The 72,089-nt window shown below is 42.2% G+C and overlaps 3 protein-coding genes across 4 annotated transcripts; 2 read left to right on the forward strand and 1 right to left on the reverse strand.

Annotated features, from left to right (window-relative positions):
- The first annotated feature begins 23,557 nt into the window (after positions 1-23,557).
- LOC147854106 (putative E3 ubiquitin-protein ligase LUL2) lies at positions 23,558-30,633 on the forward strand. 2 transcript variants are annotated; one of them, XM_087332474.1, is made up of 4 exons: positions 23,558-23,722; positions 29,055-29,479; positions 29,570-30,152; positions 30,295-30,633. In XM_087332474.1, exons 2-4 carry the CDS (start codon positions 29,121-29,123, stop codon positions 30,400-30,402), a joined length of 1,050 nt encoding a protein of 349 aa, XP_087188600.1. In that variant the 5' UTR covers positions 23,558-23,722; positions 29,055-29,120; the 3' UTR covers positions 30,403-30,633. The 2 variants fall into 2 exon arrangements, with proteins under 2 accessions (XP_087188600.1, XP_087188601.1); XM_087332475.1 differs by having other exon boundaries at positions 23,560-23,722; positions 29,058-29,479.
- An 8,721-nt stretch (positions 30,634-39,354) lies between these two features.
- Positions 39,355-43,168, forward strand: LOC147854107 (putative glucuronoxylan glucuronosyltransferase IRX7). Its single transcript, XM_087332124.1, has 4 exons — positions 39,355-40,065; positions 40,440-40,825; positions 41,555-41,799; positions 42,348-43,168. Exons 1-4 carry the CDS (start codon positions 39,510-39,512, stop codon positions 42,808-42,810), a joined length of 1,650 nt encoding a protein of 549 aa, XP_087188250.1. The 5' UTR covers positions 39,355-39,509; the 3' UTR covers positions 42,811-43,168.
- A 3,551-nt stretch (positions 43,169-46,719) lies between these two features.
- LOC147854108 (uncharacterized) lies at positions 46,720-48,222 on the reverse strand. Its single transcript, XM_087331868.1, has 3 exons — positions 47,797-48,222; positions 47,150-47,234; positions 46,720-46,954 (listed from the first exon to the last, which is right to left on the reverse strand). The coding sequence occupies exons 1-2, from the start codon at positions 48,098-48,100 to the stop codon at positions 47,167-47,169; spliced, it is 372 nt and encodes a 123-aa protein (XP_087187994.1). The 5' UTR covers positions 48,101-48,222; the 3' UTR covers positions 46,720-46,954; positions 47,150-47,166.
- Positions 48,223-72,089: the final 23,867 nt, after the last annotated feature.

Below are 72,089 nucleotides of genomic sequence, written 5' to 3' on the forward strand. Positions count from 1 at the left end.
CATTCCCCATCCGGACACAGCCGTGATCACCGGTTGAGTAGGATGAGAAGCATTTCCGGTCCGGGGTAAGGTGGAACGACACTCCAGAGTCTACCACCCAGGTCATCTCATCGCCGGCAAGGTTTATCTCACTCTCCTCGGTGATGAGCATCAACTCTTCTTCACTTGTCGTGATTGTCGTCGTTCCCTTCCGGTCCAGCCCCCTCCGGTCTTTACCGTTCCGGTCCGGGGTCCGCTTCGAATCAGTACCGTCGGTCTCCTTATCTCTTCGGAAATGCCGACAATTCTTTTGGAAGTGTCCCGGCTTGCCGCAATAGAAGCAAGTAAGCCTCCCTCTTGACTTTGACAGTGTCACCGACTTTTCCCGGTTCTGGGGACTACGGTTTCTGTTTCTTCCGCGTTCTGATTCGGTAAGGAGAGCTTTGGAGTCGGAGCTCGTATCCTTATCTTTCCGATGCGCCTCCTCATCCAGCAAGCTCGACTTCACTCTTGCTAGGGATAACCGTTTTCCTTCCGGCCCGGCGTTGCCCAAAGTGATAACCAACGTCTCCCAGCTATCCGGGAGGGAACCGAGCAGGAGTAGTGCTAGTACCTCGTCGGCGAGAGGTACTTCCAATGACGTTGCCTGGTGTATCAGCCCCTGGAAGGCATTCATGTGCTCCGCCATGCTGGAGCCATCTTGGTACCGGAGTCTTACTAGCTTCCGGAATACCGAAACCTGATTAACAGCATTTTTGTTTTGAAACATAATGTCGATCTTCTCCCAGAGCTCATGAGCCTTGCTCTCTTCATTGAAGTTGTTGTATAGGCTCATGTCGATGAAGCACCGTATGTACGCCGTTGTCTTCATGTGCATCACCTCCCATATCGTGGCGTCGATTTTGTCCGGTCTCTTGTCCCCAAACTGAACCGGCAACCAAAGATCTTTAACCACGAGAATGTCCCTCATCTTCGACTTCCATACCGAATAGTTGGAGCCGGTGAGCTTGAACATGCCTCCCAACGAATCGCCCATTTTCTGTGTCGTTTCGCTCTGATACCACTTGACGGGAACTAAACGCTCCTTATGCGCAATGCTCAGCCACAACCGAGCTTAGAATCATACACAGAAAACGGGAAAGGTGAAGACACAACACAAAGGAGAGAAAAGTACACAGGATGTTTAACGTGGAAAACCCTGAGAGGGAAAACCACGGGAGTCCACAGACTCCAAACTATCACTATATCACAATGATTACAACAGTGAGCTCACGGAGGCAACGACCTCGCGCTCACGACCTTCGCCACAGGCGGCGGTTACAACAGAGGCAACGACCTCTTCCTCTCTCTCTCACTCTCTGTACACTGTTACGCACACTCTCTTCTTACACCAACAAGAATGACAACAACAACCACAAAAGTTTGCCCTAAGTCATATTTATACTAATATGACTTTTCGGCTATTTACAAATATAGCCTCGATGGACTCTCAGAAACATATTTACGAATATGTCTCTTCATCCGGTGAGCACTCCTCACCGGGTCTTCACCATCCGGCTCTCCGTAGCCGAGTACTCCTCATCCGGTTCTCACCAGGTCTGCACCATCTGGTTCTCCGTAGCCGAGTACTCCTCATCCGGTTCTCACCGAGTCTTCACCATCCGGCTCTCCGTAGCCGGGTACTCCTCATCTGGTTCTCACCGGGTCTGCACCATCCAGCTCTCCGTAGCCGGGTACTTCTCATCCGTCAGCACTGTTCTTCTCCCTTCCCATCCGGAGGGACCTGTCTCCCAACAATATGGTGTCGGTGTTTGGAGGCTCTTATGGTTTGCTCATCATGGTTGAACTTGGACTTCCACTAGGTACAAGCCTAAGCTAAATGTCGTCATCCATATTGTTACCGGCCGGCAAGGAGTCCAAAATACGGAGTGAAGGAATTAATTAAGAATGGTTGTAATTAAGCATAGTATGGACAGACGGACTGGAAACGGTATGCCGTTCCAGATCCGGACGGATCCCGAATAGGTGCGATATGCACCGTTTTGTACTACGGGCCGGAAACCTATTTAAAGGCCCGGACCCCATTGTAATCGCAGCGGATAATTAATAGAGCATATGGTGTTATACTTCTGTGTTGATTTCCGTTCTGTACTTACTGTGATATCTTACGCGTGTAATTATCCAAAGCACTCTAATCGTGTAACCTACGTAAGTCGGTGTAATCGTTGAATCTTAATCCTATGCCGTAATCACCCTTTGGTGAAGTGTCTCCGTGACACCTTGTGTTAGGCCTTGTCCGGTCAGAGAATAACACAGTTTTGGCGACCACGATTCCTGCTTTCTCGCAGCGAACGACGGCTTAAGGGATGACGAGACCAACGCACGACCTGGTTACAGACCGAGCTCGACGCCTCGCCGAACGGCAAAGACGGCGTGAGACTTTCCAGCAAGCAGCGCAGGAAATTCGCTCGGATCGTTCGTTCTCCAACGAGATCCGGAGAGTCGCGGAGGAATCTCTTCGGTTACGGCAAACTCGCGACCAGGACGACGGAAGCAGTCTAAGTAGTCTCCGGGAAACCGAACGCCTCCTCGAGGCACTGGCAAGCGGAGAAAACGAGGCAGAAGCCTTTTCAGCCTACGAATCGGATTCCGAAGGGGGATACAGCGTGCACACGAACTACCGGAGCAGCAACGATACCCCCGGCGGCCCGGAGGACGACGGGTCGGAAACCGTGCCGACTCCAGAACCGGAACCGCAAATGGAAGCCGTCAACCCACCAACACCGGAAGTGGAAGAAGCAAAGCCACCGACACCAACGAAAGAGCCGGCAAAGGTACCGGAAGACGAGCCGGTGAAAGAACCGGAAAAAGAACCGGAAGAGGAACCGGAAAAAGCACCGGCAAAACAACCGGAAGTGGAACCGGAGAGGAAACTGGAAAGATATCAACAAACGCCACTAAACCGCGGCCTAATACTGGACGACGACATGTCGTTCCAATACTCAAAGTATCGCGATGATCCGGACGCGAAAGCGCATGTTCATGCCTTCGAGCAGACATGGGAAGCAAATCACACGTCCCAGCGAATGACACCGGAGGAAGAAGAACGCTCGAAGATAGCGGAGTTCGGGGTCACGTTGGAAGGACCAGCGACACGATGGCGGCGGACGCAGGACCCGGCGACCATCACAACCTTTGCAGAATTAAAAGCAAAATTCTTGCATTTTTTCCACAAGGAGGTCGACCAGACGACAATGGTGGGCCTATTTTATACGATCCGACAGGAGGCAGGGGAAAGCATTCCCCAATTCGTCATCCGTTTCCAACGAATGCATAGCCAGCTTGCCCGTGCACCCCCGGAGGAGGAATTACGGACGATATTTTTAAACGCACTCCGGGAACCGTTACGCACGGTGTGTACGGTAATCGACTTTCGAGGAAGCACCATTGACCAGGTCATTGACCGGGTCAGAGAAATGGAAAAGTCAAGCTCATGGCTTACACTGGGAACACTGCAACGGGCGCTACCCACCGAGGAAGATCTCCGGTTCCGACAGGCAATTCAATGCACAATCTGCTTGAATGCCGGACACTCGGCAGTGGAATGCACCATGCGAACCCAGTGTGTGATTTGTCAATCCAAGAGTCATACAACGGACCGGTGCAAGTATAACCTGTTAAACCGACAAGCACCACCCGTCCGACGGATCGAGCCAAGAAGCAGCCGAGACGAAGATGACGATCGTTGGCAAAAAATGAACCGGTACCGACCGGCACAGGATGTCCGGTACGGAGACAGACAAGAGAATGATGGCCGGTACGGGAATCGGCATGATAACTACAACCGGTATGAGCGATCGGACCGCTATCGGGAGTCCAACAGACGACACGAGCAATACGACAGAGACCATTCCCCTGGTTACCGAAGGCACCAGGAGGACTACGGCCGATTTTACGATCCACCACGACCGGACTACCGAAATAAAAATAAGAATAATAAGAAACGGAATTTCAAGAAAGGTGGTCACACTAGGGACCCGGAACATGGAACCCCAAGGAGCCAACCGGCACAGAACGCACCACTCACTACGGGACCGACTCCGGCTACCAGCAATGCTGAATCCAGCAATACCCGTAAAGAGTACTGCTACTACTGCAGACAGGAAGGCCACTACAGTAACCAGTGCCCGGTAAAGAGCTACGAGAAACGACCAGCAGTTAATATGGTGGTTCCGGAAGTGGCGGATATACAGCAAGTAACCACACGGTCGAAAGGCATGGCCAAAGAGTGGGAAACACAAGAGGCCATACGAAAACAGGCGACGGAATGGGTGAAGGAAGCCAATGAAAGGAACGTCGCGGACGCGGAACGGCAAAAGGCGAATACCATAGGGAGTGCCGGCGCTGGCCACGCAGAAAACGAGACATGGCAAGCACTGCAAGAATGTCAGATCACGTTGCCATTAGGAAGACTCTTGCAGCTCGTGCCGCGATTTACGGAAGGACTAAAAACGGTCATGACAGACGGTATAGCCCCACCAGCACCAGTCCTCTTCTCGAATCCGGGGGAGGGACCGACGGTGGTGGACACTAGTAGTCCGGTGATTACAGCTATTGTCAAAGGGCACGAACTTCCCGGCACCGTAATCGATGGAGGTTCCGGGGTGAACGTAATAAGCCTCCGCACGTGTGATGCCTTGGGTATACATGAATGGGAGCCATGCCCGTTCTGGCTACGGATGGCGGATACGAGCTCTGTACGGCCGACGGGCTTAATACGGAAATTGGAGGTCACCATAGGAGGTCACACATTTCACATCTCGGTTGTAGTGCTGCAGCTACAGGCGCAAGGCGCGTATCCACTGTTGCTGGGCAGACCATGGTTGAAAACAGCACACATCAAGCAAAATTGGCGGAAAAATATGATTACCTTCCGGCGCGGAAAAGCCAAGGTCCGGGTACCGACACAACCACGGACGAGCAACGGTAAGGAATGCACACCGTTGTATGCGGAATGCGTGAACATGCTTGAAGGATTGGCAGACGACGAAGAAGCCCAGTACTTGGAGGAACACCCGAAGATCGTACCACTCTTCGAGATTGACGTAGCTGAAGCCGTAGCGCCATACTTGCCGCAGCGGGACGACACCGAAGCCGAACCAGACAAAGATGCGATTCGGGAATTACGGCAAGCACAGGAAGCATTGGAACGGGAAATGGCCGTTTCCCAACGGGTAAAAACATCCCAGCTCGACGAAGTGAACCTAGGAAGCAAGGACGAATCAAAGCCGGTACACATCGCCAAAGAAATGAAGCCGGAAGATAAAGCGGCGATGATCAAACTTCTCACGGAGTTTCGCGACGTATTCGCCTGGTCATACGAAGACATGCGAGGGCTGGACCCTCAATTATATCAGCATCAGATCCACTTAGGCAAGGACGCGAAACCAGTGGCGCAAAGACGTTACCGAATGAACCCCAACTACGCCGCCAAAGTGAAGGAGGAAATCGACAAACTCCTAAGAGTGGGCTTCATCCGGCCGGTAAAGAAAGCGACGTGGCTGAGCCCCATCGTCGTCGTCCCAAAGAAGAACGGTAAAATCCGCGTGTGTGTAGATTACCGGAAACTAAATGCAGCCACAATTACGGATGCATTCCCTCTTCCGTTCACGGATGGAGTACTGGATGTCGTCGCCGGCCATGAAGTTTATAGCTTTCTAGACGGGTTCAGCGGTTACAATCAAATCCGGATGCACCCTGACGACCAGGAGAAGACAGCGTTCGTCACCGAATGGGGGGTGTTTGTGGCCGAAGTAATGATGTTCGGCCTAAAAACGGCACCAGCAACTTTCCAGCGAATCATCATGGAGATCTTCGGCGAATACATTCCTGCCTTCATGCAGGTTTTCCTGGATGATTTTGCAGTCTATAGCCGGGGAAAAGACCATTTGCAGCACCTACGGTTATGCCTTGAAAAGTGTAGGTTATACCGGCTAAGCTTAAACCCAGCAAAATGCATCTTTGGAGTTTCAAGTGGAATATTACTGGGACACATTGTAAGTAAGGAGGGCATTGCGGTCGACCCGGACAAAGTAAACGCGATACTAGGGGCACCGGCGCCGAAAACGGCCAAAGCACTAAGCCGATTCTTAGGACAGATCCGGTGGCACAGCCGGATGCTCCGTCACTTGGCTGACTTGGCTACACCATTACACACCGCGGTACATCGGACACCGTTCCAATGGACGGATACGGAGGATAAGGCATACAATGCCCTGAAGGTACTTTTGTCGCAAGCACCCGTCGTGCAGCCTCCGGATTGGAGCAAGGAATTTCATGTGTTCGTTGACGCTTCCGACATCGCCATCGGCAGCGCCTTAATGCAACTTACGGAGCCCAAATGGTACCGGCCGGTATATTACGCCAGCCGGAAGCTGTCCCAAGCGGAGAAGAACTATTCGACGACGGAACGGGAGGCCCTGGGCATGATCTACAGTGTCACAAAGTTTCGTCATTACCTATTGGGAAGGAAGTTCTCCTTTCATGTGGATCACTCGGCGCTCCTGTACTTAGTGTCCAAGGCGTCCCTGACCGGTAAGTTGGCCCGTTGGACCTTGCTGTTGCAGGAGTTCGAATTCGAGATCTTCCACCGGCCCGGTATCCAGCATGCCGTAGCAGACTACCTGAGCCGGTTAGAGTCCGGAGAATCAGGCGACGGAGTATCGGATGAATTCCCGGACGCAGAGTTATTCCGTATCACCCCGGAAACGGCAGCGGACGACACGGTGGCATCAGAAGATAGGTGGTTGACAAACATGCACTAGTTCCTAAGCACGGGCCTGCCACCGGAGGAAATGAACCGGGACGAGAGGAAACGATTGGCGGTGCAGAGCCGCAATTTCTGTCTGTTACGGGACACTCTCTACCACAAAGAAGCAGATGGAATATGGAGACGGGCAGTCCGTAGTGACGAGAAACAAGTAATCTTACGGGAAGCACACTGTGGGGTTGCCGGAGGACACTATGCCGGGGAAGCGACGGCAAGGAAAGTATGGCAGAGCGGCTTATGGTGGCCCACGACGTTAAAAGACGCTGTCAAGTATGCTAAGGAATGTGACCTATGCCAACGAATGGGCCAGCCTACGGAGCAAGCACGGATGCCACACCAACCGGTACTTCCACTAGAGCCATTCCAGAAGTGGGGGTTGGATTTTGTCGGACCGTTCAAGCCACCGGCAATGAGAACGGGTAATCGTTATGTCATCGTGGCAACGGATTATTGCACTAAATGGGTGGAGGCTAAGGCCTTGAGAGACAATACCGCGTCATCCACAGCAAAATTCCTGTACGAGAACATTTGGTGCCGATATGGATGTCCGATTGAATTAATCAGCGGCCAAGGAGGGCACTTCCTCGGCCAGGTAGTGGAAAGCTTAACAACGTTCTATGCCGTGGTCCATAAACGGAGCACACCGTACTACCCACAAGCGAACGGGTTAGCAGAGTCCACCAACAAAACGCTGCAGAACATTCTCCGCAAAATCGTCAATGAAAACCGGACGGACTGGGATACAAAGCTCCATAGCGCGCTATGGGCGTACCGAACGGCATACAAAACAAGTATCCGGACAACGCCGTTCCGGTTAGCGTTCGGCTTAGAGGCGGTCATGCCGGTGGAGTTTCAGGTACCAAGCTTACGGACCCAACTACGGGAACGGCTGAATGAAAAGGAGTCGGAGGAAAGGCGGCTAGCAGCACTATGCGAACTGGAGGAGCAACGGTTGGCCAGCATCCTACACATGGAACTGGAGCAACGACGACGGAAAGCGTTCGTTGACCGTCACCGGAAAGGTAATGAAAAGATGTTCGAAATCGGAAAGCCGGTGCTAGTATTCCAAACAAGGATGGGCAAGATGCCGGGTAAACTCCGGTTCAGATGGACAGGCCCGTATTGGCTGACACGGGAATACAACGGGTCCTATCAGTTAGGGACACTTGCCGGTGAAGTACTAGGCAAGTGGGTCAACGGATTTAGATTAAAGCCCTATAAAGGACCGATGCCAAAGAACCCGTTTATGCAGACCACCGGCACTATACCGGGAACGGTACGGAGGGAAGAAAAAGACGACGGGGAACCCGTAGCAAAGGCGAAGGAAGACACGGCAACCCGTAAGGAAAACGGTAAGGGTCCGAAGGGACCTACGGATGTGTAAGATCACATACCGTCATTAAAATAAATAAATAAAATAAAAAAAAATAAAAAAAAATCATTAAAAATCGAGGTATGAACGGACGCGAAAGCAAGGAGCGAAAAGGTACGTAGTGGGCATTTAAGAGCCGCCACGTTACTTAATACTAAATCGGTACACGACGTGCGCATGCTCGAAAAAGGCGCCAAGACGCACAGAGAAAAAGAAGAGCGCATGGAGACCTTCTTTTTTCGCGAGCCAAGAAGCACAGAAGCACCAAGGCAGTGGAACCTTAGCAAACGCGAACCTGCACTCAGAGAACCCCCGCGCTCAGAACGCTCTCTCTCTCGCCCTCACTCTCTTCACCACTCTACCTCGCCATCCTTCCTCGACCTCGAAGCAGACATGGAACCACAAACGCTGTCGGAAGCGGCCAGGAAATGGTTCAGGCAACACGGACTGGATGGGTTCTTGACCATCATGGAGGCACCACCGCACAGAGAAGCCGACCGGGTCATCAAGGAGCTCGCCACAGAGGTCATCACCGAGGAAGCGATCCGTGCGCTAACAGGCCTTCCGGAGGGAGGTATCTTTCAGATCGATAACCCAACCTCGGAGCAACTCATCCGATATTTCGGTGAGTACTCTGTTGCCGGCAAAGGCTATCGAACGCAGGGCGGCGAAGATCCGCTATTCAGGGAGATAGCTCGAGTGCTCCATGAGTACGGCCACGTGTACCCCCGACCCCCTGTCATGCCAAAAAATCGGGCAGGGATGATCATAGCCACCTATGAAGGGACCAAGGTGGATTGGCCGGTGTTGATTGCAGACGGTTTGTGCGCGGCAATCGACATGGTACGAGGAAAGGACGGCAAGGAGGGCCGGAAGCTGTGGCATGCCGTAGCTCAGTGGATAACATTGCTAGTGCCGCCGGTCGAGACCGTCCAGCCAAAGAAGCGGCCAAGATTATCGGAAGGAAGCACCTCGAAACCCGCGTCTAAACGACAGCAGCTGCTGGCGTCGAAGGCGACGAAAGGGAAGAAACGGCTCTCAGAACCGGAGGAGGTGTCACCGGTCCGACCCGTCAAGATAACCATACGGCGACCGGGACAGAAGGAACCGGAACCCTTGACGGCACAGAAACATGCCGTTACCCAGGAAGAGGAAACGGAGGAGGCAGAAGAGCACCTCCAACGACGGTCAAGAAGTAGGACCGCCGGGACAGCGGGGGAGCGTTCGTACCCGCAAGAGGAAGAAACGACGCCCCCAACTCAACCTGAGCAAACCACAAGGGAGGAACCGGAACCGGTGCGTATGGAACCGGCCTTTTCGGCTTCTATAGAAGAAGTCATTCCAACGGCTCCGGAGACGGCGAGAACCGGAACTCAACAGCCGACGAGCCCAGCCAGCACACACGGCGGCCAAGGAGTAGGACCAGTACAGCAGCAAGGCACCAGTAGCATGTGGCTACGGTGGGTAGGCGAGCAGATCGCCGGAGCGGTCGAGTACATAGAGGCGGAGGAGAGAGCGCACAACGAACGGTTGCTCGTCACAACCGTAGATCTAGAGACGACCCGGTCCAGAATCCGGAGCCTTGAACAAGACTTGGACAGGGTCACAAGGGAAATGGCTCAATTGGCTTTGACAACACAAGTCCAAGCACCGGTGACTCCGGGCAATGTACAGAATAAAGCGTCAGATCAACCTGTACATAGCAATCAGACCCCGGCAACGGAAACCGTTCCGGAGAGAAATGCGGCACAAGCCCAAGAGCTTGCGGACTTAAAGGATGAGCTAGCTGCCCAAGAAGCGCTGAGGAGCCGCGAAAGAGAGTTGAAGACGGCAGCGGAGGCAGAACTCAAAAAGACTGCTGAGAATCTACGCCGGGCCGAGGAGAGCGTACGGAAAGGCCACCAAGCGTACGACCGGCTCAAGGAGGAGAAGGAGAAAATGTTGCAAGAGAAGGACAGGCTCCGGAGGAACGCCGAAACAGAAGTAGAGCGCCTGAAAGAGGAACTCCGGCAGGTAAAGGACCGGGAGGACCGGAACCAGCGCCAGATCAACGGCAAGCTCAAACAAAAAACGGAGGAATTTGAGCACTTGCACCGGGAGTATAAACGGTTGCAAACGGAGCACAAGGAACGGACAGATGAGCTCCGGCAAGCAGTTGATCGGACCGCAACGGCATACGCTAAGGAACAAGCGGAAACCAGGAGACGGTTGGAAGAGGCGGAGAAGGTTCGGACAGAGCTCCTCAGGCAACAGCAGGCGGAAAAAGAAAGAGCGGCGGAGGTACTACAGAGGCTGCAGACAACATATCAAGGGCAGTTGACGCGCTACAGAGAGCAGGCGGAGGATACGGCTAATCTCATCAAGCAGTTGAAGGAGGAGCGACAAGTGGTGGAAAGCAGAGCGCAAATGGGAGCAAGTCGCATCCAGGATATCATGCGGGCCTGGTTGAACCAGACCAAGAGCTTGATTGACAACGGTTCCGTCAAATGGTGGACCAAGTGGGCCACGAACGCGGCGGAACTCCAATTGCTCCGGGCCGACGTTGAGAACCGGCGGAAGGAGGGAGATGATTGCTATATGCTAACTTCCGAAGAGTTCACCGGCATAAGAGATGAGCTGGCCGAAGACTTTCAAGCCTTGGCAGACGACCAACTAGGGCAAGTCCGGCAACTTGTAGCTCAGCTGGACGACGACAGGCTGGAGGCGCAGATCCAGTTTGAAAGCTACGAGAGGTCCCGGATCCGGGAAGAGAAAGAACGAGAACCGGTTACGGTCAACCTCAGTGATGAGGAACCGTTACTGGAAGGAGACCGGACCGGAAGCAGTCAAACGGAGCAGCCGGAGTCAGAGAAACAAACGGAGCAGCCGCCTATAGAGCAGCCGGAACAGCCTCAGCCCAACCGCAACCGCAGCAGCAGCAGCAAGCACAGCCGCAACAACCACAACCGGAAGAACAAGTGGAAACTCTGGAACAAAGTATTTTGGACAATTTGGGTGAACAATGAAGGGGCCGAGAAGGGTTCGACGTACAAGGTACTGTCCCACGGGCGTGCCATGTGTTACCGGCCGGCAAGGAGTCCAAAATACGGAGTGAAGGAATTAATTAAGAATGGTTGTAATTAAGCATAGTATGGACGGACGGACTGGAAACGGTATGCCGTTCCAGATCCGGACGGATCCCGAATAGGTGCGATATGCACCGTTTTGTACTACGGGCCGGAAACCTATTTAAAGGCCCGGACCCCATTGTAATCGCAGCGGATAATTAATAGAGCATATGGTGTTATACTTCTGTGTTGATTTCCGTTCTGTACTTACTGTGATATCTTACGCGTGTAATTATCCAAAGCACTCTAATCGTGTAACCTACGTAAGTCGGTGTAATCGTTGAATCTTAATCTTATGCCGTAATCACCCTTTGGTGAAGTGTCTCCGTGACACCTTGTGTTAGGCCTTGTCCGGTCAGAGAATAACACATATTGACGCCCAACTCTTCCCCAGTCAAGCCGGATGGAGCCAAATCAGGTTCATACCATGATGTTGATTCATCGAAGACTACGTCTTTACTTAGCTGAACAGCTCGGGTCGAAGGGTTGAAGCACTTCTCGAACAAATATCCTACGAGGATACATTTCTCTGACTTCAGGTCGTTCTTCTGATGTTTTTCGTTCGAGATGTGTACATACGCAATGCTTCCGAACACTTTGAGGTGCGACAGAATCGGCTTCCTTCCAACAAGGATCTCGTATGGAGTTAGCTCATGCACTCCATTAGTGGTGCACCGATTCATGAGATAGACGAATGTGGATGCTGCTTCGGCCCAACAGAAATTCGGCATGTGCTTCTCATGCAACATGGCACGTGCTACCTCGAGTATATGCCAATTCTTCCTTTCGGCTACTCCATTTTCTCAAGGTATGTGTCGGCACTAAAATTCTCTCCTTATTCCCTCACCTTGGACATAGGAGACAAATTCGTCGGAGAAGTATTCCTTTCCTCCATCCGATCATAGAAATCGAATACGCCGGCTGGTTTCTTTTTCGACTTGGCTCCTAAGATTTTGGGAGTGGGAAAGCACTTCACTCTTCTTCTTCATCGGGAAGATCCATGTGTAGTGCACGTAGTCATCGATGAAGGTGACGTAATAACAGCATCCTCCGATCGTCGGCGTTTGAGTTGGTCCCCATACATCCGAGTGGATGACGTCAAGGAGGCCTTTACTTACATAGCTCTCCTTTGGAAATGGGAGTCGATGTTGTTTGCTGATTTGACATGCTTCACACACTCGATTAACTCATTTCGACTCAAAGGCTAGAAGTCCGATGACGACTCCCTTGATTGCATCACTCGAAGCCATTAGAGATTGATGTGGCCGATTCTCTTGTGCCACAACTCAATGTTTGTCTCAGTTTTGAGACCTTTTATATACATGACCAATTTTACCTCATCCAAATCGAGAATAAATATTCAGCCTTCTTTTCTTCCTCTTGCTATGAGTCGGCCATTCTTTTCTATAAAGCATCCTCTATTGTTGAAACGGATTTGCAAGCCTTGCTCCACGATTTGGCTGATTGAGACTAAAATCTTCATTATTGTAGGAACATGCAAGACATTTTTGATGCAATTGTTTTTGTCGTCTTTGCCGAATGGAACGTTGCCGATGTGCCGAATGAGATTTGTGGTGTTGTCTCTTGTCTCTATGTAGCCGGGTCGATCCAACATCCTTAAGTCACGAAACCATTCTTAATGTAACGTCATATGATTTGAGGCGACGGAGTCAACGAACCACACGTCTTCCGAACTGGAGGTGCTTGTGGATTCAGAAGCCAACATAGAGTTTGCCTTATGTCGCATGACGGACAATCCATCGTAGTCTTCAAAGTCCGAGTTGGTGGTGTAGTTTGTGAGTTGTCGGCTTGTGGAAGCCAACTCGCTTCTTTTCTTTCAACGCTCCTCTTCGCAGTGGTCGATCTTCCCATAATAGTTGCAGGTAAGTTGCATGGTTTGTCAACCTTGTTCGGCATGGAAGCTCCCCCTTCTTCCGAAGGTTCCTCAAACACTTCCATTTTCTTGCCGAAATTTTGAGTTCCCTTCGTGAGATGGGCCGAATCGACCTCTTTTGTCGCCACAACCTCGACCTCAACCGCCATCCGAATTCTAGAAGAACAAGTGTCCTTCCAACGTCTTACTCTTGGTTCGGACATGTTTCTCTTTGTTACTCCTAAGGGCCGGACAATAGCCTAACACAGGGTGTCTACGGAAGACACTTCACCAAAGGGTGTTACGGCGAGGTAACTTAGACTAACGATTGATCAGACCTTTATCGACTACTTAAGCAACATATCATGAATCTTAATACACGCGTAAGATAGAAAGTAATTAACACAAAATGGTAATCAATACACAAAGATAAGACAATAGGGCTTTATTAATTATCCGTTCTGATTTACAATGTAACCGGGCCTTTTTATAGATCACCGGCTTTGCATACAAAACGGTGCCAACCGGCACGCTAATATGAACCAGTCCGGATCCGGATCGGCATACCGATTCCGGTACGTCCATTCACTTCTCAAAATATACTTAATTACATAATATTTTAATAACAACTTCCGGTAATTCCTACCCTTTCACATTCTAGACTGTCCTCCACTCCTTGCCGGCTAGCTAACACATGGCACACCCGTGGGACAGTACCTTGTACGTCGAATCCCACTATCTGGCCTTCAATCCTCGTCCAAAATGTCCAGAATGCTCTGATCGAGGGGCTCTAAGGGTTTTTCGGAAAGCTTATCGGGCTGCTCCTGCTATTGCTGCTCCTCCTACTACTACTCCGTTGGTTGTGGCCGTTGCTCCGGTTGATGCTCCGTTGGCTATTGATGTTGCCCCTGCTGTTGAGCGGTCTCCGGCTCTTCTGGGCATTGCTCCTCCGATAGCTACTGTCCGGCTCTCGGTGCCAGCGGTTGTTGCAGATATTCCTCCCTTGGCTGGTCCTCTTGAGTTAAATCCGGTTGGCTTGTCCCAGCCTTGCCTCTATCCGTCCTTTGCTCCGACGATGGCTCTTCATCACTAAGATTGATTGTTGCCGCGCTCTTCGTCGCCTCTTGTCGTAGCCTCTCCTTTTCGTAACTTTCAAACCGGATTTGGTTATCCAGCCGATCATCATCCAGTTGTGCCACTAGTTGCCGGACCACTGCTATCTGTTCATCAGCCAACGCTACGAAGTCATCTACCAATTCATCTTTCATGACAGCAAAGTCTTCCTTTTCCAGCTTATAGAACTCATCTCCTTCCCTTTGCCGGTTTTTTGTGTCCACCCTCAACAACTATAGCTCGGCAGCATGCTTCGCCCATTTCAACCACCATAATAATGAGTTGTCTTCAATCAAGCGCTTCGTTCGATTCTTCCATGCTTGTACAATGCACCGGATCAACACCGACCAGTCCACCTGTATACCCTCATATGTGGCTATAATTAAACCGGCTATGTTCCTAGGCATTGTCGGGGGTCGAGGGTACACATGGCCAAACTCGTGGAGTACACGAGCAATCTCTCAGAATAAGCCATCCTCACCGCCCTGTGTGCGATATGCCTTGCTGGCCAGAGAGTACTCACCGAAGTATTTCATGAGCTGCTCCGGGGTAGGGTTGTCGATGGTGAAGATGTCGCCTTCGAGTAGGCCCGTTATGGCATGGATTGCCTCCTTTATGATTACTTCTGTGTCGATGTCTTTGACAACCTTTTCTGCCTCTCTGTGTGGTGGTGCCTCCAAGATCCTCAAGAATCCTTCCAATCCGTGTTGCTTCAACCACTTCTTGGCTGCCTCAGAGAGTGCCACGCAGTCCATTTCTCCTTCTGAGTCGGTGGGTGTTGGTGAGGTAGATGCGTTAGTGGGCTCTGGGTGCTCGCGTCTGATTATCTTTAATCGCCTATGTGCGTTTGCAATTCTCTATTCGCGAAATGAGAAGGCCTCCATGCGGTGGAGGTTTTCTTCTTGCATGTTGGCGCCTTTCTCAATTCTTGTGCATGCGCACGTTGTGTACTATAATAGCAATGAAGTGCCACGTGGCGGCGTTTTAATGCGTTATAAATAGCCCACTACGTGGCTTTTCAAAGTGCCCGTTCACTCCTCCCTTGTCATGCCATGTGGCCATTTGCTCCTTGCCATTGCATGATTTGGGTTTGATTTGATCTGATTCGATTTTCTTTCTTCTTCTTTTTCTTTTTCTTTTTCTTCTTCTTCTTCTTCTTCTTCTTCTTTATTTTTTAAATTCAATCTTGTTAATCCTTATCCGGCCCAAACAGACCCTTCTCCGGATTGTGGTCCCTTTCACCGATTTCGTGCTTGCTGATTGCTTGACCGGTTATCGTCTTGTCGTGCTTACTAGTGTCTGGTTTGGTGTCAGCCTTTGTCTGTTCAAACGGGTTTCTTGGCATGGGTCCATAGTATGGTTTGAGTCGAAACCCATTGACCCATTTATCCATAACTTCTCCGGCGAGTGTCCCTAGCTGGTAGCAACCGTTGAACTCTCGTGTAATCCAATATGGTTCGGTCCACTGAAACCGTAGCTTCCCCGACATCTTACCCATCCGGGTCTGGAATACAAGTACCGGCTTGCCGATCTCGAACATTTTTTTGTTACCTTTCCGGTGTCGATCGACGAACGCTCTTCTCCGTTGCTCCAGTTCCATGTGCATCAGGCTGGCTATCCGGTGTTCCTCTAGTTCGCATAGTGTTGCTAGCCGGATTGTTTCCGACTCCTTCTCGTTTAGGTGTTCCCAAACCTGTAACTGCAAACTGGGAACCTGGAATTCGATCAGCATTACCACTTCCAATCCGAATGCTAATCGGAAAGGCGTTGTCTAGATACTTGTCTTATATGTTGTCCGGTAGGCCCAGAGTGCCTTGTGCAGCTTTGTATCCCAATCCGTCTGGTTCTCATTGACAATTTTCCGCAGGATGTTTTGTAGCGTCTTATTTGTGGATTTGGTTAATCCGTTGGCTTGCGGATAATACGGAGTGCTTCGCTTGTGCACCATCGCATAGAATGTCATCAAGCTCTCCACCACTTGTCCTAGGAAATGCCCACCTTGGTCACTAATTAGCTCAATCGGACATCCATACCGGCACCAGATATATTCATATAAAAACTTTGTCGTGGATGCCATGGTGTTGTCACGTAGTGCTTTGGCCTCCACCCACTTAGTGCAGTAGTCCGTAGCGGCAATCACGTATTAGTTGCCAGTTCTCATTACTAGTGGTTTAAATGGGCCGACGAAGTCTAGCCCCCATTTCTGAAATGGTTCCAATGGCAGCACCAGCTGGTGAGGCATTCTTGCCTGTTCCGTTGGTTGGCCCATCCGCTGACATAAATCGCATTCTTCAACATACCGAACGGCGTCTTTTAATGTTTTCGGCCACCATAGGCCACTCTGCCATATTTTCCTTGCGGTAGCGTCCCCAGCATAATGCCCTCCAGCAATGCTGCAGTGTGCTTCACACAGTATTTGGTCTTTTTCGTCGTTGCACACCGCGCGCCGCCATATGCCATCCACACCTTTATGGTACAGTGTGTCCTGCAGTAGGCAGAAGTGTCGACTTTGTATTGCTAATCTTTTCCACTCGTCTCTGTTCATCTCCTTTGGAGGTAATCTGGTGCTTAGGAATTGGTGCATGTTAGAGAACCACTTGTCCTCCTCAGTGACCGTACCATCTGTTGTTGTTTTTGTTGTGACCCTAAACAACTCTGCATCCGGAAACTCGTCTAGGACTCCGTCACCGGTTTCACCAGAGTCTAACCGGCTCAAATAATCCGCAACCGCATGTTGTATGCCTAGCCGGTGAAATATCTCGAACTCAAATTCCTGTAATAATAATGTCCACCGGGCCAACTTACTCGTTAGTGATGCTTTTGAGACCAAGTAATGTCGAATGGTCTACATGAAAGGAAAATTTCCTCCCCAATAGATAGTGTCGGAACTTGGTGACATGCGGTAACAATGGTGTTACTCCTGGTCGTCGAGGTGCATCCGGATCTGATTGTAGCCGCCGAATCCGTCCAGGAAACTATAAACTTCGTGACAGGCTACTGCATCCAGGACTCCATCCGTAAAAGGGAGAAGGCGTCGGTTACCGTTGTCGCATTCAACTTCCGGTAGTCGACACATACCCTGATTTTTCTGTTCTTTTTCGGTACAACGACTATCGGACTCAGCCATGTCACCTTCTTGACCAGTCCGATGAACCCTACCCGTAACAATTTGTTGATTTTGTCCTTTACTTTTGCTGCATAGTTAGGGTTCATCCGGTAGCGTCGTTGCGCCACCGACTTGGCATCCTTACTCAGATGTATCTGGTGTCGATACAACTGAGGATCTAGCCCCCGCATGTCCTCGTAAGACCACGCGAATACGTCCCGGAACTCCTTTAATAAGGTGATCATTGTCGTCTTCCTTTCTGGAGTCATTTCTTTGGCGATGTGAATTGGTCTTGCGTCTTTTGCAGTGCCTAGGTTTACCTCTTCCAGTTGGGAGGCTTTTACGCGTTGAGATACTGCCAATTCCTTCTCCAAAGCTTCTTGTGCTTGCCGTAACTCTCTGATGGCTTCTTTATCCGGTTTTTCATCGGCATCCTCCGGTTGCATTATATATGGTGCCACTGCTTTGGCGACATCAATTTCAAATAAAGGTACAATTTTCGGATTCTCCTATAAGTACTGATTGACCTCATCATCAGTCAATCCCTCAAGCATGTTGACACATTCCGCATACAGCGGTGTCAGCTCCTTGCAGGTACTCGAACGTGGTTGTGTAGGTACTCGTACTTTCGCTTTGCCGCACCAGAAGGTAATTATGTTTTTCCGCCAGTTTTGCTTGATGTGCGTTGTTTTTAGCCATGGGCGGCCCAACAACAGTGGGTATGCCCCTTGTGCATTGAGTTGGAGGACTACTGCCGAAATGCAGAATGTGTGACCTCCGATAGTTACTTCCAAATCTCGTATCAATCCGGTAGGTCTTACTGAACTTGTGTCCACCATCCGGAGCCAAAACGGGCACGGCTCCCAGTCCTGGATCCCTAGGGTATTACAAGTTCGGAGGCTAATCACATTCACGCCAGATCCTCCATCTATAATCGTTCCGGGTAGCTCTCATCCCTTGACGATGGTTGTGATAGCCGGACTGCTCGTGTCTACTACCATCGATCCTTCCTCCGGATTAGAAAAGAACGCCGAAGCCGGTGACGTGTCGACCGCAGTCATTCCCGTCTTCAGTCCTTCCGTAAACCGGGGTACTAACTGCAATAGCCAACCTAATGGCAGCGTGATTTGGCATTCTTGCAATGCCTGCCATGTTGGGTTTTCCGCCTGGTTATTGCCGGTGAGCTCCTCTGGATTCTCTTTTTGTTGTTCCAATTCTGCCACATTCCACTCATTTGCCTTCTTTACCCATTCAGTGGCCTGCTTCTGGATGGCTTCTTGGGTTTCCCACTACGATGCTTTTCCTTTTGACCTCGTGGTCACTTGTTGTATGTCCGCGACTTCCGCTACCACCATGTTTACCGTTGGTCACTTATCGTAGCTTTTCGCCGGACATTGGTTACTGTAGTGTCCCTCTTGTCGGCAATAGTAGTAGTAAGCCTTCCGGGTGTTGCTGGATTCTGCTTTCGCTTCGGCACCCGATTGAGGTCCTGTTGTAAGTGCTTGGCCTTGGTTTGGTTTTGACCTCGAGGTCCTGTTGTAAGTGCTTGGCCTTTTGACAAGCAATTCAATGTATGACCACGTGGTGATGCCGTTTTTTGTTGAAATGCTTTTTGTTTTGATAACCCTGTCGGGGCCGGTCGTCATACTTGCCATAATCCTCCCTTCATGGGTTGTAACCAGGGGAGTGATCCCAGTTGTATTGCTCATTCCGTTCCCCATTATAGTCCCGATATCTATCATATCTATCATACCGGTCGCGGTCATAAGCATCTCTTCGATCACACTATCGAACATCTTGTGTCATCCGGTAACGCTCCTCTCGCCGCCAGCGCTCTTCTTCCTCCTCCTGGTTGCTCCATGGTTCGATTTGCCGGACCGGTGGTGCTTGCCGATTCAACAAGTTATACTCACACCAATCCATTGTGTGGTTTCTGGAATGGCAAAGCAGGCATGGAGAACGCATGGTGCACTCCAGCGCAGAGTGTCCGGCATTCAGGCAAGTCGTTCATTGAATTGCTTGTCAAAATCGGAGGTCTTCATCGGTTGGTAGCACTCATTGGAGTGCCCCCATCATCAACCACGAGCTAGATTTTTCCATTTCCTTGACTCGGTCTATGACCTAGTTGACGGAACTCGTACGGAAATCAATGACTGTGCACACCGTTCGTAGGGGTTCCCGGAGTGCTACTAGGAATATCACCTTAGTGTCTTCCTTCGGTGGTGCCCAACTGAGCTGGCTGTGCATTCTCTAGAATCGGATTACAAATTGTTGAATGTTCTCCGTGGGCTCCTACCGGATGGTATAAAATAGGCCGACCATTTCCCGTTGATCCACCTCTTTGTGAAAAAAGTGTAAGAATTTAGTTTTCAATGCCTCAAATGTCGTGATGGTGCTGGGATCTTGCGTCAGGCGCCATCTGGTGGCGGGCCCTTCCAAGGTCATGCCGAACTCCGCCATCTTTGAGCGTTTTGCTTCGGCCGCGGTTAAGCATTGTGACACATGATTCGCTTCCCATGTCTGTTGAAATGCATAGACGTGGGCCTCTATGTCCGAATCATCCCGGTACTTGGGATATTGAAACGGCATGTCGTCGTCCGGTGTTGGAATGCAGGTTGGTGGTGTCGGAGGTATTTCCTCCTCCGTCGAAGGTTTCTCCTCCTCCTATGTGGGAGGTCTTTCCTCCTCTGCTTCGGGTGTCAGGGGTTGCTCAGACCTTGGCCGGTATGTGGCTTCCAGCTCTGTCAATTCTGGTTCCAGTGTCGGTAAGGTAGGGTGTCGTGACTTCTGCGGTAATTGGAATGAGCGTTATATTTGTCGTCCGAGTCCAATTCAAAGGCCGAAAACGGTTCTGAATCGCCTTCTCTTGCAACTAATGCCTGCAAAAGGGATTCCGCTTCCCGAAGACTACTTAAGTTGCTTCCTTCGACGTGGTGGAAATCTTATTGCAAACGGAGTGACTCCTCGGCCACTTGCTGGATCACTTTGGAAAATGATTGATCCGCACGAATCTCTTCCACCACCTGTTGGAAGGCCTCTCATTTCCGCAGCCGCTCAGCAAGTGTCCTTGCTCGCTCCGTAACCGGTCCATTCGTTGGTCTAGTCATCCATTCCCGTCGTTGTTCGTTACACTTATGCAGGAATCGTGGTCGCCAAAAACTGTGTTACTCCTAAGGGCCAAACAATAGCCTAACACAGGGTGTCTACGGAAGACACTTCACCAAAGGGTGTTACGGCGAGGTAACTTAGACTAATGATTGATCAAACCTTTATCGGCTACTTAAACAACATATCATGAATCTTAATACACGCGTAAGATAGAAAGTAATTAGCACAGAACGGTAATCAATACACATAGATAAGACAATAGGGCTTTATTAATTATCCGTCCTGATTTACAATGTAATCGGGCCTTTTTATAGATCACCGGCTCTGCATACAAAACGGTGCCAACCGGCACACTGATATGAACCGGTCCAGATCCGGATCAACATACGGATTTTGGTCCGTCCGTTCACTTCTCAAAATATACTTAATTACATAATATTCTAATAACAGCTTCCGGTAATTCCTGCCCTTTCACATTCTGGATTGTCCTCCACTCCTTGCCGGCTGGCTAACACTCTTCAACCATAACATTGGTTGAAGGTCAAAGAACGAAGGAGGATTTACTCTCGCCAAGATTGCCATCCTTATCGGATCAAACTATTGTGCGAGGTTGCCCAAGCACACTTGCACCATCCTGTCCTCTTCAATGTCTATGTTGATGGAGCTAAGTGAGTTGTAGATACTCTTGATCTTGACGGTGTAGTCTGAGACGGACATCTCCTTTTGCCGAATGTTGTTCAACTCTTGCCGAAGTTGAAGCTTGTGGGCGGTCGTGTTGGCAGCAAAGATTTTCTTCAAGTTCTCTAACGCTTATTTAGGTGTCTTGGTGTCTCGAATGTTGCTAAACATGTGATCATGGACACATGTTGCCAAGCAATACATTACCCGACTTACTCCTTGCTCCCACCGGATTAGCAATCCGACGCGTTAGACCTCTCGGCCATCTCTCCAAGAAAAAGGATGTATAATCACTCCTTTTGTGAAGGAAAGTAGATGTAATTTGCAAATAATTTATTCAGGATTTTGGATGCAGACGAATTATGAGGTCATGAGATCTCCTTCATTTGAAATGCCTTTTTTGCATTCGTGAATATGATACAGAAGTTTTCTGCATTCTTTTATCCAAAACACACACACGAGTGCGCCGTTGATGTAGCTCTAATACCCTTGGCCGACTACGTATTGGTTCATCTTGTACTCCCAAGATGAAAAATTGCTCCAGTCTAGCTTTTCACTAAGGAACAAGCTACCCATTTGTGTGTTCATGTTGATGTAGTGTCTTCCTTTTTGGCTTTTCTTCCTTCGGTCACGTACATGTGCTACATAGCGGCACTACAGTAGCGAATAACCGGAGTTGTCGTCGGCGTCTCAAACACAAAATCACAATGAATCGGGTGGGCTTAATTTATATATTTCTTTCCACTCCCTTTTTCTAATCATTGCGCACATATGCAACTATATGCAACACAAACCTCATGTTGTCATTTGCTATGCTTCGAAAATTTTAACTACCAACCGTAATTTGCATGCAAATATCAAATGATACTAGATGTCATCCACGAAAGGAAATGAGAAGAGATCCACAAAATATTCGTGAGAACTTTGCATGGATTCACAACACATATTTCTATCGGTTTTTTCTTTATATTGTCGTTATAAAGCCCTAATCGAGACTTGTTTACTAGTTTATTGATGAGTATATGGGTCTTAAAAGATTGCATGAAACACATGCTTTTACTAGATGTGATCCTGTGTCATTATTGGTCCATCAAGCACGCACTCCACACGATAGTCAAGTGATGACTTTGGAAGATTTCCGAATATGTTAATGTTGGGTTCTACCAATGATAATCAACCCTCGATTAATGGATGTGAGGGCACATATAGGATTCGGTAACGACTCAACTCAAGCCTAAACCGAACCGCTAAATCGTTATTACGATTCAATTCAATTTAGGCTTGAGCTTCCTTAACCAGTTTGAGATTGGTTTGGGATTACTCAAACCGATAGCGATGGGCACAATTCAGGTTCGGTTCGGTTCAGTTTCAAGGCAAAGAAACCGAACCGAACCATTTATTTAAAACAAAAACCAAACCAAACCGTTTATGAACTCTCAATATTTAAACCAAACCATTTAAGAAAAAGTTGAAACCGAACCATTTAACAAAAAAATTAAACCTAACCACTTAAGTCAAACTAATTAAACATCTAAATAAACAAAAATACATTAAATTAAATCAGCATTCAAGTTAAATTTATTAAAACCAATAAAAGAAACTTTAATTGAACGATTAAATTAAATAAACATTTAAGTTAAATTAATTAAATCAATAAAAAACCATTAATTAAGCCATTAAATCAATAAACTATTAAGGTGAAAAAAAAGTTAACCAAAAACCTATAAACCTTTAAACTCAACCTATAAACCCGAGTTTTAGAACCGAAACCGAACCGTTTATTCAAAATCCAAACCAAACCATTAAACTTTTTTTGGAACCAATAAGCCGTTAAACCATGGCTTAACGGTTTGGTTCGGTTTGAGCTGAAACCGTGCCCATTGCTACAAACCGGTTAAGCCTAAACCGATTACCAAGCCGATTAAGGCTTAATCGACTTGACTAAACCAGTTTACGAATCAGTTCGGTTCAGGTTTGGGAACCCCCAAACCGGTTTAGGCTTAACCGGTTTGGTCAAACCAACCCGGTTAAGCCGAAATCGTATCATTGTCGATTCCTATGCACATATGCCAAACTATCCCCAAATAAATATATACTATCACGACACTCTTCTGATCTTACCACCAACCAAATCCCGCCAATAGGTTTCAAGCACGACAGGACGCGGCACATTATTCGCGGCCAAGGCGAATGAATGCGGTCATATATGACGGCGAACTCAACTCCGAGACGAGCAGAGAGTCCTGGGTAAAGTTCATTCACACCGGGCCTGCCTCCTTCCACAGCTTGGGTTAAGGTCCATTCACACCGAGCCATTCTCTTTCCACAGAAGTCTGTGTGTGTGTGTGTCTCTCTCTCTGTCTCTCTCTCTCTCTTTGTCTGTCTCTTCCTTTCTTGCAGAGATCGATCCGTTTCGCCCCGTTTCTGATTACCTGCACGCCCACGCTTGGCCGCAGAGAACCGGGAATCCGTTCGATCCAGATAGATAGCAGTTTTACCTTACCCTCCCTCCTCCCCCGCCATAAAGCTCAACTGACGCCTTCGTCTCCTCATCCAGGTTTGTCTTCTTCCTCCCTTCCTCCTCTTCATCTGGATGAGGAAGCATGGATTTTTGACTTTCTTTGCAGCATGGATTTGTCTCTGCGAAAGGAATCTGGGAACCTTAAGTAGAGGTTTTTCCTTGACCTACCATGCGGAGTATCTAGCGGAATTTGTTTTACGTTATGTGTTTTCTCTTTGATGTGAGAAAATTGTGGAAATGACTCATTTGGCCGTGGTAGAGCTCCAGCTCTTAATTTTCGAGGATTCACCTCGGTGCATTGTGCTTCCATTACAGGATCTACCATGTCCTACACATACAGAAAGAAACTCCCAAAAAGTGCACGCACATGTCAAGAATGGAAACAATGAAATCCCTACAAGACCAAAAACAAGGTAATTGTCCCCTAGGTTTCCAGTGGGATTTACTTCCTAGATATGAATACCTGCCATCTGAAATAAGAAGAGCAAGGATTTCCTAGATGTGCTGGGCCCTTACAAAAACAGTATTGTAAAAAGTCAAAGATGACCAATGACAACAGTAGAATATTTGAATAAAAGAAAAACTTAATAGAAAGAATGGAAAAGGAAGTATGCTAGTACAACAAATTTATAAATGTTCTATACAAAGCTGAGAGATTTTATGACGACGTAACTATAAATTCAATGTTAACATTACCTCTGGAAGTACGCATAGGTGAGTAAAGGGGTTCCTTCTACAAAGTGGGGGTCTATTTGTTTGTAATCATTGTGTTTATCACAATCCATTAATCCAAGCCAAACATGAGAGATGGAGCCATATGTTTTGATCATGAAATTCTGAGGGGATCACTGTGGTCATATGGCAGGTGATGAAGGATCATACTGTGTGATAGATGCTTTTCTGATTCCATCGTTGTTTTCCACCAGAATGGCCATTGATGGAAGCTATACATGTGGAATCCAGATGGCCTAGGAAGAACACCTTAGAGGGGAGGATTCACACGTAGACATAAGAATGTCACCTGATGGGAAAAATATCAAATATTCAATTCAACCTACCAGACATTCCAAAGTAACAAGGGTCTTGCTCAATCAAGAGATATAAGGCACAGTCACATAATGGCCACAAATAGCAAGCAAATAGTCATCTACTAATAGCAGCTCTAACAAGGAGCAACATGAAAAGAGTTTCTCCGCCTCCCTTGAAGTGGAAAATATTAAGGAGTACAGGATCAAGATAAACTCTTCTAATATCAAAGTAGTGAGCGCGTGAAGAGGGGTTGTCCCAAAATATTGAAAATGATCAGATCTTGGGAAAGCTCGAAGACACTGAATGTTCTTTTTCCTCCTCATTCCTTGTTCCATCAATAATTGATATGGTCACAGATACATAAATCTCTGCTTCTTCAGTAAAATTTAGAAGGAACCTCTGCTTTTAAAGAAGTTATTGAGCATGTCATTGAGCCCCCCTAATCTTATCTACTTTCATTATTTAAGAACAAATCTACCTCTATGGCCTCTTCACCTGCAACATTGGATCACTTTTCCTTGCTCCTTATTACTCTTAAGAATTTTCATTTCAATGAAAGTGGAATTACTCTCCTTGTATCGCTCTTCTTGTTACAGTGGATATATGCTTGCAAGTTACCAGAAATTGCAGATTTTTTTACCTTAAAACTCTTCTCTGAGCTCAGTACTCGCTAAACTCTTACCCAGAATTGCAAAGTTGGAGTGGTCTTGTTTAGGGTACATTATCAAGGTGCTAGGAATTAGAACATGAAATCCAGCCTCTGCCTCAGCCCTAACCATGGTATGTTAGGGCAGATTCAGTGAACAAAGTTTCTTCTGTTCTTGTTTAATTATTTTCTTAAACATAGCTCCGCTATTAGTCAGCTTTAATGTTGTGTTTTGGAGGCTTTGGGCCAATTGTTTATGCTGGCTTCTGTTTAAGTCTCTCCAATGTAGCCTTCATTGAACTCTTTGACCTGGTTGCTTATGTGTGTTTCCACTTGAAGCAGTTCCGAACTATCTTCACCTCGGAATCATGAGTAAAGGCATTAATTCTAATGATTCTCTCTTTCAGACTTGGAATTATATATCTCTAGGTATATTGTTCGCCATTCTTTATGCTTAAAGGAGAGCTTTCTTCTTGGAGAAGAAGGAAATACACCATCACGAAATGGTCAATGGTGACCACAAGTAGCACACAAATTTACTGCAGCTAGAAGAAGATAAATAAATAAAGCAAATTACCCCCAACCATACACGATAATCAAGGATTACTATTTTACGAGCAAAAGCATTGGGAAAAAAAACCCAGCTAGTCCATCCATTCTATAAGTAAGGTGCTCAACACCTGATTATTTTTAGTGATAGTGTCCACCGCTTAATTCTTTTCTAATATCCAGATGCCCAACTAGATACATGCATGGGCACTCTTTCTCATTTAACATCAACCAGGATCTAGCACTTGGAGCTAATATTAGTGCTACCCTCAAACAATTTGGGACTGTTAAAAGAAATTCTCAGCCATAGGGCAGCCATGTAAGGTTTATTGTCATTTCATCAACAAAGTTTAAGGAAGAATTGAGAGAAAGCGTATTTTGGAAGTTGCACCAAATGGATGATCATTGGAGAGTCATTTAGCAGGTAATTTGACTGTTGAACGTAATTAAGTAGGTGCTTCATACCTTAGCTTATATGATAGAGGGACTAGCTAGAATTTGTGCTTGTAAAACATTTCCCTGAGTGCGAGAGTCTATGGTCCATGTTTTAGTCCCTAATGTGGTGTCCACTATTCTTACTCTTATCCTTCTAGATACTACTCTCTATATGAACATAGTGTATGATTAGTGGTAATTTCTTTTATTTATTTATTGGTGGTCGTATTGTGATGAAGCGTTACGAATCCAAATTACTCGTGAAGAGATAGAATAACCAGGAAGAGGAACAAATGTTTGGGTCTGCCTATCAGCTTCAGTTTTCGTAACATCCGCACTAAGATCCGAAAGTGAAGCAAATTATGGGAGTGGGTGTTCCTGTGGCACTGAATGAAAGAGTCTTCAGGAAGAGATCATCCCTGTTGTCCTCCATCTTCCAATAGACCAAAGAAATTATTCCATCTAATAAGAGCTTCTCCCGAACAAAGCGAGATTGTATCTGAATTGGTTTGGACTGGGATACAAGCACCAACTCCAACTCATCTCAAAGATACCTACCTTTTATGGGAAACAATAGTGCATCTTTGTCATTACCTAATCTCCATAGAGACAACTTAAGTAGTCTCATGCTACACATGCCAAACTCCTCTTGCAAAGTATCATTAGTACTGTTGATGTAAGGAACATTTTCCGCAGTGAGTATGAGATCATCCACATAGAGCACAATGACCATTGAAAGATCATTCTCATAAAATTTCAATACTGTTAATGTATTTTGAATAGGAATTTATATCTATCTGATACATTAGCCACCTTTTTCTGCAAGCCACAACAAATTGTGGCCCTTAATCTTCGTAAATGCCATTCACATCGTTGGAGCAAAAGTATCACCATAAACCACCTCATTTAACATAACCTTGGGCACAAGTCTAATATTATGCTTTTTCCAATGGAAAGCTCATAGCATCACCACGGAACATTTCAGTCCTGGAAAGTGCCAAATACTGCAAACTGAAATTGTGTACAATCCTAACACCAATTTGGCTGATGTGAAATTGCAATCAGATCCAGGCTCTGGTCGGCCAACTCTATTCCAGACCTGAGTATTGGATGATCCACCGTACACCCCAGCCTGTTGGGAACCCCTCTGGCCTAGTGTCTATGGATACACCATGCGTCTGTCGACCACTATCTGATCTCTAACTGGAAGCGGAGATTCCACAAAAATAATTACATGATATAGGATCTGTTTTTCCCGTCTTAAGTCTTGGGCACATGTGCAGATACATCACAGACAAGTCTGCAAAAGTTAGAAATGCTAGGCTGCTTGGCAAAATAGGTCTTGACTAGAATCTGCTTAAGAATCTCTGCCTGAGGACACCTGCTAAGTATATGGTTCACCATGGCAGCACTTTCAACCTGAAGGTTTCATCAAAGGTTCGTGTGTTCAAGCACATCCATGTCCTGGCTATCTCCATCATAATCTCATTCTTAAACTACATGGTACTCTACACCCGCATGCCTAGATTCCTTTTCCACCAAGAAGCCTTTCCAATTTTTTAAGCTATGACAAACTTCACTCTTCTAATAAAGAAAAAACACCCAGATTAACACGTTATACTCACATTATAAGCAAATATTTACGTCCTCTTCTCTGTAAATAGTAAAAAACGACCACCATCTAGATCTCGTGCATAGATGCTGAAAATTGATGTGCTCAAACAGGTCATCCCATAAATCAAACCGGAGTTCAAGCTTTCAAAACACATTAACCGAGTCAAAAGTCAAAATCCAGATCAGAAAAAGAAATGTTCTGCATGTCTTTTGTGGATGCAAAAGATCCCCATCTAGACCCCTTCCACCAAAAGTTACTGAAAATTGAGGTGATCAAATTGAGCAATGCTATAAGTCAACTCCGAATCGAAACTTACACCAGCCCCTGAACCCTAACCTATCTATAGGTATATATATACACAGATATAAATACACATGTACGTGTCTTTATATACCTATATATATGTATCTATTTGCAATTGTCCATTGACAGTTTCATTTCAAAACAATAAACAGAGGCATATATACAAGTAAATACCCAAAATGAAATAAGGAAACCAAAAGTAAAGCGAAACAAGAAAATGCCTAGTATAATGTCATAAACTTAACTATTATTCAATTCTACTGTAGCTTTATCTTAAGGGAAAGTAAATGTTTTCAGGAAGCACACCATAGGATCATAAACTTAGCATTACAGTTGCCATCAACAAGATGATAGTATCGGAGTACAGCATATATTATCATCAAAAGAGTAATATATGAGAAAGGTTCCATTAGTCTGTTCCCTTTTCAACAATATGTTGGTGTAGGATCTAATCACTGTGATTGTTTCAAACCTATATCAGGTTCATCTATACACATATGTTTATTTATAATGGAAAACAGTCAAAACATTTGGTGCTATGTTTCTCTGTTTTTTGATGGGTCCAAAATCAAGAAACACCTGCATTTTGTGTTTCCTCATTTCAAAAATGCTGCTAAACTATGATGGCAGTCATGCAGTTGGATTCTGATCTTACTAATTTACATGTCAAATCAAAATGTAGCAGTTGAACGTATGATCTTGTGGTCTCTTCAAGAAAATCTTATCAACTAAATAGTTCCAGACACATATATGGTCTCTCCACATTTATATTTCACTTTGTTTGCTGACAGTAGCCAAGTTAAGGATAACACTGTGCCGAAGGACAGGCTGTAACACTGCTTTAATCAACACCATTGATGGGCAGTGGACCTAGCAGAGAACAGAGAAATGACTACCCTGTTTACCCTCAGCCAAGGTATATTTTACCTCCAGGACAGCCAACTTATCCTCCTGTTGAGTATCAACAATACAGGCCAGGTGCCATGACCCACATGTATCCACCAGGTTATTATCACCAACAATATCCAAATCCAAACATTGGGCATCGGCCTCCATTTCCAGCACCGTCTCCTTCTGCATCTCATCCACCTCAACAAACTGTCACTGTACGTAATCCTGTGAACATAAACAAGGGAACTATTCAGTTGGTTAAGGATACAGAAAATCCGGGGTTTTATCTACTCACCTTTTCTTACGATGCTGAAACTCCAGGAAGGTAAAAAGAGATGGTGTGTCCATAAGCTTTGAATCTCAAGTCCTGATAAATAAGGTAAATATTTTTCAACGTTGCATGTGATGTCTGCAGCTTCAATATTTTTCTTTTTGCAAAGGAGGATGCAACAGATTGTAGCATCAAGCCTCTTTCTCCTAAAATTTTCAGCCCTATAAGAATACCCTTTGAAAGAGGTGTTGCTCGAGCATTTAAGCAACCTTCTGGAACAGGCTTTTATTTGGATGGTTATGATCCAGCTGATTTGGAGAAGGAAGGAGATGATCAGGTTTGTCCCTTAGTAATTAGAGCTCAGACTAATGCCTCAGGATCTGAAGGAACCTCAAGTTCTCAACAGAACACTCAGACTAATGCTGCAGGATCTGAAGGAGCCTCAGTTATTAATGAGAATTTTGGTGCAGCACTTCCAAAGTCTGTGAATTCACAGGTAACCGAAGCAGTTATTTTGAAAAATGAGAATGGAGATTGCAAGGTGCAGGTGTTGAGACAGATTATTTGGGTTGATGGTGTAAGATATGAATTGAAAGAATTGTATGGAGTTGAAAATGCCGGGGATAAAAGTGAAAATGCTGAAGATGATGAAGAGGATTTTGGAAAGGAATGTGTCATCTGCATGTCAGAAACTCGAGATACTGCTGTATTGCCATGCCGTCACATGGTAAATAATGATTTTGGTAGCTCATTTTTCAATGTTCTTTTCTTATCTTTATTACTAGCAACGCTTAATGAAGGTAATGCTATTTTTTTTAGCCCATGGGCTGTGAGCCATTTTTAGTGTTTCTCTTGTTCGGTTCTTGCAGTGCATGTGCAGTGGATGTGCTGAAGAGTTCAAAACTCAAATGAACAAGTGTCCCATCTGCCGACAACAGGTTGAGTCATTTCTCAAAATCAAAGTCAGAAAGAAATAGAGGGTAGAAGAAAGACATGAATCACACATGTAAAAAAAAATGTGGTAGCCTTTTCAACAGAACCTCTTCTAAAGGTCTGTAGAAACCAGGCAATTTGTATGTAAGATTATTAGTAAGCTATTGTTGTCTCTAAATTCAGACAAGATAGCTCTATTCACCTAAATTTTAAGAAAGTGCCATATATCCAGTTGTATAGCTCTGCTTGTGTACCTCAATAAGGATTCTTTGACAGTTAGAATTTTTCTTTTTCTCATAACACGGTTGTAACGAGAATGAGAAGATTATGTATGTACAAAGGGTATTTTTATTGTCTTTTTCTGTTTTGTTCTTGAACTTTGCCTTCAGGTATTTTACACCTCTTATTTCCTATGTAGATAAAAGAATACTTCAGTTCATCTGTTTCGATATGTAAATAAAGACCCCATTTTTTTATCAAAGAAATGAGTACCACACATCAAGGAATAGTGCAGAAAGAGAAGCAAATTATCTGTCTTTAATTATTCTGCACTGATTCTTTATTTATCTGTACACTTTCAATGTAGAATGTTGGTAATTTTTGTGGTAAACGTTTCATGTGATTCTACTCTATTTGGCTCGTGGTTTACCATGGTAATCTTTCTGAAGTAGGATATATGAGGTGTGAGATATAATAGTTGATATGGGGAAATTATGTAATTTCCTTAACAAGTCAATGAATAGAAAGACTTAAAAACTGTTCTTATTTATGAATCCATGGTGTTTGTCTAGGTTGCCGTCACTGAATTTTATTGGCTCTTACCTATGCAGCATCAATACTCCCAGTTTGAACTTTACTGTATGTAAACATACTGCAGATTGGTTATGGGGCATTTCTTGTCTTTCCTATTGCATGGTTTTTGCCCTTAGGTAGTGCTTGTTTTTATTCCCATTACGTCCTCCATTCTTGCTGATTTGGTCTTCTTCTTCCTCTTGGGAATGGGCGCCGAACATAATGAGCTCCTTTGCCAATGTCTAGAGTAGGGTAGATTAGCATTATGTACAGTAGGAAACCCTAGTCTAGTTGTGACTATCAAGGTATAGTGCAAAAAACATTGTTGACTCATTTCTCATCCATCATGCTGGATAATATAAGCAATCGTTGGATGTTGATTTTCAACTACATTTGAACTTTTTGCTGCCTTGTCTGTCTTGGCTAGTTCTTATAAGGTCTAAACCTTTTAAAACTTGTTTAACCACCAATGCCTATGTCCAACCACTTAAGGCATGTCATTAGTTTGAACCTTCATCCATTGAGTTCTTGGCTTGGAGAAGTATTTGTTACCAATGGCATCTCATCATTATCTAGCAATCATCCACCTTTGCAAACTAGTACATGAATTTTCAGGTGGGGATTCCCCTTGCAATCGCTTCCATGAGCATATATAGTTGAGTGATTTAGGTTGCTCTAAAGTTAAATTTTGTTCCCTTGCAATTGCTCCCAGAACGTAATAAACCATAGTTATTTGAAATGATTTACTAGACTCTAGATACCACAATAGCTAGAGCTTTTTTATTGTAAAGTAGCTCAAACATTCGGGATCAATATGTTGCTTAAGCACGAAACTTTTAAGGTAAAATTAAACTATTAAAACTATAAATTATATTTGGCTCAGAGATGAGAATATCAATATGTTGCTTCCACACAAAACTTTTAAGGTAAAATTAAACTATTAAAACTACAAATTATATTAGGCTTGGAGATTATTCTCATGTGAGGTGATTTTCAAATATTGCAACAAGAAATATTGTAAACCACACCATTAATTTCTGGTATTACAAATGCATATTACACTAAAGTTAAGGGTTTTTACGAGTAGGGAACATTCAACAATAAGTTCAACTCTTTGCAAACAAAATTCAACCATGACCCAATGAATTTTGCTTGATTGTATTCCACATTTATATCTACATTAAGAAAGACCTATAATTTGATTTGACCCATGTCCTTGTTGTTCCTATGCCACACCATGTGCAATTTATTTGGATCCACATGAGATTGGTGTAAATCTACAAAAAAGCTTCTTTTTATTTCATCTACATCCCAATTCTTGTTAAGAGAGTACGTATTGAAAAGTGTGCATATAAATGAACTCGTATCAATGTCTCGCGGGAAATCAATAAAGTCCCTATAAAGCCCTCAATTTTTAATGTCTTCTCACACTACATATCCTTTTTAGTGTCCTTTTGAGGACTTGATTTGTATTGACATTAACAAGTATTCACTTTTGACTTGCATTTATTAAACATATAGACCTCAAAATATGATAGTATGCATAGTGGCGATGATCAAATAATGTGAGTGCAAATTACATCAAAATTTGGAACTTTGGTCCCTATAATTGACATTTCTCCCTAGGTTTTTGGCATCCCCCCTAACCATGATTACATTGATGATATAGTGAGTTTCTAAATCATTATTAGCTAGAAGTATTGGAGGTGATAGAGTTTTCGTCAATGCATGTTCAGTTTGCTAAGCAAATTAGAGGATCGTCAGTTCAGTTCATCAATGCACATTGCCGATTGGGAAGGATCGCTTCCATCATTAAAGGGCTTTGTGATGTTCAATTCAGGGAGAATATGGTGTAGCTAACTCACATGTCTTATTTGTGTCATATCAACATACATAAGTTTGTGGTTATTTGTACAATGTTATAGAGTAAGTTTTCATTTACATACATGGAAGCTCTCTACTCAATGTAAAATAACTTGTGTATCAAGCAAGACCATAAATTAACCTAGTCTCAATCACAAATTAGTTGTAACAAAGGAAAAGCCTTCTAGCATTACACGTTCAAAAGAAACAATGTGGATTAAGTATCTACCTTGGGGAGATTAATTCATCTCTTGAGAATCCCTGTGGTACTCCTTCATTTAGGTTAGGACTTCCTCGCTCATCCTCCATTAGACTTGCCTCAGAAAGACGGTCTAGCAAAAGCATGAATCCGGAATCTTCCATCCTTTGTTCAATGGAAGACTTACAGATGTTCTAATCAATGGAATTGTAACCTTTTTCAATGCTTCGTTATGTGCAAGGACTAAGTACCACATGTGTTGAAACAATGTCTCTTCACTGAAATAAGGTAGGACATACACATGCTCCATTCCCTTTTGATTCATTTCATGGATGTGCAAATCTTCGCTAAGATACAAATTTGCCTCTCTTTATTTGCATTCTTACTCAAAGGCCTTGCAACAATTTAGACTAGCATTTCTCATAGCTACATTTAAATCAACCGTTAATGTTGGTGTAGAAGGGCAAGCATTGGCATTGTCCAAGAATATTGTGTCCAAATTGTCACAATGAAGCAACGCAAGGCCTAGCAAGGATTTGTCAAATCCTTAAAGCAAAAAGAACTTGAGATGTTCCAAAGGATCTTTGAAGTTGAGAATTCACTACATAGAAACGCACCAAACTTAGAATGTAATGTAAACAAACCATTAATACTTCATTCCTAAAACATTAGTCTCTACATACATCGACCATTTTGTTTGAATATTGGGTTACAAACTGCTTTTGTTTTATTATGTGCTAGACTTCGTTCCTCATTTAGTATTCGAGAAGATAATACTAGTCTAACAAGTAATACAAAATAGAATAAGATATTCGTGTGACGTACATTGAGAAGTTTGCAACATCTTGAGCCCAACAATTTCTATCACATTCTAACATAAGGCTACAATCCCATCAAACATGCTAATATTTGATGTTATACAAAGCTTGTAGAAGATTTATGTCAACGAAACTAAGAAAATCCTTATGAGAGCAATTGATCCTTAGATTAGTAATTGTGTAAACTTGATAATGCATATCAATACATTTAACACCATCTTATGGTTATTCATGTACTATTTATCAAATATAATAGATTAATTAAATGCACGGTCTATTTGCAGTGCAACGATGTGAAAATGATATCTTTACATGCTCTAACTTGAAAGATGTTTCGACCACCATAAATGTTTCATGAGCATGAATACACATGCATGCATGCACATATGCCGCACGAACAAACACACATACTTTTTTATTATAATACATCGTACCCATAGCAACTCTCTCTCAAGTTTCTTACACTTCTCTTTGTCATAGTACATACATAACCAATGGACACATAAGTGGTGTCTCATCCACTTTAAAAGGTATAAAATGGTGGGGCTCCATGTGAAGACACAAGAAAATATTGCTTTTTCCTCCATCGAGTGTCTTTGAGTCCTTTGAAATGTGAGACTTCTCATTGGACAACATCCTTTTTTATATCTTTGAATCGAAGACATAGTGAATACATTAAGCGAAAACACTATTGCATAGTGAATTCAAACATGCTACTTTCATGTCAATTTCATACAAATGTGGTACTGATGTGGTGGTGATGGAAAGTGTCGTTGGAAAGTGTTGTACTCTTAATTCTAATCTATGTTGTATTGAAGATTGCTGACACAATCCCAAGGCATGGGTTAGTGCTAGCAATGGATGTCCTTTGTTATTTCATATAAGACTATGTTAACTTGTGAGCATGTCCATATTTACAAAATCTTGTTAGGGAATAAGCGCGACTAACTTTGTTGACGAGCTTAAATTTGCATTTCTACTATTGCCAATGTCTACAATGTGATCCAATGGCTACTTTGTCCATCTACAATTGATATTGTAGGTATGACTTGGTCGGCCAACAAATAAAACATTTTTCATATTTAGGCTATGAAGAAAACATTGATATTGAGAGAAATGTTGAAATTTTGATTAATTTCTTCAAACAAGGCTAATTGGCCTTTTGAACTCTAATGTTGAGATATACAAAACTTTATTTGAAAGAGATATAAGACCGTCTTTTAATATCTTTCATTTAACATGGGCCATTTTGCAATTATGTAAATGTAACTTAAGCCTAATCTTCAAGAGAAATGGTCGAACATGCTTATATCTTTGTGGATTCCAATAGGCATAAAAATACACAAATCATATAATTCAATAATGTTTGTGGTGATATTGACATTCATGCATCGTGGTTGAGATTCATGGGCTATTTGTGTCCAAGGAAAGGGTTGGGGAATCTTTTTATGAACATGGCACATGGTCTTGCAACATCCAAAGTTCAAGTTATTGGAGATTGTCCTTGGTCTCACATGAATAAGAATTGTTAAGGGATAATATTCCACATCACGTATGCTTCGATTATTTTGAAATACAAGCATGTCATTGTGACATGGACATTGGTCATAGGTTGACGCAGTCTCCAAAATTTTGTATCCCTATCGCACTCATTTGTTTTGTGTTGTTGTTCTTGGCATGCATACATTATACAAATGACAATGGCAATCCAAAGGATGTGAAGTGCGAATATTGTGTAGCATATGTAATAGGCAAGGAATAGTATGAATTGGTTGGGTTGTTTAAGGGCCAACTAAAGGATGACCCAAAGTTAAAAAATGGGTAGAGTGGCAAGGCCTAGAGGGATCTAGTCTATACCATTGAAGAGGTGAGTGGTTAAAGCCTTGACAAGGGGCCGAATGAAATGCCACATCACTCCTATTTGAAATGAAGTTCACATTTGAAGCTCAAGGGTCAAAATGAGAATTAAGCTCTGGTTTTTTCTAATGTCATTATAGTTACAACATTCACCTTGTTTTAGGTTTTTATTTGTTGCGATCACCCTTCCTATATATCCTCAACATGTATAGGTAGTGTTCATGAGCAAGAAGAGCATGCATCCATACTTGTCCATGATAGTTTCGAAGTTGGAAGCAAATAAAAACTAAAGGTAAGTAGATTATACAACTGACAATCTTATTTGGACATAGTTGAACGTGCTTTGTCTTGTCTTGCTACTGAGGTTGTTGAAAGGTTATGGGCTGTGGAGTCGAAGGACATTTGTCTCATTTGTATTATTTTTTCGATGCTCTTCGTCATCTCTATAACTTGTATCTAGTTTGTCTCCTTATTGTACGAATATACACTCACATGTCCTACTCTCATGAATGCTCTTTACAACTCATACACATGTCTCTCACTTTTTATTGGGATTATAATCTATGACAATAGTTGTAAGCACACAATTAAAATGTTACCTTTCCATCAAACAATTGCAAATCGTCAAGTGGGCAAACACATAAAATGGTTGATAAATCATCGTTTCATGCATTGCATGCAAGAGTCGTGACAAATCTGAAACTTTGTTCACCATCACTACTGCTTTCATTTAATTTTATGATATCATGCCAAATCACGAGTCAGAGTCGAGGGGTAAAAAAGAAGAAGAAGAAGAGGATCAGAGTAAAAACGTTCAGTTTCGAGGTGCCACCTCGAGGTGGATGTAGCTGTGAAAAAGGTCCTTCAAAGTTGAAGTGAATGGAACAGACACTGTAGTGAAACCTAAAAAGTAGAAGTTATAAAATGAAAAAGATCTAGACATAAAAAGAGAACCAAACCCAAATGGGATGAAATAATAATATATGTATATGCAGGTAACGTTTTTTCGTGCTAAACAATAGGTAGCCGAAACTTATGTACGATACACACACACACATGCATATATATTGACACACAACAACCACGACTTTCCGCTACAGACTCAGAATATTATAGCTATGCTATAATTTTGACATACAAAAGTCATAGTGTTAGCAGGGCATCTGACTAGCACAACGACATGTTTTTTGTTCCTAACACAACTAATCAGAAACGCCAACTTGCAGTTTGTTGACAGCACACGCATGCAATGCGAGCATTTTGAGATCATGTGATACATCGGGAGGAGGTTTTCCAATCCCTAAGATATATATATATATATAGAGAGAGAGAGGTGGCGAATGGCTTTCATTGGACAAATTTGTGGCGAAAGGCTTTCATTGGACAATTTTGAGTGGTAAGGATTCGATCGAAAAAAGAAGAAGAATGAAGAAGAAGAAGAAGAAGAATGAAGAAGAAAAAGGATGGTAGTATTGTGTGTGTGTATGTTAGTTATTGGTTTATTGTTTCTTCACATGGATTTTGAAGGGGTGTTGGGGCCAAAAAAGCAAGAAAAAGCAAGAGAGAGGAAAATCAAGATAAAAGAAGAGAGAGGAAAATCAAGATAAAAGAAGAGAGAGGAAAAGACCAAAATAATTTTGGCAGGATCTCCTCCTTTTCTTGCACTCAAACGAAATAAATTTAAAATGAGTTAGATAAATGAAATATAAAATGAGTTGGATAAATGAAATATAAAATGAGATAAATAAATAAATAAATAAATAAATAAATAAGATTTTCAAATTGATTTCAGCGCATGGACTTGTGAATCTTCCAAAACGCAAAACGCAAAAGGCACGCAGCAAAAAAAGATGCAGTTGGCAAACGAAATCCATAAATAAATAAAACAAACAAACAAACAAATAAATAAAGACATGAATAAATAGATAAATAGACAAATAGATAAATAAATAAATAAATAAATAAATAAATAAATAAATAGATAAATAGACAAATAGATAAATAAATAAATAGATAAATAAATAAATCGATAAAAACTAAAAAAGATTTATCTGGATTTTCTTGTGGGAAAAAAAAAGGATTTTAATAAATACATAAATGTAAAGCGCGTGCTGAGCTGGCATCGATGGAGCAGCAGCGCCAGCTGGACCCCATCTCTTCTCTCTCTCTCTCTCGCTCTCTCGCCCTCCCCAGCCAGAGCTGACGTGTCGCCCTCCCATTCGCCCGAGCCGCTGCCACCTCCCCCGCCGACGTGGCGTGAGTACGGCCCCTCCGTGACGTGGCACGCTCCCCGAGGGGGGGCCAGCTGGCCGGGGTGGCGCTGCGGGCGTGGCAGAGGCCCGCCGCCAGCTGTCTGTGGCTGGTCCGACGTGGCAGGAGACGTGGGGGTGGCACTGCCGACGTGGCGGTGACGTGGAGGGTGGCGCTGCCGACGTGGCGGTGACGTGGCGGTCCGACACGGCAGTCGAGTTGGCATCCAGCTGGAGGGGCCATTAACCGTCTCTTCTTCTTCTGCACCGTTCTTCTGCCTGTCTGTCTGTCTGTCTGCTTCTGCTTCTGCTTCTTCTTCTTCTTCTTCTTCTTCTTCTTCTTCTTCAAAAATGGTGCAGACAGACGCCTGCAGAAGAACCAAACCCTAGGAAGCGCTCCATGGCTTCTTCCTTCCTCCTTCTTCTCTGAATTCCTTCCTTCCTTCCTTCCTTCCTTCCTTTCTTCTTCTTCTTCTTCTTCTTCTTCTTCTTCTTCATCTTCTTCTTCTTCTTCTTCTTCTTCTTCTGTGCGCTGCCCCTCCTGCGTGGTTCCTTCCTCGGGAACCCCCTCCCCTCCCCTCCATACCCTACCCTAACTCTCCATCTCCTTCTTCCTCTCTCATAACGCGCCTGCACGCCGTCAAAAGGATCCATCGATCGATCAGCAGAACTTCCTCTCCCTCCCTTTCTGCTCTGAGAACGCAGCATCCTGCCAAAAACCTCGGAGCTTCCATTGTTTCTCTCTCTCTCTCTCTCTCTCTCTATCTGTGCCTAGACTTTTTTTGGTGTATACTGGACTCTTCCAACTAGTAACCTCTAGAAGCTCTTGAAGCTTCCATCGCCCTACTGTACTCTTTGAACTTTGCGTCTTGCAGGAGCTTGGAAGCTTCCAGTGTCTCTCTGCCATATGTATGTATATACGTACCTGTTGGTGAAACTGTTTTGGAATATCGACGAAGCTAAGAGAGTGTGAAGAAGAACCTGTTGCTGCATTACTGTAGCAATTGATCGCCATAGCATGCAAAAGCTCGACAGCTTCCACTATTTCTGTCACATCTCTCTCTCTCCCCTGTATTCTTCTTCCTTCCTTCCTCCCTTTTCTGTGGTACTGAAACATAGGACTAGCTCTTCTCTGCTTATCTTCCAGGCAGTAGTACCTCGGCAATTGGATACCTTCAACCTCTCATAATTTCTGATATATATATATATATATATATATATCTATATATATCTCCCTCTCCACTGTGTTTAGCTCACATCTTCACTTTCATCTTTCGTCTGTGGTGCTGATTGCATTAAACGCTGGACTAACAAAGAAATCGTCACCTGCACATGCACTGTGTGCGAATTCACTGTTTTGAACGGATTTTATCATGAGGATGATTAACACAGAGAGAAATGTTGTACGATCAGGAGGATTTCTCAAAGACAGGCAAGGTCTAGTGGGAATTATGGATTCTCATGAAATGTCGTTGTCGTCTCCATCCAAATCCTCCAAGCCTTTGATGAACAAATTACAGTCTCGAACTAATGGAGGAGTCTGTTTATCAGACATCAACACACAGAATTACACTAGGCAGTGCTGGAAATCGTACACTACTCATTATGCGAAAGGAGGTCTTATACTCTCATCGTTTCTTCTATTTCTTCTTCTCTGTATCATGACACGAAGCACAGATTGGCAACTACCTTGCTTGTACAGTACAAATAGTGAAGCAGTGCAGTTAATTCCTCCCGTTTTGCAAGCTATAAAACCTCTTGCTCTGCAGGTTTCTGAAGATTCTTCTGATGAATCAAACAGACGACAAAGAAAAAGGCTTCTGGATCGTGAGCATGATTTCGTTGCTCGCAAACTCAGTCCCAAGGTGGTGGTGATGGAGGACCAGAGAGACCATTCCCTTCTCAAAACCTCTGTGGCAGACAATGACGGTATGCCTTATCATTGTTGTTTTCAAACGAATTGTTCCTGTTGATATATACTCAGTTATGATACTTGTCTATTGATCAAATGCTTAGCCAAAACTTGCCGGTTAATTATTTTTTCCTTGCAAAATCTGATCGGTTGATTATTACTTTTGCTCATTGCATCATCATGATGTTAACTTTGTTTTTTCAAATATTGCGAGCTGCGTTGGCTCATCTTGTTTATGTAATCCCCTTCTTAATTTCTTGGAACATCATGATTGAAATCATCTTTCGCTGCACTGCTTTTATATCGATTTCTCAATTACTGGCAGGGACAAAATGTGTTGCATGAGTTTGTCCTTAATCACTTGCAATTGATTCGTGTTCTCTCTATGCAGCTATATTAAGCTCAAACCCTCTCGGATTAACCAGCAACGTGAAGATCTTTGTTTATGACTTGCCGTCAAGGTTCAATGAAGATTGGCTAACCGACAGTCGATGCGCAAACCATCTATTTGCAGCAGAAGTTGCGATCCATAAGCGATTACTCAACAGCTCAGTGAGGACATCCAAGCCATCAGAAGCGGATTTCTTCTTCATGCCACTTTACTTATCGTGTAACTTCAATACATCCACTGGGTTTCCATCGTTAGGTCATGCTCGCTCACTGATGCGATCAGCGGTGAAGCTTGTGTCTCATGATTTGCCCTTCTGGAATCGAAGTAAAGGAAAAGACCACATCTTTGTTGCTACTCATGACTATGGAGCATGCTTCCACACCATGGTAGTTATTTTCCTTACTCCTTATGTTGTTTCCATTGTTGCTCAATCTGTTATTAGTGTGCACGTATTGAGAATTCCTATAAGCAACGCAACAGCAAACATATTGGGCGAGATGTGCATGAGCTTTAGGATCACACCATTGTGTTTATGTTTTTTCAAATATATCATGCATAATTTGTGGGGATGTCTTATTAACTCTTGTATAATGTATTTATACAATGCTTGACCTTGTATGACCTGGCTTATGTGTTCCATTATCATTATGCCTAGTTCTGCGCCAGTGTGCATCTGAAGATTAAGGCATTTTGCATTAAGCTGGCTGTTGGAGCCGGTGATAAAATGTGAAACCCCATTTTTGGATTCAAACGAAGCCTAGTATTATTCTACGACTTATGGCTTGCATTAAATGTTGCAGATATGTTTAAGCTTCCATAGCTGATGCAGAAGGGTTTCATGATTGATTGCTAATAAATGTAGAACTGATTAAGTGGAGGAATTTGAGTTTCTATGTTTGGATTTGAAAGTTTTCATGACTGTATTCCAAGTTTATTGTGGAAGCTGATTGATTGCTAATAAATTTTGAACCGATTAAGAAGAGGAATTTGAGATTCTATATTCGGATTTGAACATTTTCATGACTGAATGCCAAGTTTAAGTGGAAGATTACCTTGGGTTTCAAAATTGAATGCTTTGGACCTTCAGCTTACTGTTCTGATTATATTGTTCACAGGAAGACATGGCTATTGCAGCAGGGATTCCGAGCTTCCTTCAGAAGTCCATAATTTTGCAGACCTTTGGGCAAACTAATCACCATGTTTGCCAAGCAAATAACTCTATACAAATCCCTCCGTTTGTGCCTCCTTCTTCAATTGATACAGAATGGCTTCCAGAGAAGCAGCATAGGAATATCTGGGCCTATTTCCGTGGTAAAATTGAACTTCATCCGAAAAACGTCAGTGGTAGAATTTATAGCAGGTGTGTACAGAAGTCAGACTTTCTTTTCTTGATTTAGACAGGTAGAGCTTCTTTTTCGAATCGATGTTTTGATGAATGAATTAAAACAATCTTGGCATTAATGAGTGTATCAGAAGGATATTGGCATTTTTTAATGGGTATAAAAAAGATGACGGTATCAATTAATGTAGAAAGATGTTAGCATGGATGAATTTGCTAGAAATATATTGAAATGGATGAACGTATTAAAAATCTGATGCGATTGACAAATGTATCAGAAAGATGCCTGCATTGAGGATGTAGTTAAATGTTGTCCTTGATGTCTGAGCTGATGAATGTAATTGAATGATGTCTGGGTTGATGAAAGTATTGGAAACTTGCTTTGAAGGAGTTTGGGTGAAACTTCTGGCTGAGAATGTTTTGATGAATGAATTCGTGAATATTACTGTCATCGATGAAATGCATTAGAAAGATGTTTCCATGGTTGTCACTGATTACAGTACCCATAACATTCTAATGACTACTCTGTTTTGCTGACAATTATTGTTCTTGCTATTTGTTGTCAACAGGGGCATTCGATCGACAATATGGCAAAAATTCCGACACAATCATCGATTTTTTATTGAGAGGACAAGATCACCAGATTATCATGAAGAGTTAAAAAGGTCAACATTTTGCCTGTGCCCTCTTGGATGGGCCCCATGGAGTCCTCGAATTGTCGAATCAGTCATTTTTGGATGTGTTCCTGTCATCATTGCAGATAAGATTATACTGCCCTATTCACACATAATAGACTGGTCAAAGATTTCCATTAGTGTGGCAGAGAAAGACGTGGGAAAGTTGGGCAAGATTTTGAACAAGATTTCAACCACTAACCTGACTGACATTCAACAAAACCTATGGAATCTAGAGTATAGAAAAGCTTTGTTGTACATGGATCCCATCACAAAGGGGGATGCGACATGGCAAGTTTTTGAGCTATTGTCTAGAAGGCTCAACACCAGCAACTCAAATAGATACTTAACTGCTTAAAACAGGATTGATTTCATACAAGATCATTATATACATTCATCCAAATTCTTTCTAAACTCGTGCTTATTTATCCAAGACAGTAAAGTGAGTAAAACCATTACCATGATCATCCCAGATGGAGCAAACTAGATCAGAAATCCATTGTTACTCGCAAGGAGTTAGTCAGTCAGTTACATTGCTTTGTTAATAGATAGGTCAGGAATCCATTTTTATCTGATTTTTTTTCCTGGGTGAAGTTAGTGGTGCTATTTTTTGTTGCATGATTAGTCTGCAAATAAGAACACATCAAAGAAGCGCTTTTGAGGATGGGCCATGTAAGTGATACATATACATAATATATAAACATTTTGATTAGATACATGGAGCCCTTGCTTTGGGAGAGAACACAGTGGCCAAAATTTCTCACTTGTTCTCAAAAACAGTTGAATGTTTAACTGTAAAATTTGTCATCAAAGGCTTCATTGAAGTGTTGGCCCACTTGATGAAAATATTTCTAGATCCTTGACTAAGCAAAGGCCATCAAACACTATGAGTGACACACTGTCGCATGGAATGTGCGATTTGAATGCACCAAAACAGATTGCTAAAGTAAACTTTGTTCTTTGATACAAGTTTTGCATCAAAGCATCAAAGGTTGGGTTGTGTGATTATAAGAAGGAAGGTATGAGCAACAGAAGGACAATGTTATCAAATTCCCACATGATCATTGAAGGCCCAATGTGTGTATTTGTGCATTGCCATAGTGTTAATTGTATACATGGTCAAGTGGAAGATAATGAAAGGGCCAAATGGAAGCTGTTGAATGGTGTTGATATACACCAGTGTAAGTTTTTTTTGATGGTCATCAGTTCATTGATATTATTCATGTCTCAATATTGTAACGTGACATGCTTGTAGTTTTTCGTGCACTAATGTGCTTTGTTGTATGTTCAAGGTTCAAGAGTTTGGTCTAAAAATTGTGTACTTGTATAGATGTTTTGTGGTTGGTTATACTCACACATGGAATGGAACCCTTTTGATAAATCTCTGCTTTTGAAAACACCATCTGACTCGGAAGAAAAACATCGGTCATCATCATAACTCGGCTTGAATTCCTTAAAGGACCAAAAAATGATGGCATGGATGCTCGAATCTCATTAAGATTCTAACTAAAATAGCATCACTACTTGGTGTAGCTCAATCCAAATGTTTGTTAAGAACAATGACCTCACATTTAGTGGGGGAAATATTTTGTTATAAATATGGAGAGGTAGGGGTATGTTTAGCATGGCAAAAATAATGATTTCCATGCAAACAAGCCTAACAATCCAAAGGATGAGTGTGGATTGGCATGATTGTTAACGTGACTTGTGCGTATATCACTCTATTTACTAGTAATATATGTACATGTACCATGAGGGCTGCAAGTTACAAGTATAAAGATAAATGTGTGCATGGATACACAAAGCTATTGATTAATATGAGCATTTTGTGCCACAAATTTGGTTCATGAAGTCAACTTGTGAAGGTTGGTTTGTATATAACGTGTTGTTTTCATTTAAAAAGCAAAAGTGTCAAGACGCTAGGATGGAAGACCATAGAAATGTGCCTATGAGATAATAAATAAATAGAGCATTTCCATCCTTGTCACAATGAAAAACCTCGAGTGCCTTGAAGGGACCATTGTGTGCTACAAGGACACATTGTTTATCTAGTTCTGAGTCGGGGAAGTATAGAGTGGACAATGTAGCTTGTAACTTGTAGTTGTGACTCGTGAGCATTAGTGCATGTCCATTGCATGATAATCAATGCTCCTCACCTAGAGCTAATCTTAGGTAATGAAATGAAGGAGTTGACCAAGTAACCAGGTTTTAATATATTCTCTCAAAATTTGTGATTGATACACCAAAAAAGCTATCGAGTACTAGCACTTTTTACATGATGTGAAATTAAAGCACAAACTCTTTTATTTAGCCCATACTCACTTAGAGAGAATAAATAGCTGTTCTGGCGATAATTGATGAGTGAGTCCAATTTCTCGAAATATCGTGGGATGGCAAGTAAAAAGAGGTCGTATTTTTTTGATTAAAAGACGCTTAAATTATGACAAGAGGAATATTTCCTTTTATCTCTAATGGAACGGGGTAATCAACTTACATGGGAAGAATGATCACATCACCTTTTATATGGATGGTGACATTATTTATGGTTTGGTCATGGGCAAGAATAGCATATGACCATTAAATATGCATGCAATTAGACATGGCAACAAAACAATGGTCACAAAAGAATCAAAGTAAAGCTAAGAGTATGGGTGGGGAACAAAACAAACCTTGCAATAACATTATTAAGAAGAACGACAAGGCAGTCATAAGTTATACTTCGTTCAATGAGAGGATTTTTTGTGTGATGAGTGAACAAAATCCGAAGAAACAAATAGGAGATTAGCAAGTAGATCACAAATCACTTGGAAAAGAATATGTGCTATTTGAACCATATCATATCCAACTATAAGAAGACCTAAGAGTACGATGAATGGTATAACAGTCCCCAACAAGCACCCACATATCGTTGAGGTATGCCAACGATGCACAACAACTTTGGATTGGAGTTGTCATAGATCTCCATTACAATAGGAAAGACAAAAATGTGTTGATTCCGGTTCAAATTGTCTTGTAAAATTTGGTGAATATGAGTGACTAACAACACAAAATCCTATCTTACACATAGTTTCAACTTGATGAATCTCAAGCAAAAGAGACGAGATAGGTTGCAAAAGAAATAGATATTTAGTGTCCATGCAATTGCAATACGGGAAGGATGGATGCCAAATTTTGGTGCAAGACAAATCGAGAATTTGAATGACTTCACAAATGATGCAAAAAGTGTCCACCCACCACAATAAAATAAGGTAGCAGTTGTTAAAATGGATTAAGTATGACAGATTCGAGAAGCTATACCCAAATAGCCAAAAGAACTCGCCTTTTGGGCTTTTAAACATTGAGAAAGGCTACAATCTTAGCATAAACACAACATTTTCGCAATAGTAAATTGTAAAATGCTAATGCCCTGAACAAAAGGTCTCTGTCTTAGCAAATAGATTCGAATTGAACCCAAGGGTCTGCACTGTCCCTTGTTATGTTCAGAAATGAAGAATAAAGGTTAATCGAAAGTAGGAGCTTATTGTGATTGTGGGCACCAAAGTAGATTGGCGACAGAACCAAACTAATATACCAATATCATGATCAGAACTTAAAGTATAAAGGTAAAGTGCCAGTAAGATCTTGTTGTCATTGTTTGTATGAATCAGCCTTCATAGATATGGTTGTTTCCCTACATCATGGCCATTTTCACATAGCCTGACTAGAATTTCCTATTCAACTTCAAAATGGATTTGACTTGGATAACACTGTGACATCCACATGCTTATCCACATGCTTAACACAAAGCGTGTGAAACAATACCAAATAATGGCAAACAACACAGCAAAACAAAATCTGCATTATTTTGCTGTGTATTGTACCAAAACTCAACTGGAAACATATTTTGAGAGATGGGCTTCATGATAACCTTCAAGCAAACTATACAACTCAACTAAGGTATATACTCTTCCCTTTATATCCTAGAAGGTATTAATGTAGAATGTAAATCAAGGATACTGGCCGACACAAGACAATGTGTTTTCAGAATTCACAAATTTAAACAAAATGCCATATGAACATGAGCTACACCCTCTCAAGTATAATACCAAACACCTCACTTTAAGTAAATAATTTTGCAAAGAAGAAACAACCAACAAACCCAATGCGAATAGTTACACTTAACTTTTCTTTCTTTTCTTGTTTTTGTATTTGATTTACTTTTTCAATTTACAGTTTCTCCAATTGTTTGTTTTCTACACAAAGCTCTCATTTTGAGCTTCCCCCCCCCCCCACTGTTATAAATGCCATGCAGTGGATCTCAAACAAAAAACTGAAGGCATAGCCAAAACAGCGTATGTGCACAAAATAAAGGATCCTGCACCAATTTTCAATCTGTTTATTCAAACCCCAATTTCGGGTCCAAATTACTTCTTCATGCATTTTGATTGAAATCAAAGCTGGTCTGGTTTTCGGAGTAATTGTTGAAGCAATTTGCATTTTGAATTCATTTTTGAGAAGTAATGCTACAAAACCACCATCATAAGCCACATGAACCAACTATTAGTACATATTAATTATACAGCAAATACTACAGGCAAAACAAAGAGGTTGCTACTATATAAAGCTACATAAATACTGATGACTATTGATAAACCGAGCGGACTATATCCAACATAAAAAACTAAAGATACAACAACATGAAACTGTCAGGCACGTACCATATCATATTAACCTACTAAATATCAAGTGACTTCAGATCATTCACCAAACTGTCGGCACTCTCTACCCCATCATCAAGCGCACCTGTCGCAAGCACATTTCAACAACTAAAATCCAATTATAAAAGAGTATAAACCCATCATAAAACTGTACACTAATGCAATGGTGAACCTTACGTGTCAAGTTTTAAAAACAAAAGGAAACATGACACTTCCTACACCAAATGATCAAGCAATATCAATGATTGGACCTTGGATTCAGCATAAAATAGATGCTACATACACCAAGGTTATCGATATATATATATATATATATATATATATTAACTGAGCGACAAAAACACAACACAGTTACTGACTCATACATATCGATGAATGTTAGGAATCATCTACTTATATAAGGCCTTCAATTAACTCCAGACAAGGCAACTAAGCAGACACACAAATATATCATTGACATACACACACACATGTATGTATGTATGTATGTATGTATGTATGTATGTGTATATGTATGTATGATGTACAAGGCAACTAAGCAGACACACAAATATATCATTGAAATATATATACACACACAGATATGTATGTATGTATATGGTATAGATTAGTCGACCTTCTTGATAATACATTCTTCAGAATCTGACCTGTAATGCCCTCTTCCAAGGCGGAGCGGATCATTTCCTCGGCTTGATCCATCTCAGCAAGGTCGGCCTGGAGGTCCAAGAGGTCATCGACGGCATCCAGCTCATCCACGTCATCCAGCAGTACGTCCTCGCCATCGTTCCCGCAGTCGTAGCGGTCGCGGAGCCAATACTCACGGAATGCGGGGCAGGTGTGGACGAGGCGCCACCACTCGGGCGAGAAATCCTCAGCTTCCAGGAATGCAGCGGGGACGAAGAGGGGGGCGTTAGGGTTCAGGTATGAGAAGGGTCTACTCTTCACAGCCATGAGGCTATATGTGGCAGATTCTGTACCCGTACCTGTACCTGTATGTGTTTCTTCAACTTCTTCTTCTTCTTCTGTGTTCTGTTCCTTCTTCTTCTTCGTCTTCTGTGTTCTGTTCCTTCTGCTTCTTCTTCTTCTTCTGTGTTCTGTTCCTTCTTCTTTTTCTTCTTCTTTTTGATCTTCTTCTTCTTCTTCTTCTTCTTCTCCTTCTTATTTATAGAGAATGCTTTTCACACACTTGGGCGGTTTCACACCTGACCTTCTTCTACTTCCTCTCAATGTATCAATCAAGACATTCGCTCGGAGGAACAAACTGATCATTGCATACTGCGCGCTACCTGCATACATCGTATCGGGCACGAAATCCTGAGCGACACCAGCATATGTGGCCCGGCCCGCCCCCCTACCACACACGCTCTTTTGGAAAAATAAATAAACCGGAGATGAGCTTTACTTAAACGAAGTCCAATGTGTATGCGCTTGTGCGAGTCAGTATCGGAGGGGGAAGAGGCCTCTCGTTGAAGGCTCACCCTCGAAGTCGGACGCTAAAGCGCCTCGACAAGGAGTGAACCATCTTTGCTTGCTGCACGCACGAATTTGGGGCAATAGTTCTTCATATGGAACAACTCTCGACTTCGCACGATGGCTTGGCCAACCAACTAACACGACCGAATGAGTAATATTGACTTCTCGACTTACTTGGTGATTTCCCATGGACCCTCGACTTCACACAATGGTTGACAGACGTGTATTGAATGTGCAAATTGGGGGAACACAATGATCGAAATGGATCAAGAGTCAGAAGATGAGCTTGAGCATCTCTAGGCCAAGCTAAAAGAAACCAATTGATTCGGCCACTAGAATGACAGTCTCTGCTACGCAACCTTGTTGAACTCATATTGGATCCACATCACCACCATTATCATCATTGCTACCATGTCCAACGTCATCACTACGATACTAGCTAACGGTACAGACATAGACCACCTCGTCTATTTGACTACTAGTCTATTGATGATGAGCATTGATGGCCACACAACACTCTATATGTGCTCAACAATTAATCATATCATGGCTAGAAGCCCTCTCTTTATTTGATCATATCACCATTTAGTAGAATAGAGTGTAATTGCTTGCAAAAGGAATGGCTTATCGATTCTTATTTAGAAAGGAAAACGTAGATTACCACTTAGTTTAATGTTATTATTTAATTTGGCAAGGGGTGATAGAGTTGGAAAACATGGTGGTTTCACAATCTCAAAGGTCATTGGACTTTGTTGAGATGCGATTCTTGTTACACATTCGACCTAATTATGGGTTTATTTCATAGAAATGGTAGAGTATAATATTGATGTAGGGCCCCTTAAACTATGAGGAAGCATGAGCAACCATGTTTGTTTACAAGGGACTATTAATATCTTGTACTAATGCTTTGTGGAATTACTTCAATGGTTATTGTCAAAGGTTAAACAAAAGCAACATGTAACTAAGTTTGTACTTGGATGGTACTTAGTAATCTTATGATGTTTTTGGCATTCTAAGTTTCCATTTCCAACAATCTATTAGGCAAAGTGTAGAAAAAGTGTTGGTTCATCTGGTTGAACCGCTCCACGCCTGAAATATATATAAACTTGGATAAATAAAATACTCGGAACTTGATTATATATATATCCAAGCTCTTAAGTCTATCAAACAACTTCTCCCTAGGAACTGTGTCAAAGGCTTTGCGGAAGTCCACAAAGCAACGATATAATTTCTTCTTACGAGCCTTCGTTTGGTCAATTAAGCACCTAAGTGTGAAGATATGGTCAATAGTGGAGAAGGCTTGTCTAAAGCCAGCCTGCTCAGGTGCTCGAAGACTTAATGTTTCCATATAATTGCTAAGCACCGCTTCCATTACCACACCATATAGTTTAATGGGCGTATGGCCTATCATAATGGTCCTATATGTATTTGGGTCCATTGGGTCCCCTCCTTTATGTATAGGGGCCACTATGTTCATGGTCCATTGTGGTGGAAAACCCTCGGCGAGGGTGCGGTTGAAGATTAGAGTGAGAAAGGGGGCTTGGCACTCTCGAGCATATATGATGTGCTCGGCTCGCAATCCTGTGTGGTCCATGGATTTCCTATGTTGTAATATTTTTATGACCTTCGTGACCCTAGATGTCGTGAAAAGTGTCCCCATGTTAGGTTGGGGTGTGGAAGGCATTGGGATGGGTGGTTGGTTCGGGACATGGTAGAGTCTCTCGATATATGTGTGCCAAATATTGGGATCCTCGATGGGTGTTTGTGGTCACGGTTCCCGTAGTCTCTTCCATGCAAGGGTGCAATCCCTACTCATGAGCATATGGTAGAGTTCTCAATATTGGGATGCTTCCCAAGCTCGTCTTTTACGACGTGTCATCTTGCGCATCTCTTTTCGAGCTTGTACTGAGGAAATAGTACCACTAAGTCGTGACACTTTAAGTTTTCTATACAACTCTCTACAATCCTTGTCATACCACTTGTTCTGTGGCATAGACCCTATTCTACTATGATTGGAGTGTTTCGTGTATGGGAAGCTACTAATTGCTGCCTAGTGAAGGGTGTGTGCAAGTTTTGTAGTGAGGTTCTCTAAAGGCAAGGAAGAATCAAAAGAGGAGAGATGGACTTGAACATGTCGAGAGTAGATGTCAGCGAGCTCATGCGTGAAATGTATTATGGTGTGATGGTTTGGTTTACTAAAGTTGGTGGCGTGGGAGGTGTCGCATTTTACTAGGGGCATGGGGCCACCCGGGAGGAGTTAACCATGTGGGTAGCTTCAGGGCGTCCTATTAGGTAATCAATTGTGTTTTCCCCTCCTCCATGTGGGAAACATGTGAGTGCTTTTGAGCCCGGCCACTTGGCTAAGCCATTATATATGATCATGTGGTGTCGGCTTCCAAGTTCAAGCAGATGATGGCCAAAGCTTGTGGCGCATGCACCTTGATCCTTTGATGGACGCGTTATGTCTAAGTCTAAAGGGTCGACATTCACCATTTCGAGGTTTCTATCCATCTGAAATATTGTGCATTGTTGGGATTGGGTTCTTGCAGTGAAATCTCCTACAAGGAAGACTTCCCCTTGAGAAGAATATTGGATTATGTCATCCGGTAAAGGTTCGTATGGAGAAGGCCCATGCGGCGTTCCTTCATCAACTATACTCACCTCTCCAGCATATTATACCGGGATCCTTTCGGGGGGAAGTAACACACAACGATAAATATCGCATGGTCCTTGCTAGTGAGGACTTTCACCCACATAAAACGGGCTTCTGAGTCTTTCTTTAGTATTTCTATCCTAGTATGTATCTCTCTCCGAAATAGTATCGAAATAGAGAGAGAGAGAGAGAGAGAGAGAGAGAGAGAGAGAGAGAGAGAGAGAGAGAGAGAGAGAGAGAGAGATTTTATTATTGTCCTTTGAAGATCAAATATGATCTATATAACCAAAAGTGAAATGTTTTCACTTTGTATATGTAGAATTTAGTAGTGATACTCATCGTTCAAGACTTTTAATGAACCTTGTAGTCAAGACCACACATTATGATTGTGACGGGATTGGATCGACAATATATAGAAAGCATTGTATCAAAATGTGATACTTTGATTCCCAAACTTGTTTAAGACAAAATATGCATAGTTGGGGAGTTTCCTAATTTGTTCCTCAATATTTTATTTTACATCAAAGTGGTTATCAGGCATGATTAGAAATCAATGGATTTGCTCATGTAGGTTTGAATCCTACCATCCACGAAAATGAATGTATAGTGTGTCTAGTCACCATTTATGTCTATTTAACATCCCCAATCTACCTTCAATCACATTTATAAATTTTTATTTCATTTATAATTTTTTAAGATCATTAAGCTTAATACAAACTAATCAAACAATTTCACACATTATAGTTAAACCATTGTGGGAATAACCATCTATCCTTTTAATGAATTATGTCGAGGCAACTAAACAATTAGGTACCCGAAAACATCAAAAGACGTTTCGAGAGAAAATTCTCTCCAAATTCAACAAGCAAACGATTTTGCCCAAAATATTATGACGGGTTGTGAGCGTAATGGTATGACCCTACCTGACTGTAAAACTTACCAATCAATAAGGGACGAAAGTCAGCCATAGTGATTGGGGAGTTCCGTGTGGAAGGGCTCTCGCTCACCGGATGAAAGGTATCTTAGGGATAACAAGCTAATGACTCCCAAGAGCTCTTATCGACGGAGTTGTTTGGCACCTCAATGTCGACTCATCATATCTTGGGGTTGAATAAGGTCCCAAGGGTTCGGTTGTTCGTCGATGAAAGTGGTACGTGAGTTGGGTTTAGAACGTTGTGAGACAATTCGGTTCCTATCTACCGTTGGTTTGCCGAGAATTGTGAGAAACTTATCACAACATCTAGTGCTTGTTGTCCATGATTCTAAAACGTCATTAATGTTGCAAACGTGTGATATGACGCGAACTCAAGGCTCCTTATGCACAACGCTCGACCACAACCGAGCTTAGGATCATACACAGAAAAACGGGAAATAAAACACGACACAAAGAAGAGGAAGATACATAGGAGGTTTAGGTGGAAAACCCCAAACTAGGGGGAAAAACCACGGCAGCCCACAGGCTGCAAACTGTCACTATGTAAGAATGTACAATAGTGAGTTCACTGAGGCAACGACCTCGTGCTCACAGATCTTCGCCACAGACGGCGGTTACAACAGAGGCAACAACCTCTTTCTCTCTCTGTCTCTCTGTACACAGTTACACGCTCTCTCTATCCTTATTAAAAAAAAAACAAGAATGACAACAACCACATAAAAGTTTGCCCTAAGTCATATTTATACTAATATGACTTTTAGGCTATTTACAAATATAGCCTCGATGGGCTCTCAGAAACATATTTACGAATATGTCTCTTCGTCTGGTTCTCACTGGGTCTGTACCATCTGGTTCTCCGTAACCGGGTACTCCTCATCCGGTCTTCACCGGGTCTGTATCATCCGGCTCTCCGTAGCCGGGTACTCCTCATCCGGTCTTCACCGGGTCTGTATCATCCGGCTCTTCGTAGCCGGGTACTCCTCATCCGGTCTTCACCGGGTCTGTATCATCCAGCTCTCCGTAGCCGGGTACTCCTCATCCGGTCTTCACCGGGTCTGTATCATCCGGCTCTTCGTAGCCGGGTACTCCTCATCCGGTCTTCACCGGGTTTGTATCATCCGGCTCTCCGTAGTTGGGTACTCCTCATCCGGTCTTCACCGGGTCTGTATCATCTGGCTCTCCGTAGCGGGTACTTCTCTTCCGGTTTCGGCCTTGGCCGAGATTGTTCATCGGCACTGTTCTTCTCCCTTCCCATCCGGAGGGACCTGTCTCCCAACATGATAGATAAACCTAATATTATTTTTTTACTTTTTAAACCCAAGAATAGAAATAAATAAGTATAAATTTACAAATGTGTACTTATGATGTCATATTAGATTTAGATAGACTTTACTTAAAGTATACCTCAGTTTACGTGGATGCGCCAAAGTGGTTATCGGGCATGACACTTCTTTTTCTCAATTCTTATTGATCCTAATTTGTTTCATTCTTCTTCTTCCATTGCATCTCCTTGATTCTTCTTCTTTTACTCTATGTACTTCCTTTTCATGATGTTTCTTCCTACTAATACCCCTTCCCTTCTTCTAATGAGTTCTTAATTCTTATTATTCCATCTACTTCCCCTTCCCCTCTTCATCATCATCTACTTCCTTCTTCTGTTTCTTTCTTTGTATTTCCTTCTCCTTGCTCCCTCTCCTTTCTGGTTCGTCTTCCTCTACTTCATGCAAAGTTCTAGTCCATGAGAGAAAACAAATTTCATAATATATTTGCGCCTGTAAAGCTCCATAAACTGGATTGCAGCCCCATAAATGCTACTTTCGAGATGATAGTTCCAACTACTTAGCATCCATAAGAGAAAAAACTTGCAATTTCAAATTAAAGAAAAGGTTTTTCTAGGGTTGAAATTGTGAAAATCACTCCCATTAGAACAAATTAGATGAAATTTCTGTAAACAAATTAGAACAATCTTCAACATATGAAATGCTCAAGTTTTACTAGAGATTAGAACAACGAATACTTTTTGCCACAATAAGTGAGAATAGTCAAGTTCGACAAACAAAATTTAAATATGTTTAGCTTCCTCCTGAGTTAAAGTTGTGTTGTAGAAGAAAAAATAGAAGAATGGTTTCTGTGAAACAAGTTTTGCATAAGAAGAAAGAAAAAATTGGGAAATATTTTTTGAGTGAAAAGCCCTAAGTGCGCACTTCTTCCTTGCGTTCAAAGTGCGCACTTAACTGAACGGTTACTGTATAAGTAGGATGTAACGCTTGGAAAAACAAATGAGATTGATAATAACATGCAATTGACTTTAAATATCCAAAAGTTCCTCATCTAATGGTGCATGTATCAATAATGCATTACTCCTGGAGAGAACTTGTGAGAATTGTCGAAGAAGACCTCTTCTTCGTTGTGCATTAGTTACTCCATACATACAATGAATGATCTTAACGTTTCGTAATGTGATATCCCATGCTTTAACTCCTTTAAGATTCACTTCTTGTGAATTTTTTTCCAAAATTTGCTCCATGAGAGAGTCAAAGTGAGGTTGAAGCAAGAGAGACGAGTTAAAGCGTAATGGAGGCTTTCCAAGTAAAGACTTATACATGTCAATTGCATGACTACAAACCTCCAAACAAATAGGAAAGTGATCTGAAGTTCCGACATATTGTAAAACTGTCATACGAAGTGATGTCGGTAAAAAATAATCATTGTGCATCACTTACATTCTATCTAACCGACTCCATGTTTGTCTATGTTGAGCGGATTGGAAAGTAAAACCTGGATCATTCCCATGCAACCATGTCCAAACATCCAACTTTAGAACCTCCATAGCCAATGAATCCCAAGCAAGTTGCTCAGGATCATCCATGATTGAATGTTTAGACGTAGATTGAGATGTATCAACACACATGTTAAAATCACCCATAAGTAATCTTGGATGACCGACACATAGGGTTTGACGGAGTGAGCCCCATAATGCAATACGTTGGGTGGCTTGGTTAGGGGCATAAATCCCAACCACCCACACAACCTCGCCAAAAAAAGTGATTTCTAGAACCAAAAACTGACCATAAGGATCATTATGCACCACATGAGGATAATATTTATCCCCCACGATTAATACCACACATGAATAATTATTATTAAGATCTCCTGCATAGAATGATGAATATCCATGCAAATGAATTGTGGATACTGCTAACTCATGACACTTATGCTCAACTGCACATAATACATCCCATTCTTTACTTAGCAAGGTTTTCCATAATATATACTTCTTATGAGGAGAACATGCCCCTCTCACATTCCATGTGACCATTTTCATTCAATCAACAATGTTATGGGTGCACTTGCTCCTTCAGAGTAATAGATGTCATGAAACTAGTCAAAGCATGTTCTAATGCTGCATATGGATTTTCATGCACCACATCCTTAGGGCCGTCTATCGAATTTTTTTGTTTAGGTTCTCCCGCTTGACGAAAACCTCGAGAATTCGATGAATTTACAACCCATCCCAATGAATCAAATTGAAGGTGAAGGGGTAATCCCTTATCCCTAAATTGTCTTTGCCAAGGAACTTTTCGAGGACCCTCCCTAGTTCCTCAATTACCTTTCGAAGTAGTCTCACGAGTAGTGGGCAAATTATTATGTTGCATATTCATTGATTTCCCCTTCGACTTGCCCTTAACCTGATGCCAATCCTTTTCAACAACAACATCACTACTAGTTCTATCAAATGGTTTCCCCCCCTTATCTATAACAATCAAACTTTGTTTTTCCATATCTATAGATTGAGCTTCCTTATTCTTAGGGCCCAAACCTTGACGTGAAACCTCGTAATAACCCGCTCTAGATGATGTTCCTTCATCCATAACAACCACAATATCTGACACACCAACATCTCTCCCAACTCCTTCCTTACCATTCCCTTCATTAGGAACCTCTATAGTTGAAGGATAATGACGATGACATTCCGCCATAAAGTGACCCCATTCACCACATCCAAAACAATGACCTGCAATTGTCTCCCACTTCAATTTAAAACAAAGTCTTTTCATTCCAGGAGTGTTCATACGCACCCATCCTGGCCTCTTACGACTTGTATCCCATAACACACAAAATCTACACTTATTTGTAGCATTTGCATGTGGAGATACCAACGCTTTACCCATTTCACTCATCAACTCTGGTAAAAGTGGCCATAAAAAAGAATGCTTACAATCCACTATTACCCAAATGGGGCATTCTTGTTTTAACAAAGCATGATAGTCCACAAAGGGGGACCATTGCATTACATGTACCAATTGTTTATAAAAAAACACACGAACTTTAGCCAACAATACACTTCGATGTTTCGGTGAACGGAACACTACATCATAAAACCCTCGTGGTCCTGCATATATATTTTCAACACAATTTGGTGACTTGATTGTTTTCAACCATTGTTTAATCCAATTAATGTATGGGAGTTTCCCGGTAAAAAACAATATAACCGCACAATTATAGAATACATCAAAAGATTGCAACACTACCTTAACATCAACTTCTACATCATGCAAATCCTCCTCAGTGCATTCTTTCGCGACATTTTCATTTTCTTTCACAATATCAGACAACAAGATATTGACAATTCCCCATAAATTATCCCAATTACAATGATCCTTGTCAACCTCATCTGCATGGATTACTTCGGCCTTTTTTTTGTTTTTTTCTCATACATTTCCTCAATACCCTTAAACCTCTTAGAGCTTCCAATGTCTTCCCTTTCACAATTACAATCAACCATCACATTACTCTTTTTTGGATCAATTGTTTCCATATCAATGTCCCCCACAATTTGAGAGGAATTCATGTTCATATCCATTATTCTTAATGTGATAGTGATCCGGGATAAAAACAATTTTCCATGAACAAGAAAGATAACTGGAACTCACCCAGTTGAAGAGATCGAAGATAATGAATACAATAGAAGACCCACAATGTGTGTTGAGTATGTAGATGGCAACAACACAAGATTCCTTATTTCTATCGCTGCGTCTCACACAGACTATCAAATTTAACTTGCTATATCTCGTTACGAAGCTCTAATCGAGGGCTTTCTAACGCATGTCTTTATGCTCAATTCCGTTATTGATAGAGAGCGCAACATAAAAACAATTTCCTTTCTTCTTCCCCTCTCCACTTTTGCTCTCTCTCTCTCTCTCTCTCTCTCTCTCTCTCTCTCTCTCTCTCTCTCTCTCTCTCTCTCTCTCTCTTTCTCTCTTCAAAAAAATAGTTGATCTTTGAAATACAATTAGTAAACTTATCGTTCATAGACGTGCTTCATGTGATCATAATATAGTCTACATGGTTAATATGAGAGTCATGGTGGTAAGTACTAAAGCATTGTCAAATTGAAACATCAACAACACATTGTATTATTAATTGTAATGGTTCATGTCTTCAAACATCTGGGAATGGACATACGTTGTCAAGATACTAGTAACAACTGTCTAACTTGGAGAATGGAAGGTACTATGAAATGGAGAACATGTGCCACAATCCCAAAACCAAAAGATGGGAAATTAGAGCAATATTATTATTGTGTATGTGTTGCGATTTCTGCTATATCCATTTCAGCTTTGGGGAGGTAGTATTTCAATAATCTAATGGAATGAAATGGTGAGTATACAAGGGAAATTTCTATACCATCATTTGGGGGTTAAGAGATCAACTCCGCGTTCCATCATGATTCTAGAAATGAGAAGGTCGCCAAGAGAGTTTTATGTCATTCAAAGAGTTTACAAATACATATTGAAAGCAATGACAAAGCCTCATAGAGGTTTCATGGGAAATTAGATAGTAGCCATAAAAATCCACAAACAAAAATTTCTTTCATTTAGTGGGGCTTCCAACATGGTTTGAATTTTGACATGTTAATGGATATTTGGATATGCAATAGAGGACAGAAAGGAACATGAGAAGACAAGCCCGTGTTTTACTTGGTTGCATTGTAAGCCCTCCACATGAAATGGAGAACAAGCTAGCATAAATCTAAAGTTTTGAGAATTATTGCCAATATCATGTTTGTTGTCTTCAAGATCAATTCCTTTCGATTTTTGTCTTTTTATGTTTCATTTCCTTTGCCTAGTGGGAAGTTATTATATTACCAACGTAAGGATTTGGATTTAAGGCCTAATCTTCACTCTGCTTTATTGGACCATATATTTTTCCTAATTTAGGAGATGTTACTATAAAATGTAGGGGTTGAAGTATATTTCAAGGTTTGCAAAGCAGCAGAGCGGCGTGCCAGTCCCTGGTGGAGGTCTGCGGTGTGGGCATCTCACCAAGAGGCCCGACACATGAGGTTTGACCCGCGCCAGTAGGCAGCGGAAATGGAGCCGGAGTAGTAGAAACGTGGGGGTCCAGAAGCCTCCCACTGCTCATTTCGACACAGACGCCTCTCCTCCCCGTCGCTACTGAATCACCCTCCTCCAGTTCGAGGAGTCAATCATTTAGGGTTTCCCCTCACCCCACTATTCGAGGAGTGACCTCCCCCCCAATTCGAGGAGTGGGACAAACATCCACCCCACCCACACTTTGAGGAGTGGGACACCCACTCCCCCCCTATTTCGATAGAACCCACCAACCACAGTTCACGGAGTTGGGCCCCCACTCCTGTATTTCGATAGGTCGAGCGTTAGGGTTTCGAGTAGTCGTTTGGTGCGGCCTATGCGGCCACCATTTTGTAATCGTTCATTTCGTTTTAATACATCTTGTTGTTCATCTTGTCTCCATCTCCCTCTTGTTCGATCTAGTCTCTTGTTCATTCTTCTTCTTCTTGAGCAAAGCTTCCATTCCCTGTCTGATTCCTTCTCCTCCACTCCTTAGTCCAAGACCCCCGTGGTCCCGCCCTTCTCCACGCACGCGCGTAGCAACGCGACAGCGCCTTGAGAGAATAGCGGTCATATGCCGCGTGATGGGATCACGACCAAACAGAGGGTTGTTGCGAGATATGTTGCAAGCTAAATTTCATTCACAACTACGTGGTATAAAAGAAGTCCAACCGCTTGGTAAAGGCTTCTATCAAATCATACTAGAAGACAAGGATTCTACAACGAACCTCATAGCACTTTCCCCCTACCAGGTCTGAAATACATGGTTGTTCATGCGTAAATGGACACATGGTTTTAACCTAGAGAAAGCCACACAACAGGATGATTCCATGAAAAAGGTAACAATGTTGTTTCCTGGACCATCCTTAGAATACAACATGTTACTTCCTACTATTGACAACTCCTTTGGTATGATGCTGGATGTGGAACTAATGCTAGTAGACAGGCTAAAGAAGCACCTAGGCCCCTCTATCCGCCTCTTGGTGCAGGACATCAATAAACTTCCCTCCAAGATCCTCATTCCCGGGAAAAACGGAATGCGGATTGAACAACGCATAGAAGTGATTGGCGCACCGGGGCAATGTTTTGCATGCAAAAAACTTGGTCATTTAAAAAAGAACTGCCCCACAAGACGTATTAAAGATCCTACAAAGGAGAATCTGGAAGGTCAGGACACCATAAGACATCAGAAGCCTCCCCCACCACGACCCGACAAGGCTGTGATGGAATGGTGAGTGGTGGAAAAAACCCATGTCCTTCGAAAAACATCATCGGCACAAAATCCTCCATCGCCTATGAGCCCCAATCGTTTTGATCTACTATAAGAGCTCCCCCCCACAGACGAGCATTCCCCTAGTTCTTTCTTAAGCCCCAAGGAACGGCCTAAGGTGACACCAAGCACACAAGAGAAAGTTCTCGTTAAAGCTTACAAAACAGGGAAGTGCAGACGAATAAGTCATGTAAAGACCTTAATAAGGAGCTTGAGTGGAACAGCACCCAATGCAGAAGCAACAAACCAAGGCAGAAATGTGAATGTCATGCCTCAAATCATAATCATCCCGAACACAAATGAGTGTGCTTCCTCTAGCCAAGACCTTGAACCACACCCACAAAACGCCTTGAAATGGCTAGGTATAGGGCTCAAGACAATGGAAAAAATAAGGGTACATGTATCAACAGTACACAATAACGAAGCTCCGACGACCTCAATCTCCTTTCCACTCTTGCTTCTGACTTAGGAAGATTGATCGAAATCCAAGATTAAAGATACGTTATGTAGCCAAGCAGCGTGCTTTGTAGCACAAATAAGAGATGAAGAGCTCATGAACGAACTAAAGCAACATTGGCATAACACTGAATTCTGGTGCACCATGGATGAAGAGGACCCTCATCTTTGCCACATCCACCTGCGGACTATCATAGACACCCAACTAACTCCAAGCTTTGTCTATTTCTATGAGAAGCATGAAGGGGCGATTGAAGCTCACAGGATAGCCCACAAACTCCACTCATGGATGTGGATCACTATTCCATCCCTGGAAATGACTGGATGTCTAAATGGTGAGTGCTCCCCACTCACGACCTGCTGTACAAAGCACCAAGAACAACTGACAATCTCCCACCCCATTCCATGAGTATGAAGATTATAACATGGAATGTGCAAGGTCTCAGAAGTAGACTAGACCAGCAAAATAGATGGAAACTGAGAAGGGATCTTGAAGGATATTTACTAGGGAGTGTTGCTGACATCATCATGTTGCAAGAACACCACCTTGATAGCACACAATTAAAGGAAGTTGGAGACCTTCTACCAGGATCATGGCGAATGATTTGGGAGCCAACAATTGGGGAGGATGGAAATCATGGTGGTATTTGCACTTTGATTCGAGAACATCTAGCCCCCGGGGGCTTCACTGTCAAAACTTGTATGATAGCACGTGAGTTCATCAAAAGGGGTTTAAATTAGCCATTGAGGTATAGAATGTATATATATAAGGGTATTAATAAATATTTGAAATATATTTTTACATAAGGGTATTATCAATTATGCTAGAAAAAAATTTACATAAGCCCATGAAATATTAGATATTTTAATGAGATAGTAAAGAATTATTATGCAAACAATACTCGAATTTGGAGTAGCATATATACATGTATTCTTTCATACATACATACATACATATGAATTCATGCATATATACCTACATTCAAACATTACATCTATGAATATGTACATACATACATTACACCAATTTATACATGCATACTGACTAAACATAAATATATGTACAAATATATATTACCATGTGTAAATGTTTACATACACATACATAAATGCATTGCATATTACATATATAAATACATGCATACATATATACAATATAATCAGCCATATGTGTGTGTGTGTGTGTGTGTGTGTGTGTGTGTGTGTGTGTGTGTGTGTGTGTGTGTGCGCGCGCGTGTGTGTGTGCGTATACTACACATTCTTACAAACATATTTTATAGAGTACATATTATACACATATATCATTATACACACAATTATATGCAACTACATATATGTATACATACATACCAAACACAAAAAATATACATAAATAAATAAATTACGTATTATATATACATACACATACACATACAAATTAATACATAAGATTACATATTATATGTATTACAAATTTCCACACGTACAAAGTTACATATATTATATTATATATATGTATATATACATACACGCACATGCACACACACACACACACACACACACATAAATAAATTAGATATTACATATCATATAATCCATACATATTAACAATAAACAAATTTACATACACATACATACATACATTACATATATACATATATTACATATGCACATACATATTCCACACATCACCATATATATAGATTATACGAAACCATGCAAACTACATTACTTACATATATACACACACATTAGATATATGTATACTTACACATACATCAGATATATACATGCATATTACATACATACATCCATATACGAGCCATACACATACTAAACATGAAAATATCCCGAAAATATACATACATAAATACATTACATATATACACATACATACATTCATACATGTACATACATATCACCATATACACACATATATACACATACATACATTAAATATATGCATACATATTACAAACACACATCCATGCACATTGCCTCATGTACATTGACATATGCATATATGCAGTGCACACACCCACACACATCCATGCACATTGACTCGTGTACATTGACATATGCACATATGCACACACATACAGACATTACATATGTAAATACATATTCCATATATATGCATACAATATACATACACACACATTGGATATATGTATACTTTTACACATACATTGGACATATGCATATATATTATGTGTATATTGCAAACATACATCCTTATATGAGCCATACACATACTAAACACGAAAATACCCTGAAATTATACATGCATAAATACATTACAAATTACATATATACACATACGTACATGTACATGTACATACATATATTCATTTATCCATTGCTACATTTATATACGTACATATGCCTACAATGTTACACATATAAATTTTACAAACATAGATCCATACACATATATACATACATTATATACATGCATACACATACATACATTGCATATGTATATTACATACACATACATACATACATTACATATGTACATAGATATCATCACATATGCACACACACACACACATGGTCATACACACTATAAAAGTACATATATACATACATTAGATGTATATATATACATAGATATCATGCACATATTACAATCACACATCCATACACATTGAATTGTGTACATTGACATATGTATATATGCATACACATATGTACATTCGTACATGGACATATATGTATTCATTCATACATACATACACGTTCCATATATTAGATATATACACATATGTACATTCATACATGTACATATATATATTCATACATACACTAAATAGTACATATATACATACATATAGATATTATGCACATATTGCAATCACACATAGATACATACATACCATATGCATATATGCATGCACATATGTACATTAGTACATGGACATACATATATTCATTTATACATTGCTACATATACATGCATACACATACATTAGATATTTACATAGATATTATGCACATGTTACAATCACACATCCATACACATTGAATCATGTGCATTGACATATGCATATACACATACATACACACATACGAACATACATACATTACATATGCATACACACATGTACATTCGCTTATGGACATACATATATTCATTCATACATTGCTACACGCATATACGCACATATGGCTACAATGACACACGTATAAATTTTACAAACATACATCATTCCCTGAAAATATGCATAGACAAATACATGTTATAAATCCGTACAATGTTACACATATATACATACACATGCCTTCCATGGTGATACATGTATAAATGTTACAAACTTACATCCATCCATCTGTACATACATACATACATACATACATACATACATACATACATACATACATACATACATACATACATAAACGCAAGCACAAAACACATACCTCACATACTCACATGCCATACACACGATACAATATGTACATACATACACACATGCCATACATACAATATACACAATACAATACAATATGTACACACACACACACACACACACAAAAGACATCTGCATATACACACCTACACATGCACATATATACAACACACACACACACACACACATAACAAATACATACATGTACATATAATACATACAATCGACGCTAATTGTTTGAAAAAACGAGGGAAGATTACAAATTTACATATGTACATACGTGTGTTATGTTTTTGCAGAAAGTTAAGGGGAGAGAGAGAGAGAGGGAAATCATGAAGCGATTGAGAAGGGATGGACACAACGCGGCCATGGCAAATCGAGATGGAGCCATGGGGGTGGCCTACCAGCAGGTGACTATGAGTATATCAATGTGATTGTGAGTATATCTATGTAGTGATCCGTCTTGCCATCTTGAAACAGATTGCCCGAACACCTGAAACAGATTGTCAAGACCGTGTGCGCATCTGCGAAGAGGTCATTGAAAGATCAGGGCACCCACCTCCTCCCGCATCACGCCCAAAAGCTCAAAAGACGATCTCTTAGGGCTCGGACTAGGGTTAGGGTTCATTCACGCGCAGGCCGATCTCCAGGCCGATCTCCAACCCGTTGCGATGAAGCAAGAAATGGATATCTCCTTCTTTAAGGCTCAGGCTCGAGCAGCCGCCACGATGTTGTCTTCATGTGCGTTTGCGGCCACTGTATCGACAAAGACTGGTTTCGATCGAGACCCACAAGCAGCTGCCATGGAGGCAGCTTTATACGGCCCCAAGACTGCCGATGCGCTCGGGAAAGTGTCATCGCGTTCGGGCCTCTCGGTGGCCCTCAAGCTGCAGAATTCGGGAGTAGTGTTTCAGTCTTGATACGATTGCTAATACTATGGTTGGGAAGTATTAGAAAATGGATCCAGTTCATCTGGCCATGATTAGGGTAAATCCAACCAAAGCCATGTGGTTCAACAATCACCATCCCATCATGGATATGTATGATAGAGAGTTTTTTGTATCGTATTTTTGGTTGTACAAAAGAGGAACCAGCCCTAGGCCTAGCCCTAACTTGATCTCTCTCCATCCCCACCCCTGTTAGGGGAAAATAGAGACCTGCATTTTTGGTTTTGTGAAGAGAACTTTTTCCTTGTCTTCCATAGTGAGTAAAAAAGATTGGCCACATATGGAATGCTTTTGCTTCTTGTTTTTTGTAGCAAGCGTTTTTTGGGTGAGTAATTAAGGATATATGATGAGAGAGAGAGAGAGAGAGAGAGAGAAGAAAACAGATTGACTGAGACGAGGCAGCAGAAAGAAGAAGAATGGAAGAAGCAGGATAGAGATGGAGCCCGAGGACAAAGGAGGGATATGGTATGGCCAAGTTTTTACCTGGTCTATTTCTCTTTTGGCTCACGTTGGAGAAAGAGGCACAATCTTGACTTTAACTTGGTCTATTTCTCTTTTGGCCAAGTGCGTTGATTGCTTGTAAATTTAGATGTTGCTTTAATTTTACTTTTTGGTTTCAAATCTCTACTGGACGAATTAATTGTGCTATTTCTTTTGTTCAAATTCTCCTAATGATTTGTATGCCACAATGGGATTCTAAGTTGTTGCTTTCTCCTCTTCTTAAGTTTTGTACTAATGCTGGTAACTCAATTTCCATGTTTCAATGGATCTCAATTTACGGCTGGTTTGGTCTATTCAATGTTGACACTAAATCTTTTATCATTAGGTGTGTCATTTCATCATGCACTATTTGCACCTAGCCTTTCATCGTATAGTAATGTGACTATTGACTTGAACTCTCCCAAAAGCAACGATAAAGAGGACTTGTCATGGCAGCTTGCAATACAAAAAGTGTGGGAAAATCTTATCCAAGCACAAAGAGAAGGTAGATTTGGACTAAGAAATACAAATGTATTGTATATGAACACATTTGTTTAAGAAGCGTCACCTCTGCTATAACAACAGGAAATCTTGTTATAACTCAGCAAACATTACGTCCTAAAGACATCCTTTCTAGGCATGAGGCATTGAAGAAAGAAAATGATCTCTTTGGTGGACTGCCAAGTAGTGTGTTGCCTTCATTGCCAATTTTCCTTGACCTTCTCTATCAATATGTTCGAGAACATTTGGGACTTCAGCTACAGGTTTTCTCTAATTTCCTCTAGTGTAGTTGGCTTAGTGTTCAATTTATTATCTGACAAATTGTTTGACCTAGAATTTGACTTATTTTTCATGAAATTTAGGTGGAAGATGTGATTTGGAAATGCCATCAATGGTATATATTAGATATTTTATGATACCAACCAATGGATTAGTCTAGAAGATCTGGGAGCATAGATGAATAGGTGTTTGAAGTGGACACCCTTCATTATGAGATTAATAGCTGAAATCCTCAAAGTAGAGGAGTATATCATCAATGGCCGAAGTGTTGGTAGAATATGTATGGATATTAGCGATGGATGCAAAATTCTGGATCATAGAGAAAACATTGAAATTTGATCCATCAAGTCATTTGTAACATCTTCTGCTCCGTTACATGGCATAATTATAAAGACACAATGGAAAGTGTAAGAAGTCAAATTACTCTGACAAGAAAAAAGTTAGAACATAATCAGTGTTAGTGGTCTTAAATTTCAATGATGGTTTAGGTCAAATCCATATCCTATGTTCTAGTAAAGCTTAATTATTCTCATTTATAGTTTGTATTAAACTGAGAGTGGGTGGTAAGTTTCAGAAAGGACTTTTCCTCAAATGAAACTTTTCTAAAGATAAATTAGGAATGTTCCAATGAAATGTTAACCTTCAGTATTTGTTCTGGGGATCTTAAACGTGTTTTTCAGCATTGTGTATTGAGATTCTCCATCATTCTTAGTCTGAAACTCTTTTCTTTGTTGCATATATAGATGTGGAAAGATGCCTAGGTTGGAATTTCAGTTTGTAAGCATAATTATCTTTCAGTTTCATGATAAGGTTGTAAGCGTACAAGAATTACTCTACTGTTGACAAAGGTTCCCCTTATTGGATTTTATAGATGGGTTTCCAAAGTGTGGATCTACCTCCAATCCTAAGCACATGATCTTTGTTCACAAGAGCGATTCCATAAGACATGCAAAACATGACATTTGTCATACTCTGTCAAACCTCATTGGCATTTATAACAGGTATTGTTAGACTATTTTAATTGCTTTAGTAATACATTTTTTGCATATTTAAAATTTCACAAGTCCGCCCATAGATACTCCAATCTTCTATCTTGCAGTCCAACAATGGACCTTGGAAAATTGAATGTAGCAATGCCCAAACCAGAAAAGTAGTGGCACTGATACTAAGGTTTGAGACGCCATATCGAACCATACATTAGTGATTTTGGCGACACTAAGATGTGAAGCCTAATGACTTGATGTGCCCTTACAAATTGCCATTTTTAAGCGAAGAAAAGCTTGATTTTTTAGCAGGTATTTTTGAAAAGAAAAAGGGCATTGTTCATCTATCCAAATGTTTTATTTGTTTGATTATGAACAATGATATGTAGAAGGAATGTTACAATCCTAAAGTTCACATATTATTACTAGGGAAGTACAGATGACATCATCAATAAAGAGAGAGCGGCTTCAAAACAAATTGTGAAAAAGTATTTTCCACAAATTCAAAATTCCCAAACTCTTCAAATGAGTTCTTGTTTGAACAAACCATTGGGCTCATCAAATATATCAAAAGATGTAGAACAGATTTTGCCACAAAGAAGATTACGTTCCACATATTGCTCAGAGTCCTCAAAGTCTTCATATTAGCTCTGCTTTGGTACCACAATTGGGCTCATCCAATGTTGGAAGATGCAGAACACATTTTGAAATATCAATCCTATATTAAGGCAAGGATATATGAAAACTTTATAGCACCTATTTTCCCTTCATCATGTTGGCAAACATACAATGGAAGGGTTGTCAGAAGAGACAATTAATCATACCATGCAATAAGTTTCAGAGGTTCACCATGAATATATATTAAGTACGAGGAAATCTATTGTTAATTATATATTTCAGATTTCGGCATTGTCTATCCTGATTTAATTATCTTAAAAGCATTTCTATTATATTATAAATCGTTAAGGCAATGTCAAGACTCGATTCTAAAAGAGTAATTTCCTACCCACAATGGGATAAGTTAGGGCAAGATAGACTTGGACTTACAAATATAGAAAAGGTCCTTTAAGTAATAACATCATATTTTGCAAGATCCCACATGATCTAGATTTTAATACCAAAGTGGTGAGTTGTTTTCTTGAATGCACATGGGGGCAATGTTAAGATCATTGAACATACTACAACCATTAACTTTAGAGGTTGCATATGCATAATACATAGATACATACACACATGCCATAGATCCAAGATATATAACGGATACAATAGAATAAATACGTAAATAAACATGGAATATAATATAATACATACATTCAATATAATACATACATATGAACATATGCAATACAACACAATATGTACATATACACACATGTATAAACCATAAATGTGTCTTACGTAAGGGCATTTAAAATGAGTTGTTGCCAAAATATATATTGACACTAAGGGGTATTTTTATTAACCATTTTTTTATAAAAGGGTATCTAAAATAGCAAAAACCATACGTATAAGGGGTTTATAAAAGATGTCATGAACGCACGTGATACAACCTCTTTATATATAGTGGAGCCCCCGGGATCTAGCCCAAGGCTTAATACACCAAGAATCACTTATACCTGGTAGGGCACATTTTTGCACGTTGGCCATCCAAGGGCAACGATGGAATTGTTGAGAAATTGTTGCGGAATATAAATCACAGTAAACGGATTACGCGTTGAAATACAAATTGCAGAAATACAGAAAGACAAGATGAACAGAAGTATACACAGAGGTTTACGTGGAAACCCTAAAACGGGAAAAAACCACGGGAACAGATTCTTCACTATACAAAATAGTGGATATAGAATAGTGAGAAGATTACAACACTCTCTCACGAGTGCATCAGCCGCACAGGGCTCTTCGTGTCTGCTGTTACACACACATCTATGGCGCGTCTCTACCTTCCTCTCACACACTCACTCTCACCCTCTCTCGCTTTCTGTACACACTATTCTAACACAACTAAAAGTTTTCCCTAGTTGCATATATACTTATGCAACTTTCTGGTTATTTACATACGTGGCTCACATGGGGCTCACATCTAGACTATTTACAATTATAGTCTCTCGAGTTGGCTATGTACACGATTCCGGTTCCTCATCAACTCGGCTCTTGTTTTCCGACTCTTCGACTGTCGGCTTTCCAAACAGTCGGATCATCCTCCCACTGGAGAGACATACACCCAATAGGAACTACATGAATGTTTATGCTCCAAATAGTAGAACAAAAAGAGCAACATTCTGGGACTGCATCCGCCTACAAGTAGTGGGTGCGGAAGAGTGGTGCATTGGAGGGGATTTTAATATGATCGAATCCATTCACGATAGCTCCAACAACAACCCCATAGTTCTACAAGGAAGGGAACGTAAACAATGGGAGAAGCTATGTGTCCACCTTAACCTGCGAGACATCTGGCATTCTGCCAACTTCCAACAGAAAAGGGATTCTCTCCTATTCTCCCGATCAGACGGGCGGAATAGTGGACCCACCTTATCTCGCATTGACCGCATTTATGTGGGGGAGGCTCTAGAAGCGAAGGGAGGGTGGTGTCGCATAACTCCAGGCACGACTTTCTCTGACCATTACTTGATAGCTGGTCATTTTCAATTGCACCGAAAATGGGGCCCATTCCAGACTCGCATCCCACACACTATTTACACACTTATAGATGTGAAGGACCAACTATCCAGCCAATGGTCATTACCTGTCAATGGCTCATCAGCATCAGACAAACTTTTAGCTAAATTAACAAGAGCTTCTACTCTCCTACATGAGATTGTCAAGACCAGAAGCAAGGATGCTTAGGAGAAGTGACAGAGGACAAAACGGGGATTAATAGCCTTACAACGACTCCAATAGAGATACTCGTCCTGTATTTGGATCGTAGGACAAGTCGCCACGGCCAAACAGGAACTTAGCATGGCGGAAAAGGAAATATATGACATGGAGTTTCATGGAAGCATGGCGCGATGGATTCGAGTAGGGGACAAAACCACAAAGGAATTCTTCCGCTCCAAAGGCCCGAGGCATGCTAGAACTGTGATGCACAACCTCAACCGAGACGATGGAACAACCACTGAGGATGGCGACGAAATGAGGAATATTGCCACAAAATATTATAGCCGCCTACTTACCGAAGACATTATAGCTACAGGGGAAGACATAAGAGAAGATATTATCCTCCAAAGCATACCCGAGAAAGTCACGCCGGAAATGAATACCTGGCTCGTGCGTCCCCTATCAATCATCGAGATATGGGAGGCCGTCATTGATTTAGATGTCGATAGCTGCCCCGGAATCGACGGTCTCACCCCGCACTTTTTCACATGCCTTTGGGGCACTATTAAAGAAGACCTCCTCTAGGCATATGAGGAGATCATCACCTCTGGAAGCATTCCGGAGGAATTTGGACAGGGGATGATACATCTCATTCCTAAAAGTGGTGGGAATACCAACGACATTAGCAAGTGGCGGCCCATTACTCTTCTCAATACTGTCTATAAGTTGCTCGCAAAAATCATGGCACGCGGTTTAACTCCACTTCTCCCTCAACTCATTCATCCATCCTAGACAGGTTTCATTAGAAATCGGAGCATCCTAGACAACCTCTTCTCATTCTGGGAAGCAGTAGCCTTTGCCAAGCGTACCAACAACAAGGTAGCAGTGGTGCTACTAGATTTTGAGAAAGCATATGACGGGGTATGCTGGAACTTTCTAGAAAGTGTGATGAGGAAACTCGGCTTTCAAAAGACATGGATCAAAGGCATTGCAAGATTTTATAGGAATGGTAGTAGTTGCGTTTCGTTGGCAGGTGAAAGGGGCCCCTTTTCCGAATATCCCAATTTGTACGGCAGGGATGCCCACTAGCTCCATCCTTATTTCTATTATACGCTGAAGCACTCTCTTGCTTTCTCAACTCGCAGCATCTCAACCTACGTGGTCTTCCCGTACCTCATTCTCACCAAAGCATCATGGATATAGAATTTGCAGATGACACAACAGTCTACCTGCAAGGGAACTTGGAAAACCTCCAAAAGCTAGAAAGTGGGCTAGCTGTATTTTGCAAGAGATCCAACGCCATGATCAATTGGCACAAATCCTGCGCAATATGGCTCTCTCAAGAAACACATCCGGCGTGGCACCCACACCCCGCTTTCAAATGGATCAATCAAGGAGCTAACACCAAATATTTGGGTTTCCAAATTGGTTTCAACATACCGTCGGAGACTATGATTGCACCCGTTATCCATTCCATTCGACAAAAGTTGATACATTGGAGCTCGAAAAAATTGTCGTTAGCGGGTCGCATCATAGTGGCAAATTAGGTACTACTCGCAACAACATGGTACAATCTATCATGCTGGACAATCTGCAAGGAAAGTATACATCAGATTCAACGATTGGTCCGCAATTACATTTGGTCTGGTAAGGAAGACCATGTAGCTTGCGCCAAGGTGGCGTGGCCTATACTCATAGCGCCTTAGTCGAGAGGGGAATTGGGTCTTATTGATCCCCTTTCACAATCAAAAGCCTTACTTGCCAAATTTGTGGTGCGGGACTCCAACCATGAAATGATTGTTGGAAAATGCTATTGAGGTTATGTTTCGCTTACTTTAGGCCATGAAAAGGGGTCAACTGGGCCCCCCAAACGGGATGGATTCTAAACATGGATCTCAAACCTAGTTTCTCCCGCCAATTGGAGGATAGATTCAGTGCATCCATATGGAAGGCATGGTGTGACATTCGTCGAGGGCTCAAGTGTGATCAACTGAGATCCAAACCTGCCTGGCTCAATCAACATATCCTATGGAACCCATGTCTCAAGGATGCATCTAATCAACTACTGGGATCATGTAAGGGGTTGTCATGGGGATACATTGCAGAAGGTCTAGGAAAAAGTATAGAATGTTGGCGACGGTTTATGTCAATGCCACTACAAGATCAAGCGAACATACTCCATGGAATCAGGGGCGGATGGACTATGAGATCGGAAATCATTAACGCTCTACTGATTAGGGAATCTGCTACTCAAAGGACGACAATGGAGAAATGGATAGGCCATGAGGAGGAGGGATCTTTGATCCCGAGAGGTAGGGGACCACCAGACAGACTCGAAGGCTCTGAATTGCGAGACACTGAGACACCAACACAGAATAACG

Source organism: Azolla caroliniana, unplaced genomic scaffold, assembly GCF_043228905.1.
Source record: "Azolla caroliniana isolate FFs.n. ecotype wild unplaced genomic scaffold, voAzoCaro1.0.p SCAF_16, whole genome shotgun sequence".
In the NCBI taxonomy this organism is placed as follows: Eukaryota; Viridiplantae; Streptophyta; class Polypodiopsida; order Salviniales; family Salviniaceae; genus Azolla; species Azolla caroliniana.

Excerpts from the sequence above, each read along its gene's own strand:
- LOC147854106 (XM_087332474.1), top strand. The coding sequence starts at position 29,121 with ATGGGCAGTGGACCTAGCAGAGAACAGAGAAATGACTACCCTGTTTAC. Across the intron at positions 29,480-29,569 it reads GATGCTGAAACTCCAGGAAG|CTTCAATATTTTTCTTTTTG; the intron begins GTAAAAAGAGAT and ends TGATGTCTGCAG. Across the intron at positions 30,153-30,294 it reads TATTGCCATGCCGTCACATG|TGCATGTGCAGTGGATGTGC; the intron begins GTAAATAATGAT and ends CGGTTCTTGCAG.
- LOC147854108 (XM_087331868.1), bottom strand. The coding sequence starts at position 48,100 with ATGGCTGTGAAGAGTAGACCCTTCTCATACCTGAACCCTAACGCCCCC. Across the intron at positions 47,235-47,796 it reads CTTGGAAGAGGGCATTACAG|GTGCGCTTGATGATGGGGTA; the intron begins GTCAGATTCTGA and ends TGCTTGCGACAG.
- LOC147854107 (XM_087332124.1), top strand. The coding sequence starts at position 39,510 with ATGAGGATGATTAACACAGAGAGAAATGTTGTACGATCAGGAGGATTT. Across the intron at positions 40,066-40,439 it reads CTCTGTGGCAGACAATGACG|CTATATTAAGCTCAAACCCT; the intron begins GTATGCCTTATC and ends CTCTCTATGCAG. Across the intron at positions 40,826-41,554 it reads GAGCATGCTTCCACACCATG|GAAGACATGGCTATTGCAGC; the intron begins GTAGTTATTTTC and ends TATTGTTCACAG.